General features: G+C 39.7%; 4 protein-coding genes across 5 annotated transcripts in view; 1 reads left to right on the top strand and 3 right to left on the bottom strand.

The window, feature by feature from the left end:
• The window catches only part of LOC306870153 (uncharacterized protein), a 15886-nt gene extending 14458 nt beyond the window's left edge, over positions 1–1428 (bottom strand). For both annotated transcript variants that reach the window (XM_079417260.1, XM_079417259.1), the window contains exons 1-2: positions 1394–1428; positions 610–661 (exon numbers count right to left, since the gene is read on the bottom strand). In XM_079417260.1, coding sequence (XP_079273386.1) covers positions 610–661; positions 1394–1411 — 70 coding nt within the window. In that variant the 5' untranslated portion in view covers positions 1412–1428. The remainder of the gene's footprint in view (positions 1–609; positions 662–1393) is intronic.
• The window catches only part of LOC306870154 (ras-related protein Rab-14), a 32550-nt gene extending 25937 nt beyond the window's left edge, over positions 1–6613 (bottom strand). Inside the window, exon 1 of the mRNA XM_079417261.1 lies at positions 6513–6613. The gene's annotated coding sequence lies outside the window, so the exon portion shown is untranslated. The remainder of the gene's footprint in view (positions 1–6512) is intronic.
• Positions 6614–16858: 10245 nt separating this feature from the next.
• LOC306869808 (uncharacterized protein) lies at positions 16859–36238 on the bottom strand. The gene is made up of 3 exons (XM_079416726.1): positions 36028–36238; positions 27842–27982; positions 16859–21871 (listed from the first exon to the last, which is right to left on the bottom strand). The coding sequence occupies exons 1-3, from the start codon at positions 36092–36094 to the stop codon at positions 21693–21695; spliced, it is 387 nt and encodes a 128-aa protein (XP_079272852.1). The 5' UTR covers positions 36095–36238; the 3' UTR covers positions 16859–21692.
• Positions 36239–39614: 3376 nt separating this feature from the next.
• Positions 39615–65393, top strand: LOC306870152 (ATP-dependent RNA helicase DDX54-like). Its single transcript, XM_079417258.1, has 20 exons — positions 39615–39843; positions 44897–45023; positions 45102–45172; positions 45685–45873; positions 46768–46817; positions 46966–47007; positions 52349–52444; positions 53040–53161; positions 53269–53330; positions 54278–54409; positions 55843–56053; positions 56127–56258; positions 57191–57412; positions 58989–59062; positions 59441–59623; positions 62006–62151; positions 62235–62348; positions 62422–62532; positions 63460–63548; positions 64111–65393. Exons 1-20 carry the CDS (start codon positions 39733–39735, stop codon positions 64356–64358), a joined length of 2532 nt encoding a protein of 843 aa, XP_079273384.1. The 5' UTR covers positions 39615–39732; the 3' UTR covers positions 64359–65393.
• Positions 65394–72089: the final 6696 nt, after the last annotated feature.

Here is a 72089-nt window from a genome sequence, read left to right as displayed (position 1 = left end):
TTCACCCCCCGGAGCCGTGTGACCCATGATTTATGATGGATGAAACATCCTCTGGAATAACAGTCGTATGGTTCGTTCTAATGCTTGGAGATCAAAAACATTGTTTAATATAACTCCGACTGGATTCGTCTGAAAGAACAGTCACCTTTGTTTGGGGACACTTCATTTCTAGTGATTATCGTTGATTTGATTACACAGATCCTAATTAAACTAAACTGAGCTAGACAATGACGTCTCTGCATTCAATAATGAAATGCCTTTAACTGAAAATTGAGTGTTTAATCTCTATTCTCCTATTAGATCCTATTAGATTAAGTGCTTTGACACAATCTGTATTGTTAAAAGCCTTGAGACTTCCATTTAAACTGACCAGTAATTAATTACTAAATTCTTTACCTATAAACAAAAGATGTGAGATTGAAAGCGTATGTCACGCACATCCATGCACTCGATAGAGGAGAGTATGAGGGCTATGTTGGGTATTTATTTTATTTCAAGGTTGTGCTCTTATAAGCCTGGGTTACTCTGGCTCATAAAGCTACTTTTAATTCTAAGCTTGAAGAATAATTTTGAGTAATATTTGCCACACTATAAACTTGATGATCTCACCTGTGCATCCAGAGCTGTCCTCCACAGGTGACTGGATACCAGCTTCATCTTCCTGCAAGCACAAGTGTGACAGTCACTCAAACAGCACGATCTAACATTACATTACACTCTACTTTAAGCTGCAATAGTGTAATTAGTCAATATATTAAAGTATTTCATATTGTGAATTAAGGCTAGATGTTTTCAGAACAATTTGACAGAAAATGGCATTTTCCAGTCTAGAAAACTGCATTACAGAAGTAGAAAAAACTTGTTCTGTATTTATTGAACTTGTCTCTTGCATATTTTACACATAATGGTGGTGTTTTTAGTGGGCCAGTCATGAATCCAGCCTCAGACCCCCCACATGGCTCTGCACGTGCAGGCCTCTAATCAGACTCCAACATCAACTACACATATCGCTTCAGACATTAGTTTACACATCAAGGTCAAAATATGTCCTTCAGAAATAGCATTAAGACAACATTTTAAAGTAAATGACGTTTATAAGTGGATTAAGGCTAAAACACACGTTAACCGTGCGATTCTAACTGTGGCCTTAAAACATGATCTTAAGACTTATAAGAATCTACAGCCCTAATTAATATATTATTGTTAACATTACTGTCATTTTGGTACATTAATCTATACTTTCTGCAAAGCTGCATTAAGTTTATGTTGATTGTGAAAAGCGCTAACGCACAGAAATAAACTGACGTCACTTTTTAAGTTACGATATATGTCTAAACAATACGTAAGTTACATGAACAGCACAATATTATATTGGAGTCATGCATAAACTTACTTCCCCGTCGTCCATCATGTGTCGTCGTCCTCGCGGTGTGTGGAGCATCTCTGAGGCGGGCGCAGGTGTGGAGGAGTGGGGGAGGGGATGGTCGCGGTGGGGACGCGCATCTCCGCTTCTGTGTAACGCGCCCGCCGCTCCATTACAATACGACCATTTCTCTACACGACTTTCCTTTGTGTTTTTATGGGATTTCTGTTTTCTTTGCAAATCGGTGAATCAGCATATTTGCTCTAACAAAATAAATGCATTTTCCAACCTTGGAGATTTAATGACTCAACTGTTTTTTTTTTTTTTTCAAATAAAAAATGACAGAACGTTGATATAAAAATAAATTTATAGCCTATTACATTTTACATTTAAAAACAACACATGAAGGAATGGATCCAATTTAGAACTCCCTTTTTATGATATTAATAAAAAGTAACTATTACTAGCCCTTGTAATTATCAGACCTGATATTATTTTACCCTCTGAGAGGAGATAAAATAAATAAAATAGGACTGAAACAAGTGAGGCTTGTCTTCATGAGACCAAACGTGATCCTGAAGCCTCTACTTGAGGCCTTGTTCTCAGATGGTTTCTGACTAAGTGAAGACCATTTCTAGACTGAGGTGTCATAGATCCATGAACCTGCGTGTTTCTAGCTATTTTAACACAACACAAGAAGCAGCTTGAGTTGCAGCTAACATTAAATGACTTTCATGAATATCTTAACCAAACGTGAACTTTTGTTGGATTCTTAGAAGGGACTGAAATTAAGCGTGTGAAACAGAATGGGAGTCAGAGCTGTTGTTCTTGTTGATGTCCTTAGAAATTGTCTATATTACATTTTTTTACAATTGCAAGGACACATTTCTCAATACTTAGGTCACTTTTTCAAAACTCTTCACACAGCGAGTCTATGTGGGCTATCATTTTTATCATTTGGCACAAAATGCATTCATTGACCACATCTGTCAAATTATATGAATTCCTTTATCACTTCAACACAAACACCACCAAAACTTTATGTAATATACAAGACAATGTGACGTTTACATAATGTTTTCAAAACGATTCAAAACCTAGCACAGTACAAAAATGAATAAGCCAGAAATTTGCAACATTTCTACTGTAATATCATATAGAAAAATGTTCTGAATGTAAAAAAATCTAATGTTATCAAAGCAGTTGCTGTAGCTGAACATCTTCACAAGTGTTAGTCTTTCACTTTCATTATCTTCTATACAAAGGAGGAAAACTTAGGAATAATGTTGTAGTGAAATGTAAGCATGGAGCATGTAACATACACTGCAGTGAATTATAAACAGAGAGAGAGTCTCATTCTTGTCTTGTAAAGAAATTTTCCAAAAGAAAGCATTGTATAATGCCTCCTGTTTTTAGGTTGCTGTGTTATGAGTGATAAAGTGTGTTTTAGTGCAGTCTGGATGTGAAATGAACTGCTGTGTCAAGCTGAAAGATGGTTAGGAGAGCTGTGTGAAGAGTTTAGAAGAATTGATACATGTGTGCTTTTGAAACCCTTTAACAGCATCCTCCTAACTGTTTTTAAAATAAAAGCAAAATCTGTCTCCTTGCTTGTAATGTTCTAGACAGTGATTGAAACCGTGTATTGCTAGCACTTCTCTTAAGTTGAATCGCTTCACCCTAACCCTGACGCTGCAGAAGCATCAAGGGCTGGAAGCACCCTAGTAACTGTGTTTGCACTCTGCTGCATCTGCAAGCGCTTCTGTAGCCTGATGGCAAACACTGAGAGACTGAGAGGAGCTTCTTCCCCGGGCCATCAGGCTCCTCCACTCCTAAACTCAAACTCAGCCTCTTAACATCACACCACTCCACTTATAATCACTAACATCAGTAAGATATTCATATCTCTACCTCATGCTGACAGTGTCATTAGCACACAGCACTTTCTGTCTTTTGGTATTTTTACTTATTATAATTTTTTTGGTATTGCTGCTACATGACAATCATGTACAACCTGTTTGCACATTCCTCTTTTGTACATTCCTGCTTATCTTAATATTTAAGTCTACAGTATACTGTCATGCACATGTTTATATTTAGTTCTTTACTTATTTCATCTTATGTATATTTCCTCTGTGTTGTATTCTATAATATTTGCACTGTCCATGGAACGGACCGGACTCATTTCACTACTGGTTATATACTCTCTATATAATCGTGTATGTGACAAATAATAATCTTGAATCTTGTATTCCTCATTTGTAAGTCCAATCGGATGAAAGCGTCTGCTAAATGAATAAATGTAAATATAAATGCATTCACCTAGATAACAGTTGGGATGGTAGAGGAGAATGGAAAAAGACTCTCTTTGCAAACTACATCAGATAATTGTCAATTCAGTTTACAAATGCTATAACATGATTTAATTCATGGTACAACTATAATACAACAAATGATGGTGCAGTTTTCCTGACTAAGCCCCTGATTTAGAGCCTACCAAAATTATTTGAAACTACATACAATAATGCTTAGCTTGTGTAGACTTGTGTACATTTACATGTGTATATGTACTATACGCACATTAGACTGCAGTGATTATGATATATTGATCATCTTGTCACTCAGCATTAGGAATCAGAGAAGTCAGTGTGCTGCTAGATTAGAGCAGAAGCCCATCATGGCCCTGGTATCTGCTGAGAGAAGCACTGTCCACTTCATTCAGATGAACCGCTCTACTAACAGGAATATTAGTGCTAAAGCTTCCATCCTGTGATGACCTATGACCTTTATCTGCTCCTGTGACTCTGTGAACTGAGGGCATACGTGATCACACTGCATGAGCAATGACAGGAGCGTTAGCAACCAATCATCGGCCCTATACTTCACTAGCAGCACTAACATCTTGATGCTGGACCAGCAGATTTATCATTTCTTTTATCCAGATCTGTTTGTCTCTCACTCTGTACTGTTAACTTCATAAAGAGAGATGTACTGTATCTGGCCCCATTCTCCCACAATCAGCACTCTCCATTAGGTCACGCTAAAGCATTGCTCTCTGTAATCTCATGGCATCACTAGCCAGTGTTGGGGGAACGCATTACAAGTAACGCCAGTTACGTAATAATAGTACTTTTTTCAAGTAACTAGTAAAGTAACGCATTACTAATTTACAAGAAAATATCTGAGTTACTTTTTCAAAATTATCTGAGTTACTCTTTCCCCATGTATTGAGTGACAGTGCCCTGTGAGCATGCTGTTACTGTAGATCTAAATCTGAATGTGCATGAACTCATCCCACTCGCAAAAAACAGATTTAGTATTCATCAAAATGAATTAAAACAGTGAAATGCAATCTCAGAATATGACGCAAACTGCAATAATTAAATATGTTAACACAAATGTATCTAATCCCATTTTATTAACCAATGTCTTTGCTGCTGACCTTTGATGATCCAGTTCAGCCATACTAATAAGCAAACATGACTCTAGATAAACTAACTATTGTGCTTCATTGTTTATTTATTGCCGAAGAGTGTTAAACCTTCTTATCCTGCGTCTTACTTTACAGACGTGAATTTACTTTTCCTTCACAAGATACAGGGCTTTTACATTTGTATTAATGTCATTTCTTGTATTAAAAACAATCAAGCCCTGCTCATATTTAAAAAGTAACGCAAAACTAACGTAACGCATTACTTTCCATAAAAAATAGCTAAGTAACGTAATTAGTTACTTTTTTAGGGAGTAACGCAATATTGTAATGCATTACTTTTAAAAGTAACGTTCCCAACACTGCTACTAGCCCACGGAGTATTGGAAGACCACTGATCAACTCTGAGATATGGGCTGAGGGTATCATGTGCAGCTCTGTTAGCTTAACAACAGAACAAAATAATAAAGTCATTATACATTAAAATAGTGTGTTAGCAGTTCACTTTTAAGGCTTTGAGAGAGCACAGAGCTTTGTAGAATGTCTGTAGTTATCTAATACCACACCATTTGTGCAAGGAATTGCAAAAACAGATGACCACAATCTGCTGAATTAGAACTGTATGTAGTGAAATATCAAAAACATAATCCAGATGAGTTTAAATAACAGCAGCTGCCAATTTCAGGTACAAAGATTGTATATTATCAGGGCCTGATGATTTTTGAACATACTGTATATTGTTTGTTAGTGATCTGTTGAAAGTAAACTCTTCTGTTTAATATATGCTGAAAGGCTCAGCCACAAGGGTATCCCAGAGGGGGAAACTGTATTATCATTTACTGATCATGATTTAATAATATTATAATTAAATAATAATCATATATTAGAATAGTAATAATAATGTTCAATCATTTGATGCCTTATGATGTAATACAACAAAGAATTTGCTTAGTCAAAATTAATTTTCTGTTTGAATTGGTGCATCAACAGTAAATATACTTATTTCTGTTTATTTTATAAAGTAATATAAAATTTTTATTAAATAGTATAATAATATATTGAATACATATATACTACAATTTTTGTTTTATTATTGACCAATAGGTGGCGCTACAATTTTCGTTTTATTATTGACCAATAGGTGGCGCTAGAGAGTGTGGAAAAAGTGCCGCACTTTTCCGGAACAATGTTACTCGTGGGGACTGCAATGTTCTGTGTGATCACCAGGGGCGCATTGATACACAGTCACACAGATTTTTGTCTTGAAAAGGGCCCTTATGGGGACTTTGAAAAAAACGCGTGAGGCGTGTCTAAACACTGTTTGGGAGGAGCCTGTGGGGCTTTGCCCGTGGGGACCTCACTTTAGGTCCCCACGGTGAAACGAGTCCCCACGAGGCGGTGTGTATTCAGGTCAAAGTCCCCACCAGAATAGAAGTACAAGTACACACACACACACACACTCTCTCTCTCTCTCACACACACTCTCTCACACACACACACACTCTCTCTCTCTCTCTCTCTCTCACACACACGCTCTCTCGTGTGTGATATTTCAGTTCTGTTGTTGTTGTGTTGGTTTGGAGCTGCTAGCGGCTAGGTGGCTAGCGGCTGATTCGCGCCTCAGGATCGCGTTTGGCGCCGATCGCACGCGCTCCGCGGGGTAACGCGCGGGAGAGCGGAGTGTGAACGCGTGGTGTGTGTGTCTGTCACGCGTGTTCTCACCTGTAGTCGCGTGTGTTTGCTGTAAATCAGTGTTCAGGTGCTGATCATCCGGATCCTGGTCAAGAAAGATGGCGGCGGCACAAAGACTCACTGTGACGCACTTCCGGGGCTCGCCGGCGCGCGGCGCTAGAGGACGCGCACTTTACTGCACTCCATCTTTTAAAGGGGTCATGACATGAGAAAACTCATTTGTTTTGATCTTTCGGCATATAAGAGGTCTTTGTACCATTAAAACATCCTACAAGTTTCGAAGCTTAAAACCTCCTCCTCCTTCATCTTCTTCTTCCCAGTAACACTTTAGAATAGAGAGCACTTATTCACTATTAACTACGACTTTTCCCTCAATAAATTCATAATTTGCTGCTTATTAATAGTTAGTAAAGTAGTTGTTAAGTTTAGGTATGGGGTAGGATTAGGGATGTAGAATAAGGCATTAATATGGGCTTAATTACTAGTAATAAATGGCTAATATTCTAGTGATATGCATGTGTAGCGGTGTGTTTTCTGCGTTGTGTAGAAATCAAGGACGAAATACAGGAATTCTTGCCTTCATGTTCTCGTTTATTCTGGATAACACAAACGAACATGCATGAGGACTCGTGCAGCATATAAACCAGCGTGCGGCAGCAATGCACGACGCGCTGTGACTTCTCATACAGACTGGGCCATATACTTTCACAAAAACTCATTTTGAGAACATAACAATAAAACATGTACCTGGATAACACAAACGAACATGCATGAGGACTCGTGCAGCATATAAACCAGCGTGCGGCAGCAATGCACGACGCTGAGAAAGAGAGAATATTACACATAATACAAAAATAATAATAAATCAACGAAACACCTGAGTGTGCATCACAGAGGGATTTAAATCACAATCATACAAATATAATCATGTGAATTCATCTGTTACATGAAATAAGGCCTTAATTGAATCCCTGCAAAAACGTGTGCGACCTACCGCTGTGACTTCTCATACAGACTGGGAAGCGGCAAAGTGCGCCAACCCCCCAAGTCAGCATGGCGGCAGGAAACGCCAAATATGGTCATGGCAAGTGGAATCACAAAATCCTTTCTTACACACCTGCTACATTCCCCCCTGCTGACTTCAACTTGCACATGACAAAACAAAACAAAAAAAAATGTACAGCATAAAACATCAAAATGCTACAAAGTCCCCTAAGAAAAAAATAACAGGTACATGTAACCAATTTTGAAAGAACAAAAAGGGAAGTAAGGGGGGGGTAATCTGTACCATAGTACCAAAAGATAATACTGTATGTCACATGAAACACTAAATACTCCAGTCGTAAGACCATTCTTTTCAGAATTAGAAATGTAAGAGGGTTGCAAATCCTCTAAACACCCACAGGAATAACATGCCTGTTACACATTACATACATTCAGTGATCATTTTTGCACAGCATTCCATAAGATCTTATCCACTTTTGGATCACCCTGAAATACTCTTCCTCCAGAGGTACCATAAATCACAGATATTTGAAACGTATCACAAATTTAATCCTCAAAAGATAATAATTTTGATACACCGAATCACTACAACCCAGACAAAACCTTCTGATGCATATTCTGAATCAGTCTAATGACTGGTTTAACCACCCTCCCACATCTGGTTCTGACTGTCAGTGACCCACCCTGACCGCAAGGTGCTTTGGGACATTGCTGCAAATGGTCAGTGGCTAAAGCATCAGTATGTACACCATCAGCCTGAACCATGTTCTTGTCATCGCCAGATTCGTCAGAAGTCAAAGACCTGCAGGCAGTCTTAATTGTCAGTCTACTGTTGTCTGCATCATGTGGTACAGTCAGGGAAGGAGGCTGGTCATCTACACTTAACTGGACAGAATCAGACTCAGATGGGCCAGCATCTTGGGAAACTGGGAGCTCAGACACCCACGACACAGTTCTTCCGTCCAATTCATCGACAGGTAAACTCAGCTCTACGTTTTCATTCACAGACAGACTTGATCTGCTTGAAGCGACACTCTCACAAGTTTCAACATCGGACACTTCGTTTCGTAGAGGCAGGAAGTTCACTGGCATAATGAGATTTCTATGAACAACTTTCTCAGTACCAGTCACATCGTTTCTGATTCTGAAGGTATGAACTTCACTGTTCATTCCGGTCACAATGTAGATATGACTCTCCCATCTATCAGCAGTTTTCTTCTTGCCACGCTCTCCCTTATTGGCCAGGAGTACTCTGTCGCCAACATTCACTGGAGCACCTTTGAGCTTCTTATTGTACAGGTTTGCTTGCCTCTGCTGTTGTTTTGAAGCAGAGCATTGGGCCAGTTTCATAGCCTGTGAAAGATCTTCTCTGAAAGACTGCACATATTGATTATAGTCAACCACCTGTTCATCAAGCAGTGCAGAGTCAAACAGCATGTCGATGGGCAACCTAGGAGTTCTTCCAAACATCAGCTGGAATGGAGGAAAACCAGTTGTCTCATGAATTGTTGCATTATAACAGAAGGTGAGCGACTTCAACATCTGAGGCCATCTGTGCTTAGCTTTAGGTGGTAGAGCACGAATCATGTTGCCCAGTGTGCGGTTGAATCTCTCCACTGCGCCGTTACCCATAGGGTGGTAAGGAGTTGTATGGGATTTCTGAACACCAGCAAGCTGAAGCATTTCAGAAATTAATCTGCTTTCAAAACAGGCACCTTGATCCGAATGTACTCGCTCCGGAAAACCATAGATGCAGAAAAAGTTGTCCCACAGCTGTTTCGCAACCGCCTTCGCTGATTGGTTAGGACAGAGGTAAGCCTGTGAAAGCTTGGTAAAATGGTCTGTCACGACCAAGACATCTAGAGACTTATTAGATGAGTCTTCGGCAGACCAAAAATCTACGCAAACCAGCTCAAGAGGTCTTGATGTCCTGATACTCTCAAGCGGAGCTCTTGCGTCAGGCTCTGGTGACTTACTGACAACACATCTTCTGCAACATCGAACATACTCTTTCACCTCTTTTTCCATCCCTTGCCAGTAGAACCGACGTCTGGTGAGGTAAAGCGTCCTGCGTTGACCCTGGTGTCCAGCTTCATCATGTACTCCCTTAAGCACTTTATTTCGAAGGGCAGACGGTACAATAAACTGAAAAGTCTTATTCTTTGTGATGACATCCTTGGATACACGGTATAATAAGCCTACCCTCACTGACAGTTTGTTCCAGTGTCTCAGAAACCGAAGTACACTAGGCGATTCCTTGCTCCGCTCCCGCCTAGATGGCCTACGCTTGCGCTCCACAAAATGAAACACTCTGCTCAGAACAGGATCAGCATGTTGTAATTCCATCAGCTCCTGCCTTGACAGTACTGGATGCTCCAATAGCTGAGATGGAATTATTGACTCAATTAACTGCGGCAGCAGGTAAGCATATGGTCGAACATGATTGTCCTGTTGCCTACTGCAGTTTAAAATGGCCGAAACATCCTCCTGAGTGACAAAAGAGTTTTTATGGAAAGCAACATGATTCACTTCAAAATCCGAACTGGGCTTGTCTTGTGCTTGATTCTCGAAAGGGTGACATGACCAGCGGAACACATCTTGGACCTTCTCTGGGTTCACCACTTGAGACTCCTCCAAAAGAGCACCATAGGGCACTCTGGTAAGTCGATGGAACACACTGGGTCGCACAAACGGTTCACGGCTAAGGGCATCTGCAACTACATTCTTAGGCCCAGGAATGTATTTGATGTCAAAATTATATGGAGCAAGCTTTGCGACCCATCTTTGTTCGCACGCATCCAACTTGGGCTTCGTAAGAATGTAGGTCAGAGGGTTATTGTCCGTCCACACAGAGAACCGCTGACCCCTGAGCCAGTGACTAAATTTCTCACAGACTGCCCATTTGAGGGCAAAAAACTCCAACCTATGTGCTGGATATTTTGATTGGGCATAATTTAATGACTTGCTAGCAAAGGCTATGGGGCGAGCGACTTCATCCTCGGCCACCTGAGAAAGCACCGCCCCAAGTCCATTACTAGAAGCGTCAACAGACAGCAGAAAGGGTTTATCAAAATCTGGGTGAGCCAAAACAACCCTTTTTAGCAAAGCTTGTTTCAGGGCACAAAAGGCATCTCTACATTCCTGTGTCCAGTCCAATGATGTAAGCTTTCTGCCTGCCGTTGTACGCTTCTGGCCTTTGGCATGCCTCGGTTTCCTCATGCCTGATGTCAATGCAAAGAGGGGTCTGCCAATGCGAGAACAGCCTTCGATATACTGCTGGTAGAAAACCACCATGCCCAAGAATGACCTTATTTTTGTCTGTGACGGAACATCAGAACCATCTTCCATAAGATCCTGTTCAGTGATGTCAACAATAGCTCTGACCTTTTCAGGGTCTGTAGCAACACCCTCACTACTCACGATGTGTCCAAGGAACTTGATGGAAGGTTTCATAAAATGACATTTCTTTTGAGACAGTTTCAAATTGTGAGCCTGAAGTCTCTGGAAAACCATCTCTAATCGTTCCAAAGCAAGCTGTTCATCAGGGGCGAAAACGAGGATGTCATCAAGGTAACACAGCATGCTTGTGAAGTTCTGATCACCAAATATATTCATCATCATCCTCATGAACGTCGCAGGGCTATTGCATAGCCCCTGAGGAAGCCTGTTATACTCGTAGAGACCAAATGGCGTAGTGAAAGCAGTGAATCTCTTGTCATCCTCATGCACCTCCACATTATAATAACCCGATGTTAAGTCCATTGTGGAAAAGAATGCGTTACCACCCAAAGCTGCAAGTGCATCCGCTTGGTGTGGGAGAGGGTGTGCATCTTTAACGGTGCGTGCATTTAACCAGCGGAAGTCCGTGCACAGCCTCAGATCACCATTCCTCTTCCAGACTAGCACCAGAGGTGACGCATAATCACTCGCTGACTTTCTGATTATGTCACGCTCTTCCATGTCATCCAGGGCCTCACGCAGTTTCTCATAGTGTGAGGGTGACAATCTTCTGTATGGGAGTCTGAAAGGTTTAGTATCACTTAGGCAGATTCTATGAACAAAGCCTTTTGCCTTGCCACAGTCTAGTCCATGACGTGAAAATATTGACTCATACTTAACCAACAGATCAACCAACTTCCCTCTCCAGTAAGGTGTCAAAGAGTTTGAGTCAGTGTCGATATCTTGGAGCCCCAGGCTAGACAGCGATGAGCTAGCAAGACCATGCAGCATGCAGTGTAGTCTCTCCATTCCGCACAGTTTACTGCTGCAATTTTCCAGTCCTTCAGTGTTCACTTCATTACACTGCTGATCTTTCAGCTGTTGAACTGACATGTCAAGACAGTCAACATCAAAGTCTTCAAGCGCCATGCAGGTGTAAACATCAGCTAGCTTGCAGTTTCGTCTTAGACAGATAGGCTTGTTCGAAGGGTTGATAACTTTAACTGGAGTGCTGCCATCACCCCATAAAGACACTACTATCCTGCCCACTAACACATTTCTTGGTGCAGTGCGCGCTGTGCTAGGCTCCACAACGACTGTACTGCCCGCAGAAAGGGTTTTGTCACTGAACAACTTTCCCCACACTATATGTTCTTTCATGGGCTCCAAAGTGACAGCATGCTTCAGTTTTACAGTGCCTACTTTTGTAGGGGGATCCGCTCCTTTCCATGACTCAACATTGCTCAAGAGTTGCATCAAAGCACTTGTATCAGGATCTTTGCCTCGTGAGTCAAATACCTTCCCCCAGAAATCACTGGATACTTTCATGTCATGAATGAGATGTTTTATGACATTACTTCCCAAAATTAGGTCAGCATTCTGCCCATCAACAATTAAGGCAGGTACAGAGAAGGAGCAGTTGAATACTTTCATCTGGACGTCACATACTCCCAGTGGGCTTGTTCTTTGACCACCACAGCCAATCAGTGTGAGCATTGTTGGGGCTACATCCCCTGAGGAAAGTACTTTTGCTTCAATGAGTTTGGACAGGGCTTGACAACTAATAGTACAGGCCATAGACCCACTGTCGAGCATTCCTCGAAGCAAAATATCCTGTACCAAGACATCAGTAAAGAACAAGTCATCATTGGTGTTAAGTCTTTGCACATTTTGAAAAATCACTCTCGTTTTGTCATCAACATTATTGCAAAAGTCAGAATAAACAGATTCCCAGTCAATATCCTCACTGTCAGGGGACATTACACTTGGCCCTCCACTAGTCCCCTCCTCATGTGGGCCATCTAGTTTCCCAGCTCATCAGAGTCAGGACTACCCTGTTGAACTTGTGGTTTGTTGGCAGTCCCTGCAGAACAAGCTGATGCTCTGTGGCCAGAGGCATGACAGTTAAAGCACAGACGGTTTATTCGACAGTGTGAAATAGTATCATGACTTGCATCGCCACATAATTCGCATGCCGCATTTTGTTTAGGCACAACACTCCTTCCTTTATGCTGAGGTCTGAACACTCTTGTTGTCTGCTGACAAGATCCTTGATCCAAAACTCGTTCCAAAAGACTGATGATTCGACTCAAGGACTGATCCTGAGTAGACTGCTCAGTCACGTAGGGTGGAGGTACCCCAACAGCAGCTGTCTCTAAACCACGACTGTGAGAACACAAAACGTCCGTTGACTGAGCATGACATGCGATGCCATTCACATATGCATTAGACTTGCGTTGTTGAAACTTATCCTCCCTTTGATACTCATCCAGTCTAACCTGCACATCAGCTGCAGTCCATTCATGCAGCGGCTTACACTTAAATATAAGAGACAGTTCTGGATCGGGACAATTCCGGATGAACATTACAGTAACTTCACGAAAGGGGTCATCTAGAGTTTTACCCTGTCTCTTCAGTCCTTCCCCAGCAATGTCAATAGCATTGTGCAGCCTAATCCAGTAGTCGAAAGGTTTCTCATTTTGCAAAGGCAAAGTGGCGTAAAAATCTGCCAAAGGCATGCACGAATACACTGCATCACTACAATGTTGTTTGAGCAGGTCAAAAACTGGCTTTGGACCCTTACTAAGGTCGATCAATGGGTTACTTCTCAGTCCAACCTTCACCACATCACGTGCTCTGCCCTGTAACTTAGTCAGCACTTCATCAGCTTGGTCCTTCAGCGGCACTTCACGTTTTCTCAAATACACTGCTACTGTTTCCACCCACTCATCCACAGAAATCTTCTCCTCCCTATCACCTCTGAAATATGGAGGTTCTTTAATATCATGCTTAACAATCAAGCTAACTTTTGACAGTTCACTCATATTGAAAGTTGAGTCACTTTGTTTGTTTTGGCCAAACCCCCCTGATTCAAGACAGGTAACAATGTTCTGGCCAATGCTACTGCCTATCTGTTTCACAATGTCATTAATCAGGCTCACGGGTACAGCGTTTAAATCAGATAAATGCACAGAATCATCAGAGACTGCACGAGACTGAGACACAGTAGGTGTCTGCACATCAACACTTCTTGTGTGAATAGGGGTTGAGAAAAGTGGACCAATTTGATCAGCTCTATCCATCTTTGCATGGGCAAACCTCAGTACCCCTCTCCCTCGTCCCATACCGCTCTGACTATTAGAACCCTCCATATCAGAATCAACTATTCAAGTCACAATATTTCTTGCAATTGACAATTTTTTTTTTTTTTTTTATCTACAATGTAATTCAGAATTTAAGTACTCACACTTCAAAATAGAATTTAAAGTCCTTTGAAAAATTAATTCAATTCAAGAATCAAAATATTTCAGTCCACTAAATATACCAGAAGTTTTCACGAATCAGGAATATCTCAGTTCACAGTTCATTTTCTAAAATGGCGAACCTCTCATCCACTCAGTCACGTTTCTGCGATGCACTTGTTGGCCTATCACCCCGGTCACGCCTCCACTCGCGTGTTGCATCATTCCCACGAAGAGCGAAGCCACTGTCACGGCACCAGTTGTAGCGGTGTGTTTTCTGCGTTGTGTAGAAATCAAGGACGAAATACAGGAATTCTTGCCTTCATGTTCTCGTTTATTCTGGATAACACAAACGAACATGCATGAGGACTCGTGCAGCATATAAACCAGCGTGCGGCAGCAATGCACGACGCGCTGTGACTTCTCATACAGACTGGGCCATATACTTTCACAAAAACTCATTTTGAGAACATAACAATAAAACATGTACCTGGATAACACAAACGAACATGCATGAGGACTCGTGCAGCATATAAACCAGCGTGCGGCAGCAATGCACGACGCTGAGAAAGAGAGAATATTACACATAATACAAAAATAATAATAAATCAACGAAACACCTGAGTGTGCATCACAGAGGGATTTAAATCACAATCATACAAATATAATCATGTGAATTCATCTGTTACATGAAATAAGGCCTTAATTGAATCCCTGCAAAAACGTGTGCGACCTACCGCTGTGACTTCTCATACAGACTGGGAAGCGGCAAAGTGCGCCAACCCCCCAAGTCAGCATGGCGGCAGGAAACGCCAAATATGGTCATGGCAAGTGGAATCACAAAATCCTTTCTTACACACCTGCTACACATGCTGATAAGCAACTAAGAGACCATCAGATAAATTGTTACGTTCTTTCCTCGCTGTCTCTTGGACATTTCATTACAACTTGATCTACGTTTTGCTCCTGATTACAGTATTCACAGTTTCCAGTTTCATGTCTGCTCGAACTAAACATCCTCCTCGTTATAAAAGCATTTAGTTAATCAAGCTCCAAAAATGGCTGGTTTTGGATCTGAGGGGCCAGGTGACGTCACCTGGGCACAAACATTTGCATAAACACGCCTCCAGAGCAAGACATCGACCAATAGTCATCTTCTCACCATAGGCCCCGCCCACCGGTGTTCACCGCGTCACAAACAAATAGAAATGACAACCACTGCCTCTATCTTGTTTACAGTGGATGCAGTAAAGAGAAAAGCCAGCAATTCAGATGCTAAAAGAAAAGAGGAAGTCAGTTAGAGCTGTAGCAAAAACAACAGGCCTGAGAAACAGCAGCAACGACCTGAGCAGCTGAGAAAACACCAGCAGCTCACAATTAACCCTACAATCAATATCTAAACATTCTTGAATCAGGATGAAATGACTTAAGATTTTAAGTTTTGTTTGCTAAAAAAAAAAATCTAAATTTTGTTATTTTTTGTTGAAAACAAGCAAAAATATCTGCCAATGGGGTAAGAAATCTTAATTCAAAGACGAAACAAGATTATTTTTCTTACTGCATTGGCAGATATTTGTACTTGTTTTTAGCAAAAACTAGAATTTTGATAATTTTTTCAGAAAACAAGACATAATATCTTGTAATAACTTGTCAAATAAATGCATCTTAATTCCAGAATTTGTGGCCATTTATACTAGAAAACAAGACAAAAATACTACGGAAGAAAAACCCTTTTTGCATTAAAGTTCACTCTTAAAAAGTTCTTTGTTGGCATCCATGAAACCTACACGCTTCAAAATAAAGCTGCTTAAAAGGTCCTTCACAGCGATGCCATAGAAGAACCATTTTTGGTTCCACAAAGAACCATTCAGTCAAAGAACCATCTCTTTCTTACCTTTTTATAACCTTCTATCGCCACAAAGAACCTTTTATGAAACAGAAAGATGTTGAAGGTTCTTTATGGAACCATTTAGACAAGAAGGTTCTTCTATGGCATCGTGAAGCAGCTTTATTTTTAATAGTGTAGTACAAAATAATTAACTAAAAGTTTAAAAATGGTTCATGTGGCATTGCTGTAATACCCCCGCTCTGAACCTGAGATTACCTGAAAACATTTGCACCAGTTGAGCCTGTATTATTTGTCAAAGCCATTATATCTGCTGGTCAGTCTTCATAATGCATCAGGCTGATTTGAAAGAAGCAGACAACAGGAGGCAGTGCTGGATGGTCCTAAACACCTTCATCCACACATTCATCACATGAACACCATCCTTCACATTTGAAAACCCCCAAAGTCTAACCTAACAAACTTATTTAGCAAATATTGAAGTACTTGAATTTTAAATCAATCTGCTTATAGCAGATGTATAAACTGACGCTGGTGAAATCAGAATTTCTTTTTCATCTTTTAAACCAGAGTAATGTCAGATAGCTAGCTGTGAACTCACAGAAAACGCTTCCAGGATCCTTCAGACTTTCCTTTATTCAGATGATTTCAGAACAGCTCATATAATCATAAAGGATGGCTATATTTCCTTTGAAGTCACTGATCAGATCTATGCCAGTCGATGGAGCACGAGCATGCCTTCATACTGACTTGCACTCGCTGAAATCTGTCTGGAAACTGAAATCCTGTATATCGAGCACGGATCACACATTCACAGAAGATCAATCACAGTACATGTGGATTTAGTTTTACAAACATTGTGTTTATAATGTGATACACATGACGAGTTCACAGGCAGAACAACGACAGAACATCAGTATTTACAAAGATATGAAGTTCACCTGCACTTCATGACAGAACTGGATATTATAAATTAACAACGCGATAGTTCACCCATAAATTTAAATTTGCTATAAATTTAACATCAAAGATGTAAGTGACTTTTTATTTTCAGTAGAACAGTAGAAGATTTTTAGCTGAAACAATGGCCCTTGGTGATACATATAATGCAAGTCAATGGGTGCCGTTGCTTTGAGAGTCAGAAAAGCATATCAGGCAACACAAAATGAATCCCCGTGGCTCCTGATGATATATTGAGTGCTTATGAAGCGAAACTTTGCCATCATTCATTCATTCATCTAGAGCCTATAATCATTCATCATTTCATCATTTTATAATTCAATTCAATCACAATCATTTATAATCATCATTATAACCATTTGTATACTCATTTCACTGAATTATTCATTAATTAGTCATTTATATTATTAATATTTTTCCATTGTTGTTTAGTTTTATGACTGTTTCAAGGGCTGTTTGTCTTCATGAATAAGAGATGTTTATGGAAACTCAAGGTTTATGTGAAGCAGGTGCAGAATATCAGAGACTGAATCAGACAAATTTAAGATGCATCCGAACATTGAAACCTGAGGAGCTGTAATTCCACCGAGAGGCCCAAGGAAACAGGACGCTGTAAATCAGTCCTAGCTCCAGCTCTGAAGCAAGCAAACTAACCTGCGAGCCTCTTACACAGAACAGCTTACAACCTTGAGACAAAAGGACACTTAATGATAATTCAGGAAGGAGACCGCCAGCAAGTAATCAGGACTGATGGTCAAAGAGATGGCTATCACATGGGTTCCACGCTGAATTCACGAGCTTCCTTAGACTGACTACCCCACACATAGAAGACAAAGAACCCGACTGATATCCCTTGGTTCACCAAGACTGTCTGCTTCCATATGCACCTAAAATCATCTTAAAAGACTTTCATTTTCAACTTTTAATGAAACTAATCATTTCTATGCAGAACCCCATATTATGTTTGTAACCCACACATTTGACTATCCTTGTTTTAATCACTCATTGTGTATGTCTTGCTTTTAATAAGTATTGAATAGCTTAAACCTTAAAGGGTAATATTCATGCTTGGTATGTATGAGTTTGCTTTAAATGTTTCTACCAATCAATTCTTTGTCAAATGCATCATAGTCTTGTTATAGAAATCATGTTCAAAAGTATACTTAGCAAGAGCCTGTAAAGTTAACATGTTGATTTATTAGTGGGGTGGAGAAACAAAGCAATACCCCGAGCAAGGACAGTATCTAATTGGTCAAGACGTCCAGATGGGACGGTCTGAAAGCAGAGTTTAAAAACTCATCAAAGCTCTCTTGGTCCTCTCCCTTCTCCTCTTCTTCTCTTTTGCCACAGTGTTTTGACGTTGCTCTTTGAGCGTGCTCTGGCCCACGTGCCAGCTGCTACTGCAATGGGAAGAAAACCAACCTAGTCTCTTTACATCCCTTTATTCTTTTACCTTATTTTCTTTTCCGTTGTGAGTTTCGTGTACTGTGTTAAGTTTTGCCGCCACGCCTCGTCTCCGAGTTCAACTGGAGTCTGTGACCGCCTCAAAACTTCTACCAGGCACAACTCCATCGGCTTCCCAAGACCTCACTTCACAACTACTGAACGCTCAACCAATCAGACACTTCGGGGAACCCCTTTCCTGCAACGACGACGACAAAAGGGGTTCCCTTAGCACAGCAAGCAACACCTCCAGGGTCTAACTGAATCAGGTGCAGTTAATATCAATCTTAGCCTCAGTGAGAAACTCAAAGCGAGGGTTAAATAAGTGATTGATGGTTGTTCAGGTCTATGCAATTGAATATATTGCTGTAAACTTGGGATTTCACATTTCCATTCTCTTAAACTCATCCTTTCCTCACTCTCTCTCTTTCTGCAGCGTGTGAATGTGTGCTTGTGTTCATGTGTTAGATTAGATTATGTCTTAGGTTTATATAAATAAAATCTGATTTATATTGAAAGAGAAGTATCTTGTGTTTTCTGCTCACAAGTTAATGTCTTAATCTTCCGATCTTGTTACAATGCTGTTTAATAGTGTTTTCACTATATTTGGATGTTAATATCTAGTGCAGAGTTTGTTATACGGCTCGTTCAGTGAATCGCCGTAACACTGATTCTGTTCAAATCCCTATAAAATCATAAATGATTCCCTTTGAGCTAAATTAAACTAGTTCTTTAAATTACATATTAATATTACGTTTGTATTACGTTACACTGGTCAGATGAAGTCATTGAAACAAACACAATCAAGATGATTCAATAAACTCTGCTGGTTTTTAATCATCACTTCGTCTCCGGCTTCTGCTCTTCTCTAGCATTTCTTGGCTGATAGAAGACTGTTAATCCAGTTTTGGGTACCAGATAAGACCTCTTGTTAACAGGTTTAGGGTTATTAAAGAATTCTGATGACTAATTGATATTATCTGACAGGATCTGGCATCCAGGTCTGGATTTAATATTTCTGAATAAACTAGTCTTCATCAGCTCACCTTTTTACATAAACGATGAGAAACCATAAAATCTTTCATTTCTTCCCTGGGTTCACGCATGCGCATATCTTCGAGTCGAACTGATTCCTGAGTTCAGTGACTGCTGGAGGATCTGAATCAGTTGATTCATCACAGGATCAAATACGAGAAAGAATGATTCAAAAGAACTGGTTCAATAGAATGATTCGTTAGTGAGCGGACATCACTCCGGGCCATTTGCCTGAAGCTCTGAATTAAAGGTTATAATAAATAATGTTCAGTTTAGTTCAGTTCAGACAATCATTTCACTCATTATATCATCAGGATCTACGGGGATTAATTTTATGATGCCTGATATTTACATTTACATTTAGCTGACGTTTTTATCCAAAGCGACTTACAAGTGCTATATATGTCAGAGGTTGCACGCCTCTGGAGCAACTAGGGGTTAAGTGTCTTGCTCAGGGACACATTGGTGTCTCACAGTGGATTCGAACCCGGGTCTCTCACACCAAAGGCACGTGTCTTATCCACTGCGCCACCTGGGGTGGTGCTTTTTTGATATGCTTTTTTGACTCTCACAGTGACGGCACCCATTGACTTGCATTTTATGAATCGCCAAGGACCACGATTTCAGCTAAAAATCGTATTTACTGCTCTACTAAAGAACAACCGTCACCTATGTCATGGATGGCCTGAGGATGAGTAAATTAACAGCAGATTTTAATTTTTCGGTGAACTGTTCCTTTAACACGAACATGATCTTCATTAAAATCAGTGGGTTCGGTTCAGTAAGTGATTACCCAGTCATTATCATTGCTATAATTGCTATGTATATACATGAACAACAGGACTGTAATGTACAGTGCTACCCAGCAGAACATAACTTACCATCTGAAAGAACAATTGTTCACATAATCCAAATGAACACAAATCCACATGTGAAGAATGATGCTGCTGAGCTTCGATGGCTCTGCATCACGTCAGTGCTGTTTTACAGCGGGATATTGTGTATTTGGCTGCCCAACATTCTGTCCGCTTTCTCAGAGTTCATTGTGTAGTGGATAGGACTGGGACAATAAATCAATGCATCGTGTTTCTGAGATCGTTGGAATGCATCGAGATTCTCTCTGGAATCGATTCTGAGCTTAGTTTTTAAACACACTCAAATGCTCACGAAGAAGAGCGCTTGTGCGTTCGGTTGAGTGCTTAAATGTATTTGCACCTCGGCTTTTATGCTTTTATGATGTGAGATTAATGTAAACACAGCCCACTATGAACACCCTTTAATTCGCTTCAACCTTTTAAAACTCTACACTGTAAAAAATTACAGTGAATTTAACGGTAAAAGACTGTAAAAATGCTACAGTAAAAACCTGTTAAATGATTAACGGTAAGTTCCCTGGTGAAAAACTGTATTGGACATTATATGTAATTTTACAGTAGTATACCGTTTTTAGAAGTGAAAAAGAATGTATAATTGACAGCGAATACCGTAAATTGACATTTCTAGAATTCTCTGCGTTACATTTCAAATTTGATGTTTTTTGTTGAAATAACTGTTTATTCTTAGTTTTTTCTTATCAGGTGTGTACATTAGGGTTGCATGTTACCTAATGTTGTTAAATTAATGTTTATTGCATTATTTCAGTTTCATGTGTGTTACTACGATGGTGTTTAGTGTTTGTGTGAATAACACTGTGCACCTTCTATATATTTTAATATTTAAAAGCTGCTTGTGATGGGCTTTGGTTCATCATGTGACTTTCTCATCACCTCCTGCTTTTGGTGGTTATCAGTTTATTACAAAGGAACAAAACAGATTTCAGTACTTCAATAGGTTGGTATATTAACATTATATCAGTTAATGAAATTACAGTATTTAAATGTAAATTTAAGTTAAATCCATACAACCTTGCTACTATATTTTTACAGTAAAATTCTGGCAACCACAGCTGCCGATTTTTATGGTAATTTTATGGAATTTGTTTTACAGTGTATGAATGATTATTTTAGGTTCAAGTGGTGTGTGTGTCAGGAGCTGGAAGCGAGCAGAGTATGGCTGTTTCTAAAGCATGCAGAGCTGTCTGCTGTTAAAAACTAAGCTCAGAATCCATTCCAGAGAGAATCATGATGCATTATCATAATCTCAGAATCAATGCCGAATAATTACTCAATTCACAATGCATCGAATTATTGTCCCAGCCTATATCTGCTATATCTCTGCTATATCTGCTATATCAGCAGTGGATCAGAAGCACATGTGCGCGAGCACGAGCAGCAGCAGGAGCGTGCGCTGCAGTGGATTGCAGTGAAGTGCGCTATTGCACAGATCCGAGTCGCAGCAGTGGATGGAGACTCCGGGCAGCTCCTGCTGCTGACAGTGGCGAGAGGTGGCACAGCCGCTGGTGAGGACCATGCCCAGCGCCGCTGCACAGAGAAAGAGACAGACAACTTTGTTTAATGCTTGGCAAAAAAAAGCCAAATATAGCTGCAAAATTCATAGCATTGTGCCATCACCTGAGGGACAAGAATCAAACAACCAATAGACACACAGGCCAAAACTAAAATACTGATACACATGTACATAATGATCCAATTCTAAGTCTAGTATGACTCTGTCACGAATCCAGTCAAGCCTTCTGTCTGCTCACCGCCAGACGTCGTCTTCTCTTTACATTGACTCTCAGACCACACAGACTTTTACATGTCACTCCTGACTACAGTTCCCATGATCCATTGCACTGATTGCACACACACAGCTGAATCCATTCAGACACGCTTTATAAGCCTTGGACTTCCTCTTTCAGATCGCCGAGTATTGTTCTAGCGTTTAGCACTCTCCTAGTGTTAGCTGCCTTACCGAGCCATTCTGTGTTTCTGTTTAGTCTCTAGTATTGTTCTGCGTTTATCACTCACCTAGTGATAGCTGCTTTACTGAGTCTAGTTTCCAGTTCTAGTTAGTCTAGTCATTTCGTGTTGCCTTGTTTCCTGATTCCTGCCTGTGTATCTTGGACTAACCCTTGTCTCATCGTTTGGACTCTGTTTGTACCTCGTTTGGATCATTGCTCATGTTATTGGACTACCCCTCTTCTCAAGCCCTCTGGATATTGTTCGGCGATCAAAGACCCATGCTTGTCCTAGGATTACTCTTTGTCTTGCCTGTGTTATACCGGTTTGCTGATGTTCTGACCCTGCCTGTGTTTTTGACCACGTCTTGGAATAAAGCTTGCAAATGCATCTGCACGTCTCACGTCTCGTTCGGCCTGTTTCAGACTGCTGTATTATCTTTTTTTATTATTTTTTATTTAATTTAATTTTTTTCCTATACATATCTGTGTGTATATATGACATTTCCATATTAGTTATATACACTACATATTAGTTATAATATATAAATTAATGTCCAGATGTTCTAAACCTTTTTCTTTGTCTTAATGCTTTGGCAATACAAATTTTTTGTCATGCCAATTAAGCTATTTAAATTGAATTGAACTGAGAGAGAGAGAGAGAGCGAGAGAGAGAGAGAGAGAGAGAGAGAGAGAGAGAGAGAGAGAGACAGTCTGTCAGCCCTCAGCAGTGTTGGGGAGTAACTAGTTACTTGTAACAGCGTTACATAATTTATTCAACAAGGACACCTTAAGCTGTCCTTGTTACACACGTTACATGTACTTACTATTATAATAACAATAAATTGTGCATAATTACATAGAAGTAACTCTAACCCTCATCCTAACCCTAACCATATAGTAAGTACATTTAGTTAATTAATATTACTCAGTCCCTAAATGTATAATTAAACTGTAACAAGGACACCTTAGAATAAAATGTAACCAGTTATAATCAGTTAGTTACTGAGAAAAAATGTGTAATTAAGTTAGTTACTTATGAAAATGTTAATGATTAGGGGGGGTTACATCTGAATAATTTATCACTCACACACACACACACACACACACACACACATTTAATTGATTTTCTTCCCAAATCGTATTGATTGTTCTAAAATATGAGCCACCAATGTTTCAGGCGTTTAGGAAAATGTAATAACTAGTTCCACAGCAATTTCTTATGATGCCCAAATAATAAATAAATCTCAGTTTAGGTGACATATGAGACATATGGAGTAAATGGTTCAATTTTAATTTAAATAATTTGCTGTAGTTTTATAAATGTTTGACCAATTAAAACTTTTCAGTATGAATGGACTTGAGCCAACTAAATAATAATAATACAAATAAATACAAATAAAAAGCACTATAAAGAGAAACATTGACTGAACGTAAAAAAATCTGGAACTAGATACTAAATAATAATTAGTTGAAACAACTTGATTTTTTTTTACAGTGCACATTATTCCATAACTGTTTATTTACTATTTGGGTTTATGTATATGCATTATTTCTTAAGATTAATTGTTTATTCCAAGGCATTGTTAGTGTCACGAATCCTGACCATGCACTTCCATTCACTAGCCACCAGAGGTCACTCGTTCACCACATGGACTCATACACAGCTGTTCACAATGATCACGCCCACACCTGAGAACCATCTCGCAATCACCATCACCCAAACACACACTATATAAACCATGGACTTCCTCAGCATCGGGGCCGAGTATTGTTTAGCATTTATCACTCCCCAAGCGATAGCTACTTTACAGAGCCATAGTCTTAGTCTTGGTCTTGTCTTGTCTTGCCTTGCCTTGTTTATCTTGCCGTGTCTGACCCTGCCCGTGTTTCCTGGATTTACCCCTTTGCCTTGCCGTTTGGACTCTGTTCGCTCCCTGTTTGGATTATTGCTTTCGTTTCTGGATTATCTCTCTGCCTTGCCCCTTTGGATACTGTTCACCGATCATCGACCCACGCTTGCTCCCCGGATTGCTCTGTCTTGCCTCTGCCATACCTGTTTGCTGTCTCCTGACCCTGCCTGTATGACCATGTTTTCTAATAAAGCTTTGCATATGGATCCGCATGTCTCACGTCTCGTCAGCCCCGTAACAGTTAGATGCCAGTGTTTCCTGTCGTAGCTATGCAAATATTTAATTTCAAAAACAGTATCTCTATTAAACTATATACAGTAACTATTACTATAACTACTATCTCAAAGCAAACAGAACTGCTAAAGTCTGATGGTGTGGTGGTTGTGCTTTAAAATTAAATGAACATAATCTTAATTCTATCATAATCTTAATTCATAATCTTGAATCTGAAAGTCTAACAGTAATGAGTGTTGAGTTCTACTGTAAGAGTAACCCTGTCTGCTTTACATGCTTCAACATGAGTTGAAAATATTCATTAGAAATTTAGAACAATAATCAAAAAGTAATCAGTTACATTAATAAAGTAATTGAAATAGTTGCACTTCTTATTACATTTTAAATTTGTAATCTGTAACAAAGTACCCGTCCCAGCACTGTCTATCTCTCTCTTCTGATCTGCGCTGCATCACTGGAGCTCGAGTCTCGAGGCCAGACTCTGAGTCTGATAATTAACCTCATTAATAACGAGGCTCAGGGACTCGTGTGTCACCGTGACCATCATGCGGTCGCTGCAGTGCATGTACACATCAGATCTGTTTGTGTCTCAGTGAATGAAACTCTGTTGACCTTGTTTTAGGCTAAACTGCTCAAATAGTGGCCAACTAACAAAAATATGTTCTAAGAATATTTTGCTAATGTTTTTTTTTTCAGCTGCTTGCATACATTTTCAAAACTTTGCCTCTTTTTTTCAAAACTTTACACACAAATCCAAGAATTGCACACAAAATGCAAAACACCTCACATCTCTTGCAAAATGAAGCACGGCATTCAAAATATCACAAACACATCTCAAAAGCAAACATTTGCAAACACCTTTGCCATAATATTAACTCCTGTTAGATTTGTGTGTGTTACAGAGAACTGTGTGTTGTGTTTTGCGTGAAAACTGAGTCAAAGTCTGAGAATTAGTGTCTGGTTTTGCAGGTTTGGTGTGTGCTTCTGCTGTTTGAGCGTCAGCTTTCAGAAACTGTGTGACAAGGAAAGATGTTTTATGAAAACTTCATTTCTAATGTTCAAAACGTCCAGTTTTCTTAAAGGTTTAAAAACTTTTTTTTTTCTAAGGGAACATTTCATTTTAGGTTTAGAGAACAGTTCTCACTATTAACTAGTTGTATTTTAGCATGCATATTACTAATATATATGGGCTGTTTATTACTTATAAAGCACATATTAATGCTTTATTCTGCATGTCCATGTTTTAGTTCCTTCAGTCCTACCCCAGCTAAACTTAACTACCTTACTAACTGTTAATAAGCAGCAAATTACTTTACTTGGTGTTTTTCTGTACTAAAATCAAATATTTGATGATTTATTTGTAGCTCAGTTCCACTTGCAAAAAGAAAAAACAAAAACTATGATTTAAAAAACTAGTAACTGTGGTTTAGCACTCTGTGTTCAGGTCCATCTGGAGGTTTCTCATCATATAGGCTAGTGGCACTTTCATGTTTAATAAAAATGTAATTTTCAGTTTCTAATGGCCTCAAGATGGAATCATCATCATCATCATGACCCTACAGAGAACAAACGGCTGGAGAATGGATGGATGGTTAGAAAAATGAAAATGCATTCAGGGTTTAGTTTCAGTTCTTTGAGACATGCTGTGTTCAGAGATGACAACATCAAACTATCAGCATTTTAGCAGCAGAGGACAAACAGGAGAAGGGCCGTACACGAGTTACGCAACAGTCCAGGCAAATAAATGCTTCCTGCTGAGATTAAAGAAACACCGGTCAAGACACAATTCAAAGCATCTCTCTGCTGACGGCTGTCATCCGCAGCTCTGTCCTCCTGAGCCGGTGGAAAGCAGCGCTGCGTCAGCCGTTTGTTCGCAGGGCCAGGAGATTGACGTGAACGTCAGCGCGCTTCATTATCGACGCTCTTTAGTGCTTGAGCTTGTGCTTGCCTAATGATAACAGACCGGCACGTCTGAGACTGATGTGTTTCTGAGCACAAACAAACTCATCGATTTTCTGTGAATCAAAAAGCAACAACACCTACTTCAACTTAAAAAAGTTCAGTTGCTGGGTCATGAAAAGGGTCATGAACTGAGAAACCCTTGATCTTTTGATAGATAAGAGGTCATTGTACTATAAAAGCATCCTGTAAGTTTCAGAACTCAGATCTTTCTCGTTAGTCTAAAAACAGCTTATATTGAAGGCAGTCTGCCAAAACGACAGCTTGTGGAATGTTCTACTCTATGATGTTATAGTGTGTGGATAAGCACCGCCTCCGCGGAAGAGCACAACTCCTGCTTCTACATCGCTGCCTGTTTAGCCCCGCCCACTGATTCTACATCACTGCCTGTTTAGCCCCGCCCACCGTTTCCATATCGCTGCCTGTTTAACCCCGCCCACCGATTCTACATCGCTGCCTGTTTAAGACCGCCCACCGATTCTACATCGCTGCCTGTTTAAGACCGCCCACCGATTCTACATCACTGCCTGTTTAGCCCCGCCCACCGTTTCCATATCGCTGCCTGTTTAACCCCGCCCACCGATTTTACATCGCTGCCTGTTTAACCCCGCCCACCGATTCTACATCGCTGCCTGTTTAAGACCGCCCACCGATTCTACATCGCTGCCTGTTTAGCCCCGCCCACCGATTCCAAATCGCTGCCTGTTTAGCCCCGCCCACTGATTCTACATAACTGCTTTTTAGCCCCGCCCACCGATTCCAAATCGCTGCCTGTTTAGCCCCGCCCACTGATTCTACTGGCAGGTCTACACAGAAACCGAACAAAGATGCTCTGAAGACAGCAAGACGCTGTGCAGTACCAAGCTGTGGAAAAACAGTGTTTGCTTTGCCTTCCTTCTGATCCCAACGGAAAGAGTGAATGAACTTTACTTTTAATGAAGATCCAGATCCATTACTTCTAAATTATGATGTTTCTCGATGTAAAAATCTTCAAACCATTATAAGTGGACCTCAGAGAACAGTACAACATTAAAAACAAAGGCAGTTTATGACCCCTGAAGCATAATCAGATTGGCAGTAATTGGCATTGCAGCTAAAATCTTGTCTAACTGATTCTCTTCTTAACAAATTAACTTCAGATTGGTTGAATTCTTTGAGTTCCTTTCATATCATATAATTTTTTTTTCACAGTGAATGATCTGAACACACGATCATCCCAGATTAACAGTAATACGGAGTGAGGTTTATATTTGCAAATTCTTTGTACAGATGTCAGTTATATCTGAGGTCATTTCCTGTCGAATGTCCAAAGAATAGCAGAAGATTAAATTTGTGTAATCTTTGCATATGTGGGTCAGTGTCGATTCATCCACACAAATACTCAGTGGATGTGAAAACAAGTAAGAAAGGCCAGAGATGTTCTTGAGATGGCGAAGGTGACTCACTGCTCTCGGTCCTGATGCAGAAGCGGTGCTTGAAGCCCTTGTGTGAGTGTGTGCACGTGATGACCTCTGGATTAGTGCAGCCCACGTCCACATACTTCTGCCCATGGAAGACGTTACAGCCGTAACACTGCAGGCCGGAGACTGAGAGGAGAAGCACATCATCATCATCATCATCATCAGAGAGACCAAACACTGCAGCACCAGCACAGTCTGGAAGGGCTTTATTCCCACTTCAGTGCACCCAGAAAATCAGTGATATTGCATAATATTTAACACTTGAATAAAATCTGTAAATGTAACCATTTTTAGGATTTTCTTGATGCTTTCTTCTCTTACTATTAGTTTTTCACAAAAATGTGTTGTATGTTATATGAAAAATAAACACTTTACCAGATCAAACTAATATATATATTTTTTTGTATTTTGAATTTGTATGCTATTTCAACCTGATTTGATCCATAAAAATTAGATTTATAAGAATAACTAAATGCATTTAGGAATATAATTTATTAATTGAATTAAGCCAAATTCAGATAAACATTTTCATGAAGTCGTTGATTTTTTTTATTGCATTTTTATTAATGAGTCATTAATGTTTCTACTATTATTCGTTTTTCAATAAAAATTGTTATAGTATAAAAAAAGAGGGCAAACTAAAAAAAAAAAACACAGTGAGGAACACTGTCTTTGAGGTATGTATAGATTTACGGACTTACAGACATTGATTATTATTCATGGTTAATTTTTTCTCTGTAGTGTGCATGTGTGATTAATACTGGAGCACTATGAGTTAAACATCTTCATTTTTCATGAACTCCGTCAGCAGCAGTCTGTGTTGTTTTTGACTCATTATACCGACTGCATGCAGGTGTAAGAAAAAGTGAAGAGGACTTTGAAGATCTTGATGAAGAAGTTTATTGCAGCATAGCAGTGACAAGCACATGCAGTACCTTGGGTTCAACGGAGTCGGAATGAACCCAGAACATCATAAGTTCTAACCTTTTATACATTTCCAGTTTACTACCCTACGTGTAAATGAAGTTGCTCCTTTTGTAACAGCTGTAGTCTGTATGTTAATCAAGTTCTGACACCTCTTTGTCTGAGGTGGTTCTCTGTGTCCCACACCTGCTCCTATTTTACACTTGGTCACCTTTTGCTCAGGATGTGATCATCCCGAATGGTCTACAAACAACTGTTGACTTTCTTATTCTCTATAAGAATTAAGCCAGTTTGGGAAATGAGCCTGATCAAATATATTGTGGAGTGGAAGTTGGGTCGAGGCAGACTATAGATTCTTACACAGGAGAACATCCATACGTCTCTATACGCATCTCTATATACATCATTTGATCTGTTTGATTGATCATACTCCACTTTTGTAATCCATTTAAATATAGAAATAATAATAATTAAAAAAATACACTCTCTAAGTTTTTAAAAAGGTCTCAACATGTTTCGGTCTCATGACCTTCATCAGACATTTCCCGCTCTTGGGATGGAAACGATGCTATCCTATCAATATGGGCCAACATTTCTAAAGAATGCTTTCAGCACCTTGTTGAATCAATGCCACGTAGAATGAAGGCAGTTCTGAAGACGAAAGGGGGTCAAACACAGTATTAGTATGGTGTTCCTAATAATCCTTTAGGTGAGTGTACAGTACTATTGAGATATAATAAAACTCGGCTGATAACTGATATTCAATAGTTATATAGTGGAATCACTGTGTGAATAAGTGTCATCTTAATATTATTTATATATTGTTATAATGTTTAATTATATTTTTGATTAGCTTTTATTTACATATTTTCAGTTTCTAGTTTATTTTTAGTAATTTTTTTGTGTGATTTTTGTCAGTTTGATATTTTTAAAGTTTCTGTTTTATTTTCAAGTTTTAGTAATTCTGGTACTTCAACTTTAACTTAGTTGGCAGTTTCTGTTTTTCACGTATTTTACATATTTTCACAATTTATTTTTATTTCAGTTAACAAAAACTTTTTAAAAGTTTTAGTTAACAATAACAACACTGTTGTGAATGCACTTTTACGTAACTGTACATTTCTTCCTTTATTTTTCCTCAGTGAGCCCCCTTAAATCGTTCCATTAGAGCAGTAAAACAGTACTGTGCAATTTTAATTAGTTTGCAACATGATTAATGTGTTTAAATATTATTTGGGCTTTGCGGTATGGTTTGACTTCTAAGTCTTTCAGTGTGTTTGAATGACTGGTGCCTCTTTCAGTCCCACAGAGCCGAGGTGGCCTTTTATCACAGGAAAATCTAGGAGGTGTGTGGTACTCCAAAGAGCAGCTAAACTAACAAATTACGTAATACAGTTTAACGACTTCTTATGGATTGGCCAAATACAGACTCGCTGAAATTGAAAAACCATACACACGTAGAAATGACTCATGCAACACCAAACTAGTAACCCCTTGTGGGTTCTTGAACTCACATTTCGGGTCTCTAGATTTACAGACTAAACCGGTGGCAGTAGCATAGCTTTTCCACTGATCTGAGGATAGACACATAGACTGACAAAGGAGTATACTTTAAAGGCTTGTGCACTTTTTGTGAAATGGAGCTTTGTGCTCGTGTATCCTACCTTTCTCATTCGGCACAAATCCAAATATTCCATAATATTTCCATATTTGTGATGCAATGTATCTGAATGCTAAACAATTATTTATTATGTAAATGATAGGCTTTGCACTTCAGTCGCGTTCCAGCGGTAACACAGAGGCGGATGCGCTGATGTTTGGCTCACTGAAAGTACCAAAGTACCAACGGCGCTGTCAAGTTAGCAATGCTGGAGCTGATGTCTGTGTTTTTGTTGTTGTTTGTGTGCGTGTGTGTGTGTGTGTGTGTGTGTGTGCGCTGTGACGAGTCGGCTGCCTCCCCTCTTTCTATCATCACCACCCCGTCCCGTATTCGCCGCCCTTCACCAGGCTCCCGACGGGAGTGGGTGTGTGAGAGAGGAGGGGCGCTGAACACCTAGGGCTGGCGGCGTGTGATGAGGCGCACCTGATGTGAATAGAGCCTCATCACCGCCGCCGTTAAATGCCGAACGCGCCTCTCCTCGGGAGACCGGTCTCTTCCCCGTGCATGCACGCTGGTGTCCTCGTGGGTCCAGGAAGGGAGCGTCGAGGAGGACTGCCGCACCCGTTAGGCGGCTGACGGGCCAGGATGCCGGGCCGTCGAGTCCCCCAGAAGCGCCGGGAACCCAGGAGATGGACGAAGCCGCGCAAGAGACGCCGCCGCCACTCGCTCCCGGCCCCGAGAGGGGAGCGCGTGCGGCCACCGGACTCCGCCCCTTCCCTGGACCCTTCCCTGACGAACACTACCCTCCTTCACAAGCCCCGCGGCACAACGAGGACACCAGATTCCCCGTTTATTTGGACACTTTCCCCCTTTGGACACTTTATTTTATCCCTTATTGTTTAATAAAAACCTCTCCGAGGCTTGACGCCACACCCACTGTGTCTGTCGTTTGCTCCTCCCGCCACAGCGCGCTCTGGTGCGATCTCTTCAACTGTTTCCTTATTCCAGCAGAATCAACTTTAAACACTTATTGTCTTAATAATCCCTGTACAAAGGTCTGCTTTTATTTGTGTACACTCACAATGAAAACAAAACAGATTTTATATATATAACATGTAATATTTAGTATTTTCACATCTTTGTAATTTGCACTACTCTCTGTTCAAAATAAATGAAAAGAAACTGAGCATAGTAGATTTCTTTTTTTTCCTGTTGTAGCGAAATCGAACCGTGACCCCCGAACCTAGGTACGTACCAAACCGTGACATCTTTGAACCGTGCCACCCGTTACAGTTTTTTACAATCACTTTGCTACTATTTTCAGAACCTTGATATCATTTTTCACAACTCTAGACACAAAACTCACAACCAATGATCAAAATGCACATTTTTCAAAACTCTAACCCTTTTCTCAATTGCTTGGATACAATACACATAAAACTCAGATCATTTGTTCATTCAACAAAAATCACCTGTTCAATATGACACAACTTAACATCAAAGTACTACTATTTCAAAAGGCAATTCACACATTACATTTCAAATGAGTGTCTATTCATTTCCTTACAATAATCTAACTATCAATTGATACAACTGCTCAACATGATAAGTAACTGTTCCATTACTCTTAATGCATAGTTGTATGGAAACAGACAAACAATCTTCCATGTTTAAATCATGAAAGTTTCAAGATACTGTAACGAGATTCATTGTCACCAATTAGCATGGAGCATGAACCAATTAGACTACAATATCCATGGATGTAGCCTAATATTTTATCATAATGCTTCATCAGACACTGTGTCTATGGTCCCAAATACTGTACCACCTTTTCAGACTATTTACAGTATTGACAGTACTGCACTGTATAGATGCAGGCCCTTGTAATTGCTTGTCCAATTCTGCCAGCTCGTTACTGATGATTGAGTGCACATTGTGGAATGAGTATATAAAGAGTTGATTGGGATCCAATTGCAAGAGCATAGCGATACGTAACATGGAGCCAGCAGGTGATCAGGTCACAATGGAGGTCAAGCAGTGGTGGGAGGAAGACGAGGAAGACGTGTTGGTCAAAGGAATGGCAGGGGACAGGCACCCCTTCTGAGAGGTGGTCGTGGGCCTCGTTTGAGAGGTGTGGGGGAACGTGGTAGAGGACAAGGCCACGGACCAAGACAGCGGCAGCAACAGCATGCACTAAACATTATGCTACTCTCAATTGTCAAATGACTGCATACCAAGGTTCAAGTTTCAAGGTTCTGAAAATAGTAGCAAAGTGATTGTAAAAAACTGTAAATAGCCAAAGCAAACGCTCCTGGCCAGATTTCAGACACCCAATAATCCCAGCAAATGCTCTTATGAAAATCACTTTAATAAAAATCAGTTGAAATCAGTGTGAAGCCCTGGGGAGCCCATGAGCATGTGTGTGAGTGTGTGAGTGTGTGCGTGTGTGTGTGTGTGTGTGTGTGTGTGTGTGTGTGTGAGCATGTGTGTGTGTGTGTGTAAGTCTGTGTGTGTGTATATCTGTGTGAGCGTGTGTGTGTGAGTCTGTGTGTGTGTATATCTGTGTGAGCGTGTGTGTGTGAGCATGTGTGTGTGTGAGTCTGTGTGTGTGTATATCTGTGTGTGTGTGTGTGTGTGTGAGTGTGCGCGTGCGTGCGTGTGTGTGCGTGTGTGTGCGTGTGTGTGTGCGTGTGAGCGTGTGTGTGTGTGTGTGTGTGTGTGTGCGTGTGAGCGTGTGTGTGTGTGTGTGTGTGTGAGCGTATTTTTGTGACATATGAGGACACAAGTTTATATAATGACATGGGTATGACAGGTATAACAAGGAGAAGGTGATTTATGAAGGTGATTTCCCCGTGTCCCCATTTTTCAAAATGCTTATAAATCATTCAGAATGAGTTTTTTTTTGTGAGAAAGTAAAAATGCTGAAAGTTTCCTGTAAGGGGTGGGTTTAGGTGTAGGGCGACAGAAAATACGGTTTGTACAGTATAAACACCATTATCGCGAATCTGGTCTGTGGACTTCCGTTTACTCACCATCAGAGGTCACTCCTCCATCACATTGACTTTTGCACCACACTACTGTTGCACTTCATCCACGAACTACAATTCCCATCATCCATTGCACTGAGGACACACAGCTGTCACCAATCTCACATTGCTCTGATCACACAGCTGATTGCACTGATTACACATGCTTTATAAGCCTTGAACTTTCTCTCTGTCTTTGTCGAGTCTGGTTCTGCGTATAACACTCTCCTAGTGTTAGCTGCCTTACCGAGCCAGTTTGTTAGTTTAGTTTAGTTTGGTTTGTTTATAGTTTCGTTTCCTGTCCTTGTATCGTGGATTTACCCTCATCTCACCGTTTTGGACTTTGTGTGTACCTCGTTTGGATTATTGCTCAGGTTATCAGACTACCCCTCTTCTCAAGCCCTCTGGATATTGTTTGCCGATCGAGGACCCACGCATGCCCTATAGGATTACTCTTGTGTCTTGCCCGTGCCATACCCGTTTGCTGGTGTTTTGACCCTGTCTGTTATTTTTCTATGTTTATTAATAAAAGCTTGCAAATGGAGCCGCACGTCTCCTTCACCCTGTTACAACCATTATGCCTTTGGAATGTCCCCACTTTTCACAAAAACAAACATATGTGTGTGTGTGGATCTGTTCAGGTGCTGCAGGTCACACAACGATCATATGTGCTTATGTGAGCCTGAGTTTAGCATGTACTGAGATCTAGCGTGTGTTTGACCCATTAAATGTCAACATTACTCAGAATTAGTCATATTTCATAAAGACTCTATAATAATACAGATAATAATCAGTTCACACTGTTACAGTACATGACAGTCAAAAGAGCCTGTTCTTCTGTCATAATCCATCAACTCCTATTACATAAGCATCCATTTAACCAAATATCATGTCTCCCAGATTCATAATTCTAATTTATCAAAGCCTTTCACTTGAAAATGTGATTTATTTTTACATTTATGTTAAAGCCTCCAATAAGCATCCTGTCTCTGTTATATTGTTAAATCTGCTCTGTCTTTTAAGCACATTTACACCCTTATTTTAATACATTAGGTGTGAAACACAGACTGTACAAAGTCGTCACCCTGCAAATTTTTTTTTAAATTGATTTATTTAGTCATTTAGCACACGCTTTTATCCAAAGCGACTTACAAATGAGGACATAAATATTACTATTATTGGGGCAGTTATGACCTAATGGTTAGAGAGTCGGACTCGTAATCTAAAGGTTGTGGGTTCGAGTCTCGGGCCAGCAGGGATTGTAGGTGGGGGGAGTGAATGTCCAGCGCTCTCTCCACCCTCAATACCACGACTGAGGTGCCCTTGAGCAAGACACCGAACCCCCAACTGCTCCCCGGGCGCCACAGCATAAATGGCTGTCCACTGCTCCGGGTGTGTGTTCACTACTGAGTGTGCACTTGGATGGGTTAAATGCAGAGAACAAATTCTGAGTATGGGTATCACCAAGTATCACCATACTTGGCCACACACCACTTCCCTTCCCTTTTATAGAACATTATAGAGTTATTTCCCCATTTACATTTCGGGTGGTGATGGCGCAGTGGATAAGACACATGCCTTTGGTGTGAGAGACACGGGTTCGAATCCACTGTGAGACACCAATGTCCCTGAGCAAGACACTTAACCCCTAGTTGCTCCAGAGGCGTGCGACCTCTGACATATATAGCAATTGTAAGTCGCTTTGGATAAAAGCGTCAGCTAAATGAATAAATGTAAATGTACATTTAGATGTGACCATTTTTAAGCGCGCACACATTACTATTTAGCTCTAAATGAGGACATAGACTCATTAGCTAATTATAAACCCAATGCAACCTCTATAAGAACAACTTTTGCATTTAAAAAAAAGAAAAAGAAAACATAGTTTATGCTCATGAATCATCTTTCCAACACACACACACACACACGTTGGTTTTTGTGGTTTATGGGGACTCTCCATAGGCGTAATGGTTTTTATACTGAACAAACTGTGTGTGCTATTGCCCTACACCAACCCTACACCTAAACTTAGCCCTCACAGGAGACTTTGTGCATTTTTAGATTTTCAAAAAAACACCATTTAGTATGTTTTTAAGCCTTTTGAATTACGGGGACATAGGCAGTGTCCTCATAAACCACCTTCATATTGTAATACCTCTGTCATACCCATGTCATTATACACATTTGTGTCCTCATAAACCACATAAACATGCACACACACACACACACACACACTCACACACTCACTCACAGACACACACACACACACACACACACACACACACACACACACACATTGTGTTTCCATGTTCCATGTTCCACTCTTCATAGGTGTAATGGTGTTTATACTGTACAAACTGTATATTCTGTTGCCCTACAGCAACCCTACACCTAAACTTACCCTTTAAAGGAAACTACAGGCATTTTTAGATTTTCAAAAAACTTCTTTCTTTATCATTTATAAGCGTTTATAAGTTTCCTCATGGAGACCTAAAAATGTCCTGGTATTACTGGTATTACTATCCTTGTGGGGACATTTGGTCCCCATAACGTGATAAATACCAGCCGCACGCACACACACACACGCACGCACGCACGCGCACGCACACACACACACTCACCCTGTGTGGAAAGCAGTGCGGATAAAGTGAGTCCGATCCCGTAGAGCAGCAGCGCGTGTGAAGTCATCAGTGTCCGTCTGTCCGCTACCAGCGCGTCTCAAGACTCCTCAAGAGACAGCATCTCCTCCTGCAGCCGTCTGCGCGCCTGGAGACGCGTCTGGAGGAGGAAAGCGCGTTCCTCCTGCCCTCTCTCTCTGCTCTGCGTGTGTGCGAGTGTGTGTGTGCGAGTGTGTGTGTGTGTGTGAGATCAGACGCTGATGATGATCACGTTAATGTGAGTGTGTGTGTGTGTGTGTGTGCGTTCTTTCTACTTTCGTTTAGCAGAGACATTCTATCTAATCAAGAATTGTAAAGTAAATCCTTTCTTAGAGTCTGTAATGCTGTGGATAAGGCAGCTTTGCCGTAAGCCTCCGCTCACCAGCGTAACATATGGTCTCTCTCTGATATTGAGAGATATATTTACACAACTCATGACATATTTCAGATAGCAGGGCTTTGGCTTCTAAACGGGTCACTGAGTCTCTGCGCGATCAGCAAGGTCTCATGAAAATGCTTATTCAATTGCATGATTTTTTTGTATTTTGCGTGCTATTTATACACAGAAGCTGACTTTGTCTGCATGTAACGCAGTTTTAGCGTGCATAGTGAGCTAATAAGTGCTTTCATTTGAATGATTAAGATGTGTAAATATTACGATATGTGTAAAAACTATGCATTTAAACAATTTAAGCGTTTAAGAATTTGAAAGTAATAAACATATAATACAGAATGACACCTGAACAGAGAGCTGCTGGAAACGTGGACAGAAACATGAAGCTGTAATAACTGTATTATTGTAATCTACATTTAAGTGTGATTTATCTATTATGGAGCTTATCTGGAATAAAGGAGTCTGTGTAAGACCCCATTCACTGCCATTATAAAGCTTGGAAGAGCCAGGACATTTTTTAATATAGCTCCAATTGTATTAATCTGAAAGAAGAGAGTCATGTACACCTGGCTTGAGGTCGAGTAAATCATTTTCATTTTTAGTTGAACTATCGCTTTAATAAAACACCTCACATCTCTTAAGCGCTGCATTCAAAATATCACAAAGACATCTCAAAAGCAAACATTTGCAAACACCTTTGCTGTAATATTAACTCCTGTTAGATTTGTGTGTGTTACAGAGAACTGTGTGTTGTTTCATTTTTAGTTAGTTTAGTATACATCAACTTAACCTAAATGAAAATGAGAAATGTTGCCAACATTTAACAACAATAGCAACAATAATAATAATAATACAGTTATTTACAATCATTTTTGCACTAATAACAGAACCTTCATGTCATTTTTCAAAACTCTAGACACTTAATTCATAACAAATGTTTCTAAAGAAATGCAGACAGTGAAGCAAATGAGGACTGAGTATGTTCAGGTAAGTTCAGTTTCAAGATGGCTGTTGTAAAAACATTCCCAAAAACTCTACATTGTACAGTAATCTCTAAATCTCTTTCCAGAATGTATTTTTAGAGGGTGATGGAGCTGGATGCTGATGACGACCATCACAAATTCATATATTTGGATGAGGCAGGTTTTAATCTGGCCAAGACCAGGAGGAGTAACACAGTCTCATCCCAACTCGTCACATATTGACGCTTGGTTTTTGCGTCGCTTTTTGACGCTCAAGGCACCCCTTTAGCGTCACTTTTCGACGTGAAGGGAAGGTCATTTTTTTAAATAGGAAACACTTAGCGTATATTAATCATTTTTAAATAGATGATGCCAGTACTTGCATCTGCCTCCTATATCTTGCGTTTTCTTCACAGATGGTAGGTTTAGGGGCAGGGGTTGGATAAGTCACTATTTTGACTGCTTACATAAAAATATCACTCCTACATATATGCAATAATGGCAACCTTATTATGACGATAAAATTCACAATAGCACGTTAGCATATCGACGCCGAAAAGTTACGCTTCCCTTCACGTCGAAAAGTGACGCTAAAGGGGTACCTTGAGCATCAAAAAGCGACGCAAAAACCAAAGCGTCAATATGTGACGACTTGGGATGAGACCGGGTTGAGGAGGAGAGGTCGGAGTTTCATTGGCCAGCGGGCAACCATCCAAGTACCTGGACAACGTGGGGCCAACATTACCATGTGTGCGGCTATATCAGAAGATGGTGTGGTGGGACGCAGACCTCATATTGGACCATATAATGCAGCTCTCCTTGTCACCTTTCTTGATGAGCTCGATCAGGTTTGTAGAGCTGAAGGTGTGACCTATGTCATTGTGTGTGACAATGTCAGGTTCCATCATGCTCATGTGGTGCAAGCATGGTTTCAGGCCCATGCACTATTTACCACCCTGTATTTACCCCCATACTCTCCCTTCCTTAACCCGATTGAGGAATTGTTCTCCGCATGGAGATGGAAGGTTCATGATAGGCACCCTCATGAACAAGTCACTCTTCTCCAGGCCATGGATGACGCCTGCAATGACATCACAGCAGACCAGTGTCCGGCCTGGATTGGCCATGCCCGAAGGTTTTTTCCAAGATGTTTGGCTAATGAAAACATCCATTGTGATGTAGATGAGAGCCTGTGGCCAAATCCACAACAGAGTTGATGACAATGTAGAAGTACAGTAATCACTCCTGTCTTGTTTCTTACAGTACAAGCAAGTTGAGGAACACTGCATTTGATGTTTTACAGTACTGTCTTTTCTTTTCTATTTCATAGTTAATTACTGTATTTTTGCTGTGATTCAGATAAACCTATGTTGTGATTGTACTGTAGTGTTTTGCATCAATATATTACAAACTTTGTTCAATGATTCCACTGTGTCTGTAGTATTCTCTCTACTCCTGCAGTACTTTTACAGAGATGTATTTACTGTACATGTAGTACCATAATGAAACCTGTATCACCTATTCTGTTCTACAATATTTAATGATTGTATGAACAATGACAGTGAAACTATCGGTTGCTTGTGTGTGGGTGATCTATAGTTATGTTTCAATGGTATTTCACAGTAAATTAGTTTTTTTGTGCTGCTGCAGAATCAGAAAGAGCTTTATTACCAGGTATACACATGACAGGAATCTGCTTTAGTGACAGAAGCTTCCACAGCACATACAACGACAAGACAAACATAATAACAGAGTAAAAATACAACAAGGTTAAATAGGGAATTACAATATCTAAAGACAAAAATACACAATATACAAAATAAACAGTATTTATGTGTACAGGTGTGTTGTGCACACATGCAAGGAAATGTAAAAATAGGTATGTGTGTTGAATGAATAAATAAATGTAATAAATGTAAATGTTGTTGTATCCAGTTGTCATTCTTATTAAATTTATTTATTTTTCAAATGTGTATATGTAGTATTTATAAAGTTTTAGCTGTAAAAGCTCTGCTAAATTACTAAATATAATATAAATATATATATATACACACATACACTGTTGTACATAAAGAAAATCTATGCATTGTTTTTGATTGGCTGAGGAAACATATTTCTGCATTATTGCTCTGTTCGTAGCGCCACCGAGCGGCAGAGCCGTGAACTGCAGCAGCGCCTCGCTCTCTGACGTCATCTCTGTGCGCAGCAGCGTCCTCACACGTGTTTCTGAAAGTCTCCGGTGTTTTCATCTCACGGAGCGCCTGCTTTCTTCGATTAAATAGCGACGTTTCCCGACAGCAGCGGGTTTTATCGATGGCGCAGAGGAAGAAGAAGCTGCTGAGGAGGAAGAAGAGAGATCACGAGCTCCAGTCTGATGATGAAGAGTTTGAAGTGGCCACACGAGTCAAAGATGATCAGGACACAGTGAGTCAAACGGGCTTGCTCTTGATTATCGGTTCAGTTTCCTTCAATCAGGGACTGTCTGTGTGTAACACGAACATCTGAGGACGGGTTAACTCTGACAGCAGATGCCAATATGTTCATAGAAATATTCATATAACCCTGTTACATTGACTTCAGTTAATAAACGACTGAAAAGAGGATGTTTGTGTGAATGAGACTCAATCCGGTGTCTGAGCTATTCATGAGTCCTGCTTCGCGTTAAACATCAGGATCATCCGCACTGGAAGTTTAATTATGCTTCTAGCTCATTTAGCCTTTTCTTTTTTTAGCTTTTGTAGTTTTGTTCATATGAATGGGGGACAAAAACACTTTAGATAGGGCCTTGACATCCCGGACAAATAAAATGCCTCCAAACTTGGCCTGTTGATGCAGTCCCAGTGCTACCTCAACCATATAAGATTTACAACACATGAATCAATATGGTAGTGCAACTTTAAAATCCACTCGTGTTTCTATATAATAATAATCTAACACACCCAAGTGTCTGGTGTGGGGATATTGTTCAGATTATCCAGAGATTGTGTTTTCGGGCTACCTTAAATACAGGGCAGGGAGTTTAAGGCCTTAAGTTTTAAATGCATTAAATGGTATAAGAACAGTCTTGATTGTAATTTCAAGAGGTCTTACAGTTGGGGGTGGAAGGCAAGAATCATGATACGGCTGGATTCAACTTCAAAAGGCAATGATGCCATTGAATAAATCTGAGCGCTGCAGGTTTTAAAGTCAAAACAAGGCAGGGATGTCTTTGTGAATATATCTCTGAAGGGAACCGACCGTATTAATTGAATGTTGCCTATAAAACGCCTGATGAAGCCGTGTTTATGAGCAGCCGTCACCAGAGAACGCTTTATTTCTGCTGCTGCTCTTAAAGCGCCACCTCATGCACAGAGTAATTTACATTTCCAAAAAGCCTCTCTTTTTATTTTTTAATTGAATGCATGAAAAAAAAACTACAGAAAAACAATAACAATAGTCATCGTCAAATCACAACAACAGTCCAGGGTCAAAAAGCCTCTCTAATGTTTAGATCCACCCATGTTTTATGCAGCAGACACATAAGAGTTGCATGAATAAATACTATAGTGTTTTTGAACCATACTATAGTAAAGTACTTGAATTTGCTTGGTAATATAACAACTATAGTAATATAAACCCAATACTGTACTGTTTTCTACAACTATAGGGTATGTAACAATACACTAGTATTCTTTAGCTTTTACTACAGTAAACTGTAAAGTATACAGTTTCAGTTCACTACTGTAGCATTCATTAAAGTGTTGTAAATACTGTAATATATAGAGTATAACACACTTTACTATAGCATGGTTCAAAATCACTATAGTGTTTATTATAAATTACTATAGTATTTTTTAATGTGTGGTGCCTTCTATAAATCCAAACAATATTGGTAATATTTATGTTTTAAATATTTAAAGGCTGAAATACCTTTTTGTAAGATTGTTATTTTTGTGAAACCTGTATCTGAATGATAAATCGGGTCATTTTAAGGCTCAGATATTGCCCAGCTCCACTCATTTACTTCTGCAGCTCAGTCATAAAGTGCCTTAAATTGATTTTAAAAAATTCTGCAGATACCCTGTAAATAGTCAAATAAAACTCTTTCCTTGATATTCGTTGATATGTGAAAATGTTTTTGATTGACATTTATGGTCTTTATTTTATTTGGACTAGTTAAATTAAAATATTCGGGCTACCAGAATCTGAAGAGTTCCTGCCTGAAGGGATACCAGGGATTTAGAAATTTTGCGAGCCCTGTAACCTGCACAAGACAGTGGTTCAATCATTTGTCAGTTCCACACTTGTTTAAAAAAGCTTTATGATGAAGTCCAAATGAGTGAAGCATTATTAGGAATTGTGTGAAGACTCACTCACCTCACTCTCAAGCTTCTCCCCAGGTTAGAGGCGCTCAAGATCCCAGGTAAATATTTTATATGGACCTAATTTGCTCCGCAGTCTTCCTCCTACTTTTCCTGCCCAGATGTCTTATAATACTGAAAATAGTAAATAAATAAATAAAAACTCTAATGATAATAGAATGTTGTCAGGGCTCCAAACTGCGACTAAAAATATTAATTTGCGAGTGAAGTTTTTGCTGAGGTCGCCACTGGCGACTATATATAATTTGCATGAAAGGACTTTTTTCCAAAGATAGGCTGGTCTCGCTACTTTTAATGAAGAAGATTGTGTGTTGAGCGTCTGCGACTTACTTTCAGGTTCATTCAGTTTGCTCGTCTCTTGCTGAAGAAATACTCCGCTACTCATCCGCGGTGATGCTTGCTGCATTGCGCTGTCATATCTGACTATAGCATGCCATATAGCCTATAAAACGCTCTCACACGTCTATTATTTTAATATTATGGGAGGAGTAAAATTACCATATGTGGTTTCAACAACCAGATGCATTTACACTTGTCCGGTCGATCTTCTTATCGAGATCTTAGTCTATATGCTGTGTTCTGTTAATGCATGGACTTCCTGTTATTTGAAGCGCACTTGCCATCCAGTAATCGCAAAAAGCTTTGTGCTGTCTTACTTTTTAATAAACAAAGTATCAGCTTTAAAATGCTAGGAAATTCAAATGATGCGGTTTGGGTGCTCTTTACAATTTTTTGTTACTCCGGCACTTTATTATACTGAATGTCCTGTGGGGTTTTTTTGTGTTTATTTGTACTTGAGTGCAATATATTTTGCTTGAAAAAATGAGAATCGTGTAAGAGAATCGTGATCTCAATTGAGAAAAATCGTGATTCCCATTTTAGCAAGAATCGTGCAGCCCTAATTATGATTACACATTGAAAAAAATACTGTAATAGAAAAATGTCCAAATATGTAACTATAGGGCCTACCTCATAGGTGTCTGGTACCTCACATGGGTTCCTAGCCTCACGACCAGATAGCAGAAAGTATGGGGAAAATTGTTATCTGCTGTTTTGTTCGCAGACCAAACATCGTGGCCTCCAAATAATCAGCCCACGAGCTTGGCCTGTTATCTACCAACTTGCTCAAACATCTGTAAAACGAAAAAAAAAAAAGGTCGCATATTATATATATATATATGGACTGTGTGTTACCTCTGAATTGTGGCATTGAGTCTCTCAACCAGTCCATTTGTTTGTGGATGGTATGGTATGCCCAGAGATTGGCGCACACCAGATTGATCTCTGGACAGATCAACACACATCTCATTTACAAATAAGTAGTAAGAATCAGTTATTTCCTTATTTGGAAGAGCAATTAATGGAATAAAAAAACAAATAAAAAGTAAAGCACTAACCTTATTTAGAAATTCAAATGTGTAGAACAATTTAACTATGCAGGCGGTTTCCTCTGCGCTTTTGGTTTTCAGTGGGAAAATTAAATATATTACACAAACATGAATTTATTACTAAAGTTATGTTGATGTTATATAAGCTACCAACTGAGCAAACACCACAGAATGATCACAACTGAAACTTTATGATGTCAACAACAGCAAAGATACATTTATATCAGTTATTAACAGTTTTAAAGATTGTCAAAATAAATTAGGTACATAAACACAAATGTTTGTTGGGTCAGTAAGTTGGAGTGTATCCTCAGGCACATCAACAATAATTAAACATAACATACGACACAATCTACAAACTATTGTGCCTAAATTAACCTGAATACCTGCTGAACTTCATCACACTTTGAAGCATCTCTTATTCTGGAAACAGTCAATATTTTCAGAAAAGTGGTGCTTTAACGCGAAACAGGAACTCATGAATATTCATGTTTGCTCCGCCCAGAGTCACCGAAAATCATCTCCGACACCGAATATTTCAGAACACCGGTTTCCTTTCCAGCTGTGTAACTGTTAATTCAGATTAAAGCGTGTGTTGTTTAGCTTTAGATGACAGAGTAATATATATTAAAGCTAAACCCTTATCAGACCCATCAGGGCCGTTTTGACCCAGAAGAGATGCATCATTTCTACAAAAAATGCATAGATTTTAGTAAAGGAACAAAACTTTTCAAACGCTCGAAGACCCTCGAAATACACTTCTTTTATTATTTCAGATTTTCATTTTTTTTTACTATAATTTTTTAAAGAGATATAATCATGCATTATGTGTCCGGGTCATTTTGGACCGGGGTATGTATGAAGTATATTTCTGTGAAATTATCTAAAGTTTTGTTAGTCAAAATTTTCTGTTATATATATTTAGCCTTTTCCCCATATCTCACACACTTTTGGGACTGAATATTTTTGGTAAACATGTATGCTTATTGACGAACCATTACAGCATCATTTTATGCAAGTGAAATTCCTTTTTTTTTGGAAAATACTTCACAGTAATAGCTTTGATGTTGGTTTAATAGAAATAAATATGTAGGTTTCATATGTTAATATTGATACTGGTAATTTTCAGATTATAACTTCATTCGAAAAAAAAAATGTGTGTTATATATATATATATATATATATAATTTTTTTTTTTTTTTAATCTAAAATATTTTTAATCAATATTAAAAAAATCTATATATTGAATGGTGATTTTTTTTTTTTATGTGGTTCATAAACCATGTGTAATGTAATATTTAACATTTTATGTGTAATGTAATATTTAACATTTAAAACTTAGAATTTTCTTCACATTTACTTATTAATAAAAAGTTTCTGATCAGATACAATATGGTATGATGCTAAAATGTTATGACTGTTTTGTAAAATAAGGGTTCTTCAGGTCCGAACAGACCCAGGATGTGAAAACAGCAAACAGATATTGAATGCATTATGAGGTTAAAGATGTGATTTAACCTGTGCTCTGTTTCACTGGAGATGCAGTGTTATCTCAAATGTCTTTTATCATTTTTTGTTAATTGTATACCTTGTGTAATTTATTCAGAGATCGCCATGAACATAGCCTCGATGCTGGCATGGCGTTAAAAGTGAATAAATAATAATGGTTGGTTCCAGTAATGCAGCGTGTGATCGTTTACAGTCAGAGCATGTTTTTCTGTCGTCCAGTCCAGCAGAAGACTGCCTCGATTCCCGGCTTCATCCGAGTGCGTTTCTGACGCGGAGCTCGACACCAGAGAGCTCGTCCGAGCCCAGAACAAGAAGAAGAAGAAGTCTGGCGGCTTTCAGTCCATGGGTGAGACGTCTATATGAAACTCAGTCGTCATCATTCACAGGATCTGTGTTGCTCAGTCAGTGCTCTGCTTTCTCGCAGGTCTCAGTTACCCGGTGTATAAAGGCATCATGAAGAAGGGCTATAAAGTTCCCACACCCATCCAGAGGAAGGTAATGTGCTGTGATGAAGGGACTCTCTTCACATTTCTGTGCTTCTCCGGTAAACTTCTGTAGTGGCGAACTCAAACTACAACAAATATCATCTGCGTTCACATTTGCTCTGATGGCAAGAGACAAAAATCCACAAAAGTTTCTGATTTTAATTCTCCGTCACTCCTTCACACAGCAGCGATAACCAGCTTTCTGTCATTCTTTGCTGAGATAATTGAACACCAAGTTTACAAAAAAAAGAAGCTTATAGTAAGTGTAGATATGAAAAAAGCTAGATAGTGTATTTATGAAAAAGCATCTAGTAATTATGAACAAAAAACAGCATCTTGTAAGTGCATATAACATAATAGAATTAATTTTGTGTATTAGTTGTATAATTTTACAGCAGCATTCTTAATTTTCAAATGTTAAACTTCACAGAAAACCTCATGAAGCTCTTAAAGCTTCTCTCTTGTTTCTAAGCATTTCTCATGAAAGTTTGTGACGATGTTTGGTGTTTCTGTGGCTCTCAGACGGTCCCGGTGATTCTGGACGGGAAGGATGTGGTGGCCATGGCTCGGACAGGCAGCGGGAAGACGGCCGCGTTCCTCATCCCCATGTTTGAGAAGCTGAAGGCCCCGCAGGCGCAGACAGGGGCCCGGGCTCTGGTCCTCACACCCACCAGAGAGCTCGCCCTGCAGACCATGAAGTTCACCAAAGAGGTCTGTACTGCTGCTGTTCACATTTAGCAGATGCTTTTATCCAAAGAGACTTACAAAGGAGGACAATGGAAGCTGTCAAAATCCACTAAAGAGCAATGATATGCAAGCGCTATAACAAGTCTCAGTTAGCGTAACGCAGGACACGTAGCAAGGTCTTTTTAATTTATATAATAAAAAGAAAACTGATAGAGTACGGAAAGAATAGAGCAAGCTAGTGTTAGTTTATTTGATAGAAAACAAGCAGTTAGTAAAGGAATAGAGTGCAAGCCTAAAAGGGGAAAGTTTAAAACATTTTTTTTTTAAGAATAGAAGTAGAATAGATAGTGCTAGAGTTAGATGGTCAAATAAAGATGGAAGAGATGTTTCTTTAGACGATTCTTGAAGATGGTGAAGGACTCAGCTGCTGGGATTGAGTTGGGCAGGTCATTCCACCAGATGGGAACAGTTAATGTAAAAGTCTGTGAAAGTGGTTTTCTGCCTCTTTGGGATGAACAATAAAGCGTCGTTCACTTGAAGAACGCAAGCTTCTAGAGCACATAAGTCTGAAGTAATGAATTTAGGTAAAGGGGTGCAGAGCCAGAGGAGGTTCTGTAGGCAAACATTAATGCTTTGAGTTTAATGCGAGCAGCTGTTGGTAGCCAGTGCAGATTGATGAACAGAGGCGTGATGTGTGTTATTTTCAGCTCATTAAAGATTAATCTTGCTGCTGCGTTCTGGATTAATTGTAGAGGTTTGATAGAACTGGCTGGAAGGCCTGTTAAGAGAGCACTGCAATAGTGAAGTCTGGACAGAACAAGAGCCTGAACAAGGAGTTGTGAAGCATGTTCTGAAAGAAAGAGCCTGATCTAAGGGCTACAGCAGAGTTCACTCAGAGTGTGTTTGTGTGTGTTTCAGCTGGGGAAGTTCACCCGCCTGAAAACGGCGCTCGTTCTCGGTGGAGACAGGTGAGTCGGGGCTCATATGCTCATATTTGATGAAGTTTGAGTCGGAGGTGGATCTCTATTGTTTATAGAGCTGTAGAAATAAAGTGACTTGAATCAGTTGAACTCTCTTGTGTTTCATCACCGTCTGTGTGTGTCGTTTCTGTCTCAGCATGGACGACCAGTTCGCTGCTCTTCACGAGAATCCAGACATGTGAGTTCACACTCGAGACGTGCCTTCACCTGTGTGTGTGTGTGTGTGTGTGTGTGTGATGATCAGGTGTGTGAGTGAGTATTAGTAATGGTCAGGTGTGTGTGTGAGTATTAGTAATGGTCAGGTGTGTGTGTGTGTGATGATCAGGTGTGTGAGTGAGTATTAGTAATGGTCAGGTGTGTGTGTGTGAGTATTAGTAATGGTCAGGTGTGTGTGTGTGTGTGTGTGTGTGTGATGATCAGGTGTGTGAGTGAGTATTAGTAATGGTCAGGTGTGTGTGTGAGTATTAGTAATGGTCAGGTGTGTGTGTGTGTGTGTGATGATCAGGTGTGTGAGTGAGTATTAGTAATGGTCAGGTGTGTGTGTGTGAGATGATCAGGTGTGTGAGTGAGTATTAGTAATGGTCAGGTGTGTGTGTGTGTGTGAGTATTAGTAATGGTCAGGTGTGTGTGTGAGTGTGTGTGTGTGTGTGTGATGATCAGGTGTGTGAGTGAGTATTAGTAATGGTCAGGTGTGTGTGTGTGTGTGTGTGTGTGTGTGTGAGTATTAGTTAGGGGTGGGCGATATGGGAAAAATATCATATCACGATTTTTTATAGAAATATCACGATTCACGATTTTTATCCCGATTCTTTGTTAGTTTTACTATTTTGGTTTTACAAGTTGTCTGAGCATTACAGCCAAACTAGAAAGACAAAGATGCATTTGCAGATATTTAGGCCAAAGTGGGTGAAGATAAAAAATCTTTGTCATTATTTTATTTTTCTTATTAAAAAATAAGAACAAAGATACACATTACAAATACACATAATATACAAATAAAACAAACAGTGCTTTATTTCCAGGTACAATAGGTGTATTTAGCAGAGCATTCAATGAAATTAAATGAACAAATATAAAAATAAAACACTAGATAGACTGATTCCTAAAGCAACTGTATTAAAGTTTTTCAGTCAAGAATAGCGAGTGATTTTTCTCTTTGTGTTTTGTTGTTTTGTTAACGTTAAATGAATAGTTCCCCCACAAATTAATATTCTGTCATCTGTCTGTCAATTCTGTCATAATGTTGTATTTTTATATCATCATTTACTCAAAAGTTGTTTTAAACCTGAATGAGTTTCTTTCTTCTGCTGAACATAAATGCTATTTTGAAGAAGGTGGAAAACCAATCAGTTGCTGGTCCTCAGTGACTTCCATAGGATTTTTCTTTCCTGCTATCAAAGTCAATGTAGACCAGCAACTGTTTGGTTTTCCACTGAGTAAATAATGACAGAAATTCAATTTTAGGGTGAACTATCCCTTTAATGACAGTCGACAGCACGTTTAGTGTCCTGTCCCTTTAAGAGCTGCACGCATCTAATATACAGACACGCATCCGTTTCTCTTTTAACTATTTACTTTCATTTTAGAGATAACCAACTCAGTCTGTATGTAAACCTTGTGTGTTTTGACAGTATTAGCGCAAAATATAACTTAGTTGAGTAATCAGGCGCTGTTAGACAGGCGTTTTAGTGCGCGTGCTTCAGGTGTATGCGCTCAGAACAAGCGCACGTCAGACCAGCGCACGAATTAAACATTTAACCAGCAAGGCTTGTATGCAAATAATGTACTTTTGCGATCGCGAATAAGTGCAGTGTCCTGTCTGAGTAACTCTACTGCTGTATGTCGTGTTGTACAGTATATAGAGACGGAGACCAGAACTGTATTTGACAATGTGCGCGGTAGCACAATACTACCATATTTCTTCAAAAGCAGATCGTGGAGACATTTTTATCGTCCACGATCAAAAATCGTCATATCGCACACCCCTAGTATTAGTAATGGTCAGGTGTGTGTGTGATCAGGTGTGTGTGTGAGTATTAGTAATGGTCAGGTGTGTGTGTGTGTGTATTAGTAATGGTCAGGTGTGTGTGTGATCAATGAACACGTAGGCAAGGCAAGGCAAGTTTATTTATATAGCACATTTCATACACAGTGGTAATTCAAAGTGCTTTACATAAAAGAAAGTGAAGTAGACATTAAAATCAATAAAAACATGGAAATAAAAATAATAAAAACAAAGAATTTTAAAATGATATAGAAAATGATTTAAAATAAATTTAAAGAAAATGATTATACATAAAATACAGTGCAGTCAGTTGGGACATATAGCACAGTGCTCATTCAACAAATGCACAGCTGAACAGATGAGTTTTGAGTCTTGATTTAAATGTGGCTAATGTTTTAGCACATCTGATCTCTTCTGGAAGCTGGTTCCAACTGCGGGCCGCATAATAGCTAAAAGCAGACTCCCCTTGTTTTGTGTGAACCCTTGGTATTTCTAACTGACTCGATCCTAATGATCTGAGTGGTCTGTTCGGTTTATATTCAGTGAGCATATCTGTAATGTATTTAGGTCCTGGGCCATTGAGTGACTTATAAACGAGTAAAAGTACTTTAAAATCAATCCTAAATGTAACTGGAAGCCAGTGTAAGGACCTGAGGACTGGTGTGATATGCTCAGATTTTCTGGTTCTAGTCAGAATCCTGGCAGCAGCGTTCTGGATGAGCTGCAGTTGTCTAATGGTCTTCTTGGGAAGGCCGGTGAGGAGACCATTACAGTAATCCACCCTGCTGGTGATAAAGGCATGAACAAGTTTCTCCAAGTCTTGACTGGAAACAAAACATCTAATTCTTGCAATGTTTTTGAGATGATAGTATGCTGATTTAGTTACTGCTTTGACATGACTACTGAAACTAAGGTCTGTCTCCAGAATCACCCCAAGATTTCTGACTTGATGTTTAGTTGTTTGACCCCTAGAGTCAAGGTATGCATTCACCTTGAGAACTTCATCTTTGATTCCAAATGCAATGACTTCAGTTTTCTCCTTGTTTAACTGAAGAAAGTTCTGGCACATCCAACTGTTAATTTCATCAATGCATTGGCAGAGGGAGTCAATGGGGCTGTAGTCATTTGGAGATAAGGCTAGGTAAATCTGGGTATCATCAGCATAGCTGTGATAGGCAATTATAGTATAATAATGTTATGAATCTAAATGTTAATCCCACGGCTTCGCCACCTCGTCAATTTATAACTCATACAGCGCATAGCGTTATCTCTATCAGTAAACTAATCTGCTTTGATCTACCGGAGAATAGCGGAATAGCGTTATCTTTAACGTGCAACGGACATAAACACAGTACAACAACATAACATGGCGACAGCAAACAACATAAAACATACATCATTAAAGTAGACAAGAAAACATTTGAGATTAAGAGAGTTTACCAAGTGGCTGCACACCGGGTTGAAAATTATTACAAACTGAATGAATCTCACGCTTCCTTTTCACGTAGTAAATACCGGTCACGTGCTCACAGCACACTCCTCTCTTAAAGAGGCACTGCACTATTGGGCTGCTAAAGTGTAAATTGCAACACTGGTAGCTCTAGTTTAAAGTAGATTTAAACATTTAATTAAATATGTAAATAACAAAACTTCACAGAAAACACAACACTCATGGAGCCCTAAAGCTTCTCTTTTGTTAATAAGCATTTCTCATTACAAGTTTGTGAAGATGTTTGGTGCGTTTCGTTTAGAAATGCGCATTAAAGCAACAAAAAATCATGTGGATAATTTACTGTGAACAGAGGTGCTGAAAACACCAGATCATGAGCTGCTTGCATATAAATGAACACAGTGATGCGCTTCACTCTCAAACACAAAGTATCTAGTTATATACAGGTACATCTAAAAAAATTAGAATATCATGAAAAAGTACTTTTTTTCTTGTAACTTCAAAAAGTGAAACTTTCATATATTTTAGATTCATTACATGTAAAGTATAACATTACAAAAGTTTTTTTGTTTTAATTTTGATGATTAGAGCTTACAGCTCATGAAAGTCAAAAATCAGTTTCTCAAAATATTAGAATATTTAAATTTGAGTTTCAATTAATGACCATCTCTACAGTATAAATTCTGGGTATCTCTTATTCTTTGAAACCACAATAATGGAGAAGACTGCTGACTTGGCAATGATCCAGAAGATGAACATTGACGTCCTCCACAAAGAGGGTAAGTCACAGAGGGTCATTACTGAAAGCTGTGGCTGTTTACAGAGTGCTGTATCAAAGCATATTAAATGCAAAGTTGACTGGAAGGAAGAATTTGGGTAGGAAAAGGTGCACAAGCAACAGGGATGACTGCAAGCTTGAGAATACTGTCAAGCAAAGCTGATTCAAACACTTGTGAGAGCTTCAGAAGGAGTGGACTGAAGCTGGAGTCAGTGCATCAAGAGTCTCCACGCTCAGACGTCTTCAGGAAAAGGGCTAGCAAGCCACTTCTGAACCAGAGACAACATCAGAAGCGCCTTACCTGGGCTGTGGAGAAAAAGAACTGGACTGTTGCTCAGTGCTCCAAAGTCCTCTTTTCAGATGAAAGTAAATTTTGCATTTCATTTGGAAATCAAGGTCCCAGAGTCTGGAGGAAGAGTGGAGAGGCACAGAATCCATGTTGCTTGAAGTCCAGTGTGAAGTTTCCACAGTCAGAGATGATTTGGGCTGCCATGTCATCTGCTGGTGTTGGTCCACTGTGTTTTCTGAAGTCCACAGTCAACGCAGCCATCTACCAGGAGATTTTAGAGCACTTCATGCTTCCTTCTGCTGACAAGCTTTATGGAGATGCAGATTTAATTTTCCAGCAGGACTTGGCACCTGCCCACACTGCCAAAGGTACCAAAAGCTGGTTCAATGACCATGGTGTTACTGTGCTTGATTGGCCAGCAAACTCTCCTGGTATTGTCAAGAGGAAGATGAGAGACACCAGACCCAACAATGCAGATGACCTGAAGGCCGCTATCAAAGCAACCTGGGCTTCCATTACACCTGAGCAGTGCCACAGGCTGATCACCTCCATGCCACGCCGCATTGATGCAGTAATTCATGCAAAAGGAGGCCCAACCAACTATTGAGTGCATAGAAATGAACATACTTTTCAGAAGCCTGACATTTCTGTTTAAAATATCCTTTTTTATTGATCTTATGTAATATTCAAATTTTCTGATACACTGAATTTGGGGTTTTCATTCTCTGTAAGCCATAATCATCAAAAGTTCAAGAAATAAAGGCTTGAAATATTTCACTCTGTGTAATTAATCTATATAATATATGGGTTTCACTTTCTGAAATGAGTGACAAAAAATATTGACCTTTTTCATGATATTCTAATTTTCTGAGATGTACCTGTATTTAAATCACAGTTTCTGTCGCACTCGTCCATATTGCAGTTGTGGTTTGATCTGAATGGATCGTGCAGCTCTGGTGTGTGTGATGGTTGTGAGAAGTTCTCTTATTTTCTCCAGCATCATCGGTACTCCTGGTCGTCTGATGCACGTCATCCAGGAGATGAACCTGAAGATGCAGGCCGTGGAGTACGTGGTGTTCGATGAAGCTGACAGGTGAGTCCAATTTTAACCTGCAGTCCATAACAGTTTTTGGTTAAAAATGATCCGAAAACAATATTTGTGACCCTGGAGCACAAAACCAGTCATAAGGGTAAAATTTTCGAAATTGAGATTTATACATCATTAGATTTGTATTTTAAAGACAACCAGTTCGAAGGAAGAATAATTTGCCTTTTGGGTTAAAATAATTTATTTATATGAAATTCAAATGTTATGACAATTAGAGATTAGACTTTACAGAAACGGAAATCTACGCGCTAATACACACGTCACGCAATGCTGATGTTGTTAACAACAAAGTATAACAATAATAATAGTTTGCATGGTTTCATGTGATATGAGCTAACTGATCGTTAGATTTAATCACCATTGGTAGCACGATTTTATTGTAATGCTTTTTTCCTCAGTTGGTCAGAACAAAAGCGTCAGACTTATTACTTGTTCAGATAAGGTGAAAAGTTTTCAAACAGAGGTGGCGACAACGAGGCAATTAAATACAAAACTTTAAATACAAGATAAAGTGTGCATTTTATTCATTAAAATAATCCTTGTTTCAAGAATAGCGTTCATATGTGTTCTGCTTCTCCAGGCTGTTTGAAATGGGTTTTGCAGAGCAGCTTCAGGAGATCATCAGACGTCTTCCAGACTCTCGGCAGACGCTGCTGTTCTCTGCCACGCTGCCCAAAATGATCGTGGAGTTCGCCAGAGCTGGTAATCGCAGTCTAGATGTTAATACGTGCCATATATCCCATTATAGGACCTCACAGGCGTGTTTGAGAGCTCCTCTGATAGTTTGATCCTTGTGTTTTCTGCGACAGGCCTCACAGAGCCGGTGCTCATTCGTCTAGATGTGGACTCGAAACTGAGCGACCAGCTGAAGGTAGGGTTCATGATGTAGATGGGATCCTGATTTGATTTTATTCATAGCAAATGTACTAGAAAAATAGGGATTGATGATATCAGCTAAAAGAGAAAGCTTTTGGAGAAGTGGAGCTTTAATGAAGCATGCACTGATAAATAATGAATAGGACTGATAGCATGTATTAAACCAGTCTCCGTTTAGAAGATTGGGGTCTGGGTTTTGGCTTTGTTTTCATATTTTCATACTTGTTGAAGGTAATGACAGAAAAGTACTTTGACTAATAGCGTGTAGCTGTTGTACAGAATCGACCAGTCGTGGTGAGAGAAGGCCGGATCTACAGAGAACGGTCAAAGTGATGCAAATACACAAACAATGTGTGAGGACCGTCAAAAGGAAATCAAAGCCAAAACCCAAACATTTTAGGCAATTTAGAAATCCTGGACAGAAAAAGAGGATTTATGGCCATCCTATTTAATGTTTTTGAAATAAAGTCTCTTCTGCTCACCAAGGCTGCATTTATTTAAAAAAAAAAAACAGTGAAAAATTATTACAGCTTCAAGTAGCTGTTTTCTATGTGAATATGTGTTAAACTGTAATGTATTTCTGTGATCTGCAGCTGTATTTTCAGCATCATTACTCCAGTCTTCAGTGTCACATGATCTTCAGAAATCATAATAATATACTGATTTACTGCTCAACAAACATTTATGATTATTATCAATGTTGAACACAGTTGTGCTGCTCAATATTTTTGTGGAAACTGTGATGCATTTTATTTTATCAGGATTCACAGATGAATAGAAAGTTCAAAAGAACAACATTTATTTGAAATGGAAATCGTTTGCAACATTATACATGCCTTTACTGTTACTTTTCATCAATTTAATGCTTCCTTGATGAATAAAAGTATAAATTTTTAAATAAGATCATTTTAATATACCAATCACAAGTTTTTTCTCCTCCAGCTTTCATTTTTCCACCTGCGGTTGGATGATAAACCAGCGCTTCTGCTGCATCTGCTGAGAAACGTGGTGAAGCCGCAGGAACAGACGGTGGTGTTTGTAGCCACCAAACATCACGTGGAGTATCTTAAAGAGGTGCAGATGCTCGGAAAAATCTTGACGTGCTGAGAGCAAACAATTCAAGTCGCCATTATTTATATAGTGCTTTACAATGCAGATCGTGTCAAAGCAGCTTTACGGTATTAAACTGGGAAGTAGTGTGTTGAAATATTATGCCGTTCTCCTCTGGCCATACGAAACCAGCAGTTTAATTCTGTGCTGCAACAAATTCAGATTGTGCAGAGGACTCATCTGACCTAATTAATGCAGCTTAACAATCCTTTAACAATGCACTGCAGTTCCCGTACCAGACCGTGATGCAGCTGGTCAGCACACTCTCAATGGTGCCTCTGTAGAATGTGGTGAGGATGGGTGGAGGGAGACTTGCTCTTTTCAGCCGGCGGAGAAAGTGGAGGCGCTGTTGTGCCTTTTTGGAGAGTGACATGGTGTTGGTGGTCCAGGTGAGATCCTCTGTGATGTGCACCCCCAGGAATTTAGTGCTGCTGACTCTCTACACAGTCGAGCTGTCCAAAGATGTACAGTACAGTAATGTACAGTATTTATGTGAAGCATTCGTATAGTTTGTATTTTCTTTTATTTTTTTTCCCCCACATGTAGAGGAATGACAATAAAGCTCAACTTGACTTGAACAGATTTGAATTATAGGAATGTGATAGTGTGTTATGTGTAAGCCAGGTTAAAGAGATGGGTCTTTAATCTAGATTTAAACTGACAGAGTGTGTCTGCCTCCAGAACAGTGTTAGGTAGATTATTCCAGAGTTTGGGAGCTAAATAGGAAAAGGATCTTCCGCCTGCAGTTGATTTTGATAGTATTATCAAAATCAATTGTGGTAATAAGGATTTTCGACCAGAGTTTTGAGATCATAGCGGATGTGAAGGACTACGGTGTATAGCTATAGATACGGTTGCTCCTACAGATACAGTCCAATACATGGTATAATGAGCACACTCGCACCCTAAAGAGAGAAGCCCAGAAAATGGAGCGCAGCTGAAGGAAAACAAAACTAGAGGTATTTCATATTGCATGGCAGGAAAGTACTTTCTCTTACAGAAAAGCCTTAAAAACTGCTAGATCTGATTACCTTTCATCTCTTTTAGAAGAAACCCCAAGTATTTATTCAATACAGTGGCTAAATTAACCAAAAATATAATATCAGCAGGTGCAGACATTTCCAGACATTAGAGATAAAACGGTAACCGTGTAGCAGTCAGCCACAGCATCGTATCAGAGCAGAACGGAACACTATAGCCCTGTTTCCCTATTTCCGCACTGTATTATTATGCATAATCATGTAAAAAGCACTATGTAAATTATGGTGACTTGACTAATGCAATAAGAGCTAGCTCAAATACTGAGGTGCTAAACCATTCAGTGCTTTATAGGTAAAACCGGACAGGACTGGATGCTTGAGCAGCTGGTGGTTCATCTGTTGTGTCTGTGTCTGCAGCTCCTGATGGTCGAGTGCATTGAGTGCGCCTACATCTACAGCGCTCTGGACCAGACGGCCCGCAAGATCAACATCGGCCGCTTTGTGCACCGCAAGGCCATGGTGCTGCTGGTGACGGACGTGGCGGCCCGTGGCATTGACATCCCGCTGCTGGACAACGTCATCAACTTCAACTTCCCGTCCAAGGCCAAGCTCTTCCTGCACAGAGTCGGTGTGTGTGGGATCGGACTGACCGTCGTCCAGCGCTCTGAGGCGCAGCTCTAACACTTGTCTCGGTGTTTCAGGTCGCGTGGCTCGCGCCGGCAGAGGAGGAAGCGCCTACAGTCTGGTGTGTCCTGATGAAGTGCCTTACCTCTATGACCTTCATCTGTTCCTGGGTCGACCCGTTCAGCTCGCCCTCCTCGAACACACAGCAGGTACGGCAAACGCTATGGACGTACGGAAATGAAAACCGAGTAATAACTGTACTGGTGCACATCATGTTTTGTGTGTGTGTGTGTGTGTGTGTATATATATATATATAATGGACATATACTTAAAATAATTGTGTAAGTAGTAAAACAATATAAACGCAAAAAAGCGTTTTAAGTTTAGAAACGTTTTGAGTCCCCCCCTCCCTTGCCTCACAGTGGTTTGGTCCACTGCCTGCTTTCCCCCGTTACCTCACTCACACACTCTCTCTCTCTCTCACACACACACACACACACACACACACACACACACACACACACACACGAGTCCGGTGCAGAGAACAGAGTTCTTCAGTAGTATGTGTAAATACGCAGTCAAGGCTATTTTATTCACTTTAAACGTCGGCTGAAGTGATTCTTTCTCTTTAATACAGATGATGCTGGATCATTAACAAATTAGTCGTGACAAAAAAAAGATGATATCTGATGCATTTTTCTATGAGTGATTATAAGGTTACCTAGCTTAGCTTGTTTAATATTGTAGCTTAAGTCACCCACTCCAACTAACACGGTGATACGTCTGTGTGTGAGCTGATATTAGGCTAGTATTGTAGACCTACTGATGTGTTGGGTTTTGCTCGATATGATGTTAAGTGGCAGATCAGTGGGCTTGATGCGGTTGAATATCTAAATAAGAGATGTCCTCAGTCCCAGATGAAACATAAAATACTATGTGGAGGACACTAAATAATTTAATAATTATAATATGACCGCATGCGTGGTGAACCTATGAACTGAACTAATATTTAAACACTGTTTCCATGCTGTGTACACATCTATCCTTACAAGTATAATTTGGTCTGTATTATTTGTCTCCCCGTTCTCCCCCCTTTCTGTTTGATGAAGTTTACACCCTGTCCTCTGTCTCTGGTCCTCAGATGCTGATGGCGTGTTCGGCCGCGTTCCTCAGAGCATCCTGGACGATGAAGAGTCGCAGCTGCTGACGGCTCACGAGAACTCGCTGGATCTCCAGAACCTCCGGCGCATCTCTGAGAACGCTTACAAGCAGTACCTAAAGTCTCGGCCGAACCCCTCCTCCGAGTCCATCAAACGCGCCAAGAACACCGACCTGTCCTCCATGGCCGTTCACCCTCTGCTGGGTGAGTGTGGATTAGGCATGGGCGATATGGGCTTAAATATATCACAATATTTCTGGTATTTATTGCGATAACATTATCAATGACAAAATTTCAGGGAATCTTGTATTATCTTAAGTATTATCTTTCCTATTTTTACCCAAAATCGGGTGTTGTGAGCATTACTGAGTACACGTGTAATGTAATGACTGTTTAAATCATCCTGGAAGCCGGAGGGCGCTCTTGCGCAGAAACTCCACACATGCATCACAGAAGTAACGCTCCTGGAAATCCCTAATATGGACAAAGGTATCCAGTTATTGCTGAATAAAACGCACAACGGAGATAGAGAATGTGTCCCTGCAGCACAAAAGCAGTCATCAGTAGCACAGGTATATCTGGAGCAATAACCAACAATACATTGTATGGATCAAAATTATGCATTTGTCCTTTATGACAAAAATCATTAGGATATTAAGATCATGTTCCATCAAGATATTTTGTAAATTTCCTACCATAAATATATCAAAACTTCATTTTTGATTAGTAATATGCATTGCTAAGAACTTCATTTGAACAACTTTAAAGGAGATTTTCTCAATATTTAGATTTTTTTGCTCCCTCAGATTCCAGATTTTCTAATAGTTGTATCTCAGCTAAATATTGTCCTATCATAACAAACCATACATCATTGGTACAACCCTCCCCACTCTCCAAGAACTGTACTTATCCAGAGCGAGCAAAAGGGCTGGTAAAATCACTCTGGACCCCTCACATCCAGCACACTCCCTCTTTGAACTGTTACCATCTGGTCGACGCTACAGAGCTCTGAGCACCAGAACGACCAGACACAGGAACAGTTTCTTCCCTCAGGCAATCCATCTCATGAACACTCAACAATAAACGTGGAACACACAACTAATACATTATCCATTCACCACACTCACTTATTTTATGTTTATTTTCTCATTTCTAATTTGCACATACTTGACCTGTACATACATAGTTGTCTATATTATATATTGTGTTTTTGCTGTTTTGTACATTGTCTATTTGGATATTTGTATATTATTCTTTTATTACCTGTGTCCTGTCCTGTTGCTGTCTTTCTGTTAAACTGTGGAGCTTCTGTCACTACAACAAATTACCCGTATGTGTAAACATACCCAATAAAGCTCATTCTGATCCTGATTCTGATCAATGGAAAGATTATTTATTCAGCTATAATGTAAATGTTAAAAAAAGGATATTTATAATGCAGTGCTAATTGACTTTATCACTGTATATAACAGTATCATTCTGGAATATGAAACCACGTCTGGTTACAAAGTAATTTCAAACACTTGAATATGTTATGAAGTTAATTTGGAGAAAAAGCATGTCTTCTAGAGGGATATCTTTGTTGGACGACAGGTTTGTAAACAGGCTCATACTCATGCAGAACTGTATCGCACACGTGCTGCTGTACTACATTTATTCAGACCAAACCAAACCAGATCCAGATTGTAGAAGAAGCTCCTCGTTTAGTGATAAACTGCAAACGATCTCTGTAAGCGTGCGGGAATGCTGGTTCTGTTCTGAGCTGTTCTGTGTCCTCCAGGTTCTGGACTGGAGCCGATGGAGCTGGACCGGCTGCTGATGGTGGACACCATCAAGGGCTACAAGGCTAAATCTGTACGTCAGTTATTATTCAGTTCTTCCTCTTATGGTCAGTATCGTGAAACATCACACACTTCTGTCTGAAGGCTCAGAATGATCATTATGTCTTGGTTTACTCTCCTCATGGTGTTCGAAACCAATCACTCTGATTCTTATGGAAGCCGTTTCTGCCTCTTAATAAAAAAAAAAAAATAGTTCTTGTTATATTGATATTTGTTCTTGTTTTAATCATAAAAACTGCATCTCCAGTAAATGTATCTTGATTTTAAAGGATGCTTATGTATTTGTTCTGGGAAACGACAAAAATACTGAGGAAGGTATTCATTTTTGCAGTATATGCAACATTTAATGTCAAGATATTATGAATTATTATGCATATTCTTGTTTCCTCAGACTATCTTTGAAATCAACTCCAACAACAAAAGCAGTGCCAGCGAGGTGATGCGAGCCAAGCGCTCACGAGACGATCGACTGCTCGACAAGTTTTCTAAAGCGCGAGCGGAGCGGATAGTCCAGTCCGCTGTTCCCGCTGTAATCAGAACCGAACCGCAGCATGAGGACGACGAGGAGCTTCAGGTGAGCTTCAGATACACAAACAACAGGACCGTTTCATCTGCTTCTAAACATCATGCTTTAAAACAGATTGCATCTAGTCATGAGCTGAACGAGGACTGTGTGATCAATCGAGTCCTAATAAAATTATATGATTTCTAAACCATAAACACTTTTACTTTTTCTCACCCATAGAAAACCATTATGAAGAAAACTTTGTGTGCTGCGTTCATATTCATATATTTGGGCTTGCTTGCCTGTATGTATTAGTAATACACTGCACTCAAATTTTTAAAGTTTTAATATCACTGTTAATAATGCATTAAACCACATGAAGCGTTTTCTTGAAACAAGTGCGTTATGTTCATCTTCTGGGTTTATTATCTTTCCTGTAGGTATGTTTCAATTTTGGCCAAAAATATATTTATGTACTGTTCATACCATAAGGGAGATATTGGCAAAATCTAACCTGCAGTAAGTCAGTTTTGTACCTAGCAACGTACTACAACCGTTGGAACATAATTAATTGTAAATAATTGTGTACTGTACATATATAAAAGGGCGGTATTGGCACAATCTCATCTGTAGTAAATCACTATGAGCAATACAAGCTTTACAGGTTGAAAGGGTGTTATTTTAAATGTTAAGTCATTTTAATTTAAACACATTGGACGTTTTAACCCAGTCGGTGGAATTGTCAGACGGCCCTTTGGTTGTGAAAGCGCGTCAATGCTTTCTCCGGTTTACATTTGCAGCAACAATACACCTAGGCGGTTTGAACTCCTTTTTTATGTCGATATAAAGTGGTTGCTTACTGTTAAACTAATCGTGGTATTGATATATTTGTAGGACTGTCGACTATAGATCAGTGGTAAGGGAAAGCAACGCAAATGCAGCGCGTTGCGTTCTTCTGACCTCATCTGCTTGCCTGTATATAGTCGGTATAATCATCAGTAAAGTGTTCTGAGATCTGAGGTCTTGTATCTCTGAGGCGGTTACGCGTCGTTGAGGAATCCTGGAGTGTGTCGGGGAACCCCAGTATTACAGCACAGTCACACAAGCCATGATACACAGAAACTAAGCAACCCAAATAATCAAAACTTCTACTTAGCACTTGCTCCATTTCTGCAAATCAGTTTTTGTGAATGAATGATTTGATCCACAAATGGCCTTCATCAACAGCTTGCGCCACCTGCTGGTGAGCAGCTGACATCAGCTGGAGATCCTGCATCGGTGCTCTACTGCTATTCCTGCACCGCTGAATTTTCTGCTGAATTTTAACCACTGAATTTGTGGCAGCGAATTCGGAAAGTGAAATAAAATGACCTAATAATAAAAAAAAATAAAATAAATAATAAAAATTGCCTGTCGAATATTATACATCGTATTTTTAAACAGATTGAATATTTTGGAAGTGAATTCTGTAAGGTGAATATGAATTACTGAATTTTTAATTATAAAAATGTGTGTGAAATATTTTGAATTGAAATATTCACAGCATGTTAAATTTCAGGACCTAAAAATGCAAGCCCTGGAAATACAAGGCATTAAAATGCAAGCACTGTTAATTGCAATGCATCTTTTTTTCTGATTTGTGGAATTCAGCATGCTTTGTTTCAAAAACTATTGTCATTATTCTGCTTCCATATTAGTTGCCTGACCTGAACTGTATTCCAAACGCAGTTTAAAAAGTTAAAAGTAGTGAAATTCTTCACAACTACTTAAGATCATGTGACCCTGCAGCACAAAAGCAGTCATCAGTAGCACAGGTATATCTGGAGCAATAGACAACAACACATTGTATGGATCAAAATTATACATTTCTCTTTTATGACAAAAATCATTAGGATATTAAGATCATGTTCAATGAAGATATTTAGTACATTTCCTACCGTAAATATATCAAAACTTCATTTTTGATTAGTAATATGCATTGCTAAGAACTTCATTTGAACAACTTTAAAGGAGATTTTCTCAATATTTAGATTTTTTTGCTCCCTCAGATTCCAGATTTTCTAATAGTTGTATCTCAGACAAATATTGTCCTATCATAACAAACCATACACCAATGGAAAGATGATTTATCCAGATGATGTATAAATCTGTTTTGAAAAATTGACCCTTATGAATGCATATTACTAATCAAAAATGAAGTTTTGATATATTTATGGTAGGAAATTTACAAAATATCTTCATGGAACATGATCTTAATATCCTAATGATTTTTGTCATAAAAGAGAAATGTATAATTTTGATCATACAATGTATTGCTGGCTATTGCTACAGATATACCTGTGTTACTCATGACTGCTTTTGTGCTGCAGGGTCACATATCGTCAAAATTGTGATTAAAATCTAAATATTGATCAAAATCGTGATAGTAATTTTTCCCCACATGTTCTCCAGACTGTGTTCTCAGAGGTGGTTGGAGGAAAAAGACGAAAGCAAGATGTTGAAGCAGACGGACTGAATAGCAAAAAGACCAGAAAATCAGTAAAAGATGAGGAGTTCTACATCCCGTATAGACCCAAAGACTTCGACTCCGAGCGTGGGTACGACAGCACCACTGCATTATTCTGCATGTTCAGTGGGAAGCATAGAGGTTCAGTGTGTGTGTGTGTGTGTGTGTGTTCAGGCTCAGTCTCGGTGGTGACAGCGGCTCTTTCGAGCATCAGGCCTCTTCTGCGGTTCTGGACCTGATGGGAGACGAGAGCAACACTATAAACCAGCACAAGAGCCTGATGAAATGGTGAGCAGCTCCTTCCCATGATTCCACACGCAGCACTGTCTGCTTACGCTGAAATCACACGTGTTCCCCGCAGGGATCGCAAGAGGAAGCGCTTCGTCCGAGACACGGGCAAAGATGACAAAAACAAGAAAATCAAGACAGAAAGTGGACAGGTGGTCAACAGCAAAAAGAGGAAGAAGAACTTGTATCCTTCTTGAAAACAGTCCGTTTTATTTGTTTAGCACTTTTCATAACATTGTTTCCAAAAGCAGCTTTACAGAATCTGATGATGTTGAGTGATTTCTGAGAAACGGACTGAGCACCAAAACACTTGTAGCCAATCAGCAGTAAGGGGTGTGTCCACTCATGTTGGGGGCGGAGCCTGTGTTGCATAGCATGTTCATTAATTTGGGACGGAGCTATCATGATAGGGGTGGGATCTTTTTGGTTAGAAGCCTGTTATTTTTGGTGATTTCAGATATCAACAGCGTTTCTCATAAAATCACTCACTGCACCTTTAATATTTATAATATATGTCCCTGCAGCACAAAAGCAGTCATCAGTAACACAGGTATATTTATATCAATAATCAACAATACATTGTATGGATCAAAATTATACATTTCTCTTTTATGACAAAAATCATTAGGATATTAAGTAAAGGGTGGGATGAAAAAAAAAAACTCTAGTCTTGAGACATGTTTTTTAAAAGTTGAACTTGCATTAATTTTCCATGCTTTCTAAACATGCGGCTCTCTTGTGCGAGACGCGAGTGCAACGCTGATAGATGTCCCTCTAGAAAATGTGATAAATGTGTTCTGTGTGAACGGCTTGATTTCAGTTTTGCCAAAAGATCTTCTCCGCATTAATATTCTCTTTTTCCACAATATTTTGAAGGAACAACGCAGCTCCTCGTTGCATATCATGTGCAACTAATAATGCTGCCTGATGCACAGCTAACATTTGAATGCAACGTTTTTGCATTTTATTATTGATTTTTAATTTAAATTCAACAAATATTCAAAATTCTCATTTTTATTTGACAGCCGTAACAGACAGGGATGTCATGTGGGTTTGTAAAGGTTTGAGGCTGAAACTCGATTGTCAGTTGGGCTTCTTGACTTTGGTCCAGTTATGAAGAATGGAAGAAGAAGTATAAAATCGACGACCGAGACTCGGATGGAGAAACTGGAGGAGCGATCAGAGGAAGGAGCTTTGGTGGTAAGAACAGAAGATTCTGGTCTAAACTCATTCGACTTCCTGTGTATATCATTTCATTGCATGTCATGTAGAATGTTTTCATTGATTCTTGATTCAATATAATACATAGAATTATGCCTATTCCTAAGTGAAAACTATTCTAGTACTATGTACTCTTATTAGTCTAACTGTGTAGTACCTTTGTGTTAAGGATTGCAGTGAGTTTAGAACAGAATTGAACTATTTAAAGCTTGAAAAACACTGGTATATGGAAAGAATCTGTTCAGGAGCTAGAAATACATATATGACAGCTATTGATCATCCTTTAAGAACTCATATATGTGTCCCTGGAGCACAGAAGCAGTCATCAGTAGAACAGGTATACTCAAGTATATATATTAGTAACTCAATTTTGTTGTCTAAACAATAAATCTGACTGGCTTCAAAACCTCTTGAGAGCAATTTATTCTGACCAGAAAAATTCTACAACAGTCACAGCTGCTCTCTTTGAGTATTTTGCTGCATTGTTAAAAGCGCTATATAAATAAAGGTGACTTGACTATTTGTGTTGTGGTTTCTGCAGGTCGCAGGGGACGAGGAGGAGCTCAATCACAGCCGGCCCAGGAGCGAAACGACTCACGCGTGCGATCCGAGCTGAAGAACCGCGAACAGATCCTCAAGCAGCGCAAACGCAAAGTCAAGCAGCAGTTTCTGCAGAGCGGCGGCATGAAGAAGCTCCGTGCAAAAGGAAAACAGCGTCTGCATGAAGTCATGAAATCCGGCTTTGGTCGTGGCGGCTTCAAGAAAGGAAAGATGAGGAAGAAACTTTAAGCACCAAATGAGGCATCAATACATCAATCCCACTTCCCCAACACACACCTTTGATCTGTGATGCAGAAAACAGGATGCACATATGTACCTGCTCACATTATATACGGCTTGAATGAGTGAAGAGACTTTAACTCTTTTACTGAAACTACCGTTTCATCTGTGCATCTCTTCAGCTGCTTTAAAGGGATGTTTCAGGTTCAACTGAAGCTCTGTTGACAGCAGCTGTGGAACTTTAATGTCCATTACCACAGAAAATTATTTGGCCATTTCAAAAATGGTTTTTGTTTAATAACTGCAAAAACTACAACAGTTACAGTAAGGCATTTAAAATGGAAGTAAATGGGCCAGGCAATGCATGCAGAGCCACACAACTTCATACCGTCCACATGAGACTTGTGATAAAAATGTTTACTGACAGTGTGTAAAGTTTTATCCAGTTTTGCCATGCATGAAGGGTTCCACAAAACTCCTTTAGGTAAGAAAGCCTTTAGTAATTAATTAGTTTATAATTATGCCTAGAGTTTTGTGGAGCTGGGCCAGTGGACAAACTCAACTCGTTGGTTTTAAGTTCAAATTAATGTATGTTCTAGTCGACGGTTTAAGTGCCCTATGAAGTAGACTTCACCAGTAAACGTTCCACTATCTGAAGTGAGATTCCTATCAGGAGTGAACATGTTCAGTTTGTAGGGCACTGTAGGCACTCTAACGTTTTTACAGAGATTTATTTACACATTTTCATAAATTTTAAAATGGTTCAGTAGCACACAGATGTATTAATGGAGCTGAATCTAACTGAGTGACAATTGCAAACATTTTACACATTCATTTGTGCACCAATAAAATAACGCATTGAGTTTTACTTCCAAATTAAATAACACGTAATTTAACTGGAATTGTTTTCTGAACAAACCGATATCATGAGTTCCTCCTCAACGTGTTGAATCATGGGATACATACAGCTCTGATGCTAGTCTTATTTGTTCGTGCTTAGCCTAAATACAGGTTAAATAAAGACGGCTAATATCATGAAATTTCACTTTTTTTTAAGCCTTGTTTTAACTCCACAAGTTTCCAGCAAGCATGCGTTACACGTGGCCTCTTCCCGTGCAGTCTTTTTGAATGTTAACGGACGCTACGCCAACGGTCACGCTACTGTAGTGCTGCTGAGGAAGCATGTCTCTGGACTGTCTCTGGTGATATGATGATGATAATTATGTAAAATGAGGCTTATCAGTAGTATTCAGTGCAATTCAGGATGTCATGTTAGGCTACTTGCTGACATTTCAAATATAGACTTTACACGCTTTAATCGTCTTCTGAAGAGACACTATTGCTGTGTATGGTTAACACATTTAATTTAGGTTTGTGTTTATACAAACATTGATTAACACATTATTTAGAGCTCATCAAATATGGTAAACAGAAGCTTTTGCACCCATTTGTGTTGTGTTTGAACGAGCTGTAAGTCTGTTAGTGATCCTCAAGGCTGGAATACACTACTGATTTTAAAACACTAGGCATCATGCACTAGCAGACTTTGAAGTCATTCAGATAACAAACTCAGCAGAAACTGCGTCTTGTTGCTTGGAGATGCTTGACAAATGAAAATATGTTCCAAAATCGGCTGAAAATATCAAACATGTTTGATCTCCGATTGGTTGGAATCAGAGTCTGAAGCTAAAATAAAACTGGAGTCTGTGAGCATCATACACTACGCGATTATCTCTGGAATCTGTCAACTCAAATCTGCAGACTTGCACTAGTGTCAATTTCTCCAGAATCTAATCGGTGGAAACTCGTGTAGTGTATTCCAGGCTTCAGTCGTAGTATTTTTCCCTGTAAACATTTACAAAGTCAGCTAAGTCGCTGATTTGTTCAGATTTGATTCCTCAATTCATGGACCCTTTCATAAAAATGTTTATTGAAAATATGAAAGTACATTGCTAAAATAAAAATGGATTATTCTTTTATAGTGGGGCCAATTATGTAGTTGGCAAGGCAGGTACGAAACTAGTGGGCGACTGGGATAGCAGAACAAACCTGATATTGAACAGATCTGGCCCTCAGTTTAATTTTCATGATCAAGTTAACTAAGTGAACAAGTCCTAACCTGACTAATACCCTGTCCATAGCTAAACTTGAGAAGTCAGTTCAATATTTTTATTTTTATTTTGAGAGGATGTTTATGTTTAGAAAATTACATTGTAGTTTTCAGCAAACCCTTGCATTTCAAAAGTATAAAGAAACATTTGTGATGTAACATTATGATATGAGCCCTTGAATATATTTATCTTAACTGCAGTTGAGTCCCAGAGGAATGCTTTCCTTCAAGAGCTCCAGCATGTGAGCTATTAAAGCCTGTCTGATAGCAGCTGATCCCGGAGAGAGCAGCACTTTCAGCTTCCATTCGGATGGCCCTTCCCGTTCTGAAGTGAAGAGGGCCGAGCGTCTTATCAGCTTTCCCAGGCCGGACACAGCATCCTCTTGAGAAGACCTAGTTCTGAAGCGCTGAGCTGCTTATCAAGAACGGCCTTGTGAAGCGTCGCCATTATTAGACTGTCAATCACGGTCTGGGGTCATGAGCATTTCAGTTTGAGAAGCTGCTCTATGGCACATGACCACTGATGATGACAGCTGATGCACTCAGTGGGTTAGAGTTGTTCAGTGGCTGGAGCCACGCTTTCTGTTAGTTCTTCTAGAGCTGACGATTGACTTTAGGAGTGGACCGAACCACACTTATATCTGATCGTATTACATGGTTAATTAACTCTAAACACACCCCTGCTTATTGAAATATTTTGGAATTTATACAACAGTTCTTTTCTTTTCACTGTTTGAATCACTCCGCTTGCCGAAGGTGCCGTGTTTCTGAAAGCGAATGTTATGGCGGACGCCCAAATCCTCTATCATTTAAAAAATAATGCAAGATTTTTTATTTGTCACATACACAATTATACAGAGTATAACCAGCAGTGAAATGTAGGTCAGGTCCGCTCCAAGGACATTGCAATTATATAGAATACAAATATTAAGAAAAATAAAAGGATAAAATAAAAAGATAAAAAATATAAATGTACAGGTCAGTATGTTGTTGACTTAAATAGTAATAAGAGGAATGTGCAAAAGTTGTACAGGGTATTTAAATAGCAGCAATATGAGGTAGAAACAATTATGAATAGCTTATTGATATAGTGATATTAGCATGGAGTCATGTGATGTTATGACACAGAGTTAGAGTTTAGGAGCCTGATGGCCTGGGGGAAGAAGCTCCTCCTAAGTCTCTCAGTTTTTGCCATCAGGCTACGGAAGCGCTTACCAGATGGAAGCAAGTGAATAGACGGTTAGCAGGGTGATTTGAGTCCTTGATGATTTTAACAGCTCTATTTTTGCAGCGTTTGAGGTAGATGTCCTGCAGAGAGGGGAGAGCAGACCCTGAGATGCGCTCAGCTAAGCGCACAACTCTCTGTAGTGCTTTGCAGTCCTGATTGGAGCTGTTTCCATACCACACTGAGATGCACTGAGTCAATACACTTTCTATGGTCCCTGAATAGAAAGTTTTCAGGATTGCTGGTGAGACCCTGAATTTCCTCAGCTGTCGCAGATGGTACAGTCTTTGCCTGGCTTTCTTAACCTGTGTTTGGATGTGTGTAGTCCAAGTCAGGTTCTCGGAGATGTTTACACCGAGATACTTGAAGCTACTCACTCTCTCCACAGGGGTCCCACTGATCATAAGAGGAGTGTAGGGCTGCTGCTGTCTCTTCCTGAAGTCCATGATCAGCTCTTTAGTTTTGCTCACATTCAGAGAGAGACAGTTGTCCTGGCACCATGAGTATCCAAAGTATCAGGGAAGGTGGAGCAAATGTGGCTCTTTACAAGTCTCTCAAAAACCTTCATGACTATAGATGTGAGGGCAACTGGGCGATAGTCATTCAGGCAAGAGGGTTTATTGTTCTTAGGCACAGGGATTATGACAGATTTTTTGAATGAGGTGGGAACCACGGCGGTAGCAAGGGACTCATTAAAGATGGAAGTGAACAAACCAGCGAGCTGATCAGCGCAGGACCTCAGAACACGGCCAGTTATCCCATCAGGTCCGGCTGCTTTCCTGACGTTCACTTTCTTTAGCGCCCTCCGAACCTCATCCTCCGACACGGTGATTACAGGATCATCGCTGCTCTGCCTGCTGCTTTCTGACGCGCTGGACGGCAGAGTCGCGCCGCCGCCGTTGCAATCGAAGCGGCCGAAGAAGATGTTTAACTCATCGGCCAGCAACGGATCTGCTCTCACCTCCGCGGAGGATTTGTTTCCGAAGTCACAGATGGTCCTCAGTCCCTGCCACATCCGTCGAGAGTCATTGAGCTGGAAATGAGACTCAATTCTCTCTCTGTATCTGTGTTTGGCGGCTCTTACTGCGCGTCGGAGAGCAGAGCACGATGCTTTGTACTCGCTCATATTCCCGGTCAGAAGAGCCTCATTGTAAGCGGCAGTGCGTGTGTTAACCGCAGCACGGATTGTTCTGTCCACCCACGGTTTCTGATTGGAGAATGTCCTTATCGTTATTGTTTCTGTAGCTTGCTCGGTTAGCGTGTTTACAAAGCTTAATGCTACATCCGTGAACTCGCTGACGTCAGAAGAACTCGCCCGGAACATGTCCCAGTCGACGTCATCAAGAGCCGCCTGCAGCATAGTCTCTGAGTGGGAGGACCAGCGCGTCACTACTCTCTGCACCGGAGGATCCTGAACGAGCCTTTGTTTATATTCCGGTGTGAGGAAAATGGTCTGATTTGGCAAAAGCCGGTAGTGAGCGGGCTTTGTAGGCATTCTTAAACTGAGTGTAGCAATGATCCAGTGTGTTTGGTCCTCTAGTTGGACAGGATAGATGTTGATGAAAGTTCGGCATGACCTGCTTGAGGTTGGCTTTGTTAAAGTCTCCCGCGATGATAAAGGCAGCGTCAGGATGTTTGTTAATGTGGCCGTTGAGCACATCGTGAAGTTTAGACAAAGCCGAGCCGGTGTCTGCCTGTGGTGGAATGTACACAGCAGTAACAATGATTGATGAAAACTCCCGGGGCAGATAAAATGGGCGGCAAATAATGGAAAGATGTTCCAGATGAGGCGAGCAGGAACGCGACAGAATGGAGATATTCCTGGGGTCACACCATTTCTTATTAATCATGAAACACACTCCTCCGCCCCTGGATTTACCGGCCTCTGCTGTTCTGTCCGTTCGTAAAACAGAGAAGTTATCACTTGGCATTACAGCAGTGTCCGGGACCGAGGACGAAAGCCATGTTTCGGACAAACAAAGGATGTTACAGTCCCTTATGTCCCGTTGGAGACTAATCCTGGCTCTAAGATCGTCCATCTTATTCTCCAAGTATTGGACATTTGCGAGCAGAATGCTCGGGAGAGGAGGACTGTGAGCCCTTTTCCTGAGTCTATCTCGAATCCCAGCGCGTTTCCCGCGGTGTTTCTTGATCCGTCGCCTCGGGGGGTTATTGTTCATCTCCGCGTTCCGAAGAATCTCCAGAGGCCATGATGGATTCCTGGATAAAGTGTCCTGGAACAGGTTGGTGTAGCGGTTTCCAATGTCCAAAAGTGTTTCTATGTTGTAGGTGATCAGTGCCGACGTGAAATGTGTAAAAAGAGAAAGTAAAAGTAAGTTAAAGCAAAATCTCAGCGGAGCGGCGTCTGAACACAGCGGTGCCTTTTTTTTTTTTTTTTACAGTTTTTTACTGTTTTGTGTCACGGAATGTAGTTTTAAGAGCATTTTAGGCAAGTATGTACTTGTTTGGACTTCAAATATGCAGTTTGTTAATGAAGATAGCGCCTATTTGAAAATTTGCTTCAACGTTTTCCGACATGTGAGCTCCAGATGGTCAGCGGGCGTTCTGTGCTCATGAACCCGCAGAGAGAGCGCCTCACCTCGGCCAGATCTTCTGGAATTTACCTCTGGCTCTGATGTCTCTATAGTGGTTAAACATGTGATATATTTCGTTTTGGGTAGATCTAACGGGCAGCCTTTGGTCTCATTAATCTATTATTTGTTCCAGAGCAAATAGTTTTGAAAAATCTAATCATGTTTATGTAACTTCAGTGCTGTATATCAGAGCGCTGCCTTTGTACTTCTGACTGAATTGCCTAGCAACTTATATGATGGCTGTTGTTGTTTATTAAATGTTATTATTCAATAAAAATATTTTATATAAATAATAGTAGTATTTAGTATTGGTAAACGGTGTATGTGCTCGTTATGGTGATTTTAGCTTCACTGTTCTGCCATTAGATGACCACAAGAGACTGTTTTACGAGTCAGCAGGAAAGACTTTTAAATTGAAAAATACTAGGTAACACTTTAGAATAAGGTTTCATTTATTAACATTAGTTAACAACATTAGTAAACATGAACTAAGAACAATACTTCTACAGCATTTATTCATGTTAATTTCAGCATTTACTGATGCATTATTAAATTCACAAGTTGTGTTTGTTAACCTTGCCTATAACAGCTATGCTGATGATACCCAGATTTACCTAGCCTTATCTCCAAATGACTACAGCCCCATTGACTCCCTCTGCCAATGCATTGATGAAATTAACAGTTGGATGTGCCAGAACTTTCTTCAGTTAAACAAGGAGAAAACTGAAATCATTGCATTTGGAAACAAAGATGAAGTTCTCAAGGTGAATGCATACCTTGACTCTAGGGGTCAAACAACTAAAAATCAAGTCAGAAATCTTGGGGTGATTCTGGAGACAGACCTTAGTTTCAGTAGTCATGTCAAAGCAGTAACTAAATCAGCATACTATCATCTCAAAAATATTGCAAGAATTAGATGTTTTGTTTCCAGTCAAGACTTGGAGAAACTTGTTCATGGCTTTATCACCAGCAGGGTGGATTACTGTAATGGTCTCCTCACCGGACTTCCCAAGAAGACCATTAGACAACTGCAGCTCATCCAGAACACTGCTGCCAGGATTCTGACTAGAACCAGAAAATCTGAGCATATCACACCAGTCCTCAGGTCCTTACACTGGCTTCCAGTTACATTTAGGATTGATTTTAAAGTACTTTTACTCGTTTATAAGTCACTCAATGGCCCAGGACCTAAATACATTACAGATATGCTCACTGAATATAAACCAAACAGACCACTCAGATCATTAGGATCGAGTCAGTTAGAAATACCAAGGGTTCACACAAAACAAGGGGAGTCTGCTTTTAGCTATTATGCGGCCCGCAGCTGGAACCAGCTTCCAGAAGAGATCAGATGTGTTAAAACATTAGCCACATTTAAATCAAGACTCAAAACTCATCTGTTTAACTGTGCATTTGAATGAGCACTGTGCTATATGTCCCAACTGACTGCAATTAATTTTAAGTATAATCATTTTCTTTAAATTTATTTTAAATCAATTTCTATATCATTTTAAAATTCCTTGTTTTTATTATTTTTATTTCCATGTTTTTTATTGATTTTTAATGTCTATTTCAATTTATTTTATGTAAAGCACTTTGAATTACCACTGTGTATGAATATTGAATGAATACCACTGTGTGATATTGCTCAGATGCTGTTGGGTATGTTATGATATTGTGGTGGAATCAGGCCGTGATTCATGATTTATCCCAGTTTTTATGTTGTGAACATGGTAGAGCGTTCTGTTTCCTCATAAGGAACAAAAATAACATGGACAATCATTGTAGAAATAATGTGCATGAAGGCTTCA

This window comes from Barbus barbus (assembly GCF_936440315.1).
Source record: "Barbus barbus genome assembly, chromosome: 5".
NCBI classification, from domain to species: domain Eukaryota; kingdom Metazoa; phylum Chordata; class Actinopteri; order Cypriniformes; family Cyprinidae; genus Barbus; species Barbus barbus.
Note: the sequence above shows the minus strand (reverse complement) of the source record. Positions and strands in the feature narration are given on the sequence as shown.

Excerpts from the sequence above, each read along its gene's own strand:
- LOC306869808 (XM_079416726.1), bottom strand. The coding sequence starts at position 36,094 with ATGACTTCACACGCGCTGCTGCTCTACGGGATCGGACTCACTTTATCC. Across the intron at positions 27,983-36,027 it reads CGCACTGCTTTCCACACAGG|TCTCCGGCCTGCAGTGTTAC; the intron begins GTGAGTGTGTGT and ends TTCTCCTCTCAG. Across the intron at positions 21,872-27,841 it reads CTGCATCAGGACCGAGAGCA|CGGCGCTGGGCATGGTCCTC; the intron begins GTGAGTCACCTT and ends TTCTCTGTGCAG.
- LOC306870152 (XM_079417258.1), top strand. The coding sequence starts at position 39,733 with ATGGCGCAGAGGAAGAAGAAGCTGCTGAGGAGGAAGAAGAGAGATCAC. Across the intron at positions 45,874-46,767 it reads CCATGAAGTTCACCAAAGAG|CTGGGGAAGTTCACCCGCCT; the intron begins GTCTGTACTGCT and ends TGTGTGTTTCAG. Across the intron at positions 47,008-52,348 it reads CTTCACGAGAATCCAGACAT|CATCATCGGTACTCCTGGTC; the intron begins GTGAGTTCACAC and ends TATTTTCTCCAG.